This window comes from Gasterosteus aculeatus, chromosome 16 (genome assembly GCF_964276395.1).
Source record: "Gasterosteus aculeatus chromosome 16, fGasAcu3.hap1.1, whole genome shotgun sequence".
Lineage (NCBI taxonomy): Eukaryota > Metazoa > Chordata > Actinopteri > Perciformes > Gasterosteidae > Gasterosteus > Gasterosteus aculeatus.
Window position 1 is genome coordinate 10,347,661 of NC_135704.1, and position 70,939 is coordinate 10,418,599.

At 41.5% G+C, this 70,939-nt stretch overlaps 6 protein-coding genes and 1 long non-coding RNA gene across 9 annotated transcripts; 1 reads left to right on the top strand and 6 right to left on the bottom strand.

Moving 5' to 3' along the window:
* Positions 1-25,172: 25,172 nt before the first annotated feature.
* On the bottom strand, positions 25,173-43,157 carry hoxd3a (homeobox D3a). 2 transcript variants are annotated; one of them, XM_040202138.2, is made up of 4 exons: positions 42,883-43,157; positions 29,091-29,150; positions 27,030-27,597; positions 25,173-26,898 (listed from the first exon to the last, which is right to left on the bottom strand). In XM_040202138.2, the coding sequence occupies exons 3-4, from the start codon at positions 27,493-27,495 to the stop codon at positions 26,147-26,149; spliced, it is 1,218 nt and encodes a 405-aa protein (XP_040058072.2). In that variant the 5' UTR covers positions 27,496-27,597; positions 29,091-29,150; positions 42,883-43,157; the 3' UTR covers positions 25,173-26,146. The 2 variants fall into 2 exon arrangements, with proteins under 2 accessions (XP_040058072.2, XP_040058071.2); XM_040202137.2 differs by having other exon boundaries at positions 27,015-27,597; positions 42,883-43,154.
* Positions 28,151-31,231, top strand: LOC120834237 (uncharacterized). Its single transcript, XR_005714431.2, has 2 exons — positions 28,151-29,929; positions 30,982-31,231. It is a non-coding gene; the product is annotated as an uncharacterized LOC120834237 (long non-coding RNA).
* hoxd4a (homeobox D4a) lies at positions 34,543-42,862 on the bottom strand. Of its 2 annotated transcripts, none has more exons than XM_040202139.2 (3): positions 40,395-42,862; positions 36,812-38,521; positions 34,543-36,419 (listed from the first exon to the last, which is right to left on the bottom strand). In XM_040202139.2, exons 2-3 carry the CDS (start codon positions 37,278-37,280, stop codon positions 36,124-36,126), a joined length of 765 nt encoding a protein of 254 aa, XP_040058073.1. In that variant the 5' UTR covers positions 37,281-38,521; positions 40,395-42,862; the 3' UTR covers positions 34,543-36,123. The 2 variants fall into 2 exon arrangements, with proteins under 2 accessions (XP_040058073.1, XP_040058075.1); XM_040202141.2 differs by having other exon boundaries at positions 36,812-37,124; positions 40,395-40,721.
* A 4,422-nt stretch (positions 43,158-47,579) lies between the features above and the next one.
* On the bottom strand, positions 47,580-49,952 carry hoxd9a (homeobox D9a). Its single transcript, XM_040202558.2, has 2 exons — positions 48,653-49,952; positions 47,580-48,164 (listed from the first exon to the last, which is right to left on the bottom strand). Exons 1-2 carry the CDS (start codon positions 49,233-49,235, stop codon positions 47,920-47,922), a joined length of 828 nt encoding a protein of 275 aa, XP_040058492.2. The 5' UTR covers positions 49,236-49,952; the 3' UTR covers positions 47,580-47,919.
* An 862-nt stretch (positions 49,953-50,814) lies between these two features.
* On the bottom strand, positions 50,815-53,934 carry hoxd10a (homeobox D10a). The gene is made up of 2 exons (XM_040202511.2): positions 52,213-53,934; positions 50,815-51,500 (listed from the first exon to the last, which is right to left on the bottom strand). Exons 1-2 carry the CDS (start codon positions 52,955-52,957, stop codon positions 51,232-51,234), a joined length of 1,014 nt encoding a protein of 337 aa, XP_040058445.2. The 5' UTR covers positions 52,958-53,934; the 3' UTR covers positions 50,815-51,231.
* Positions 53,935-56,004: 2,070 nt separating this feature from the next.
* hoxd11a (homeobox D11a) lies at positions 56,005-57,989 on the bottom strand. The gene is made up of 2 exons (XM_040202512.2): positions 57,152-57,989; positions 56,005-56,623 (listed from the first exon to the last, which is right to left on the bottom strand). Exons 1-2 carry the CDS (start codon positions 57,756-57,758, stop codon positions 56,388-56,390), a joined length of 843 nt encoding a protein of 280 aa, XP_040058446.1. The 5' UTR covers positions 57,759-57,989; the 3' UTR covers positions 56,005-56,387.
* Positions 57,990-61,387: 3,398 nt separating this feature from the next.
* Positions 61,388-63,530, bottom strand: hoxd12a (homeobox D12a). Its single transcript, XM_040200614.2, has 2 exons — positions 62,917-63,530; positions 61,388-62,539 (listed from the first exon to the last, which is right to left on the bottom strand). Exons 1-2 carry the CDS (start codon positions 63,476-63,478, stop codon positions 62,301-62,303), a joined length of 801 nt encoding a protein of 266 aa, XP_040056548.1. The 5' UTR covers positions 63,479-63,530; the 3' UTR covers positions 61,388-62,300.
* Between the last annotated feature and the right edge of the window lie 7,409 nt (positions 63,531-70,939).

Below are 70,939 nucleotides of genomic sequence, written 5' to 3' on the forward strand. Positions count from 1 at the left end.
TTTTATTGGAGGAGTAGCCATGAATCTAGGTAGCCTTCAGAGATATTGCAGTGTGGTTCTGCCCCCCCCAGTTTGCATGAGAGATTTTTATTAGTCAAACATTTGTTTCTCCATCCAACAAGCACCCAGGAACATGTCTTTCCAGTTCAATGGCGAAGATAGCAAACAGATGTGTGTTGGGCCTTCAGCCTCCACTACATGTCAACATCTGTACCTTTGCCATGTTCATTCCCACGCTGTTCATTGAATAATTAGAGGAATAAAATGTGCATTTATGGTTATTACGGCAGACGCCTTGTTTGTACAGAGTGGAAGGTCCAAAAGGACCAGAGTACCTTGGCCAACATGAATTTCTGTTTGCAGAGAGAGCTATGTGATTGTTTATGAGCAATTCAAAACCCTGGGGATAAAACAATCAAGTTTGCCACACAGAATGCTCACTCCCGTAAATGTGAATGTGAGGTCGGGCAATTTCAGTTTCATCTTCTCAGCTCGCTGACTGTTGGCTACACTGCGATATGCGATAACTACAGCAGTAATATTTGGTCCATGGGACTAAATCCATTACAATGAGCATTTGCATATCACAGTAGTGTCGTTGAGCAAATGAGGAATATGTAATGATCCAATCTGTGTGACGCAGAATGAACACAGCAAGTAAACATGTAATGATTTCCACGTGGCTGCACATCTGATGGGAAGAAGAAGAGCCCTCACTGCGACTACCAATGACCCTGATCATGCAGTTGTCACTGTGGTTAGCACTAAAAATATCCATGACCTCACTGCAGCCGTTGGCAGGAGGTGCTGGGAATCAGTTTAAGCATCAGATGTGCATCTTAAGAGGCAAGCTTTTGGAAAGTCAGTATAATCAGTACAATAAATACATACTAGCTGTTTGGGCAAACCGACAGGTCGGTGACTGATGTGGTTGCAAGTGAGTGTGCTGAATGGATGGCACGGACCAGAAAGCAAAGCTCGCCCTGCATTCGGCCAAGCCGATCTCCAATTAAACAGGCAATCGACGTCACACAGCGGAGCAGAACGCGAGGGCCACCACTGCATCGCTAGCCAAGACACGTCACCTACACACTCTCAGCTTTCAACACGAGCCTGGGAAGGAAAACTCACACACGCACACACACAAGTAGCACATGCTTGTACCGTTCTCTGTAGCCGTCTTTATATTCAGACGAAGCCTCTGGAAGCAGCGTGGAGGCTGATCACAGGGGTCTACTGCTCTGATGTTAGGTACATGATCTAGTTTCTGCTCAGGTCTGCACTTCGCCGGCATCCCCTGTGGGGAGGGGATAGCAAAACTCTTTTAAGATTTCCTTGGCTATCACATTTCTGTCCTCAAAATACGGAGTCCGCCAGCCAATATATCTATGACTATTATCTATCAATTAATACATCTGTCTCCATTGTAGGGGTCCACTGCCCTGCTAGCGGCCTGACCAGGCAGTGAACTCTTGCATTCCTAAAAAACACGGTCATCCAGCCTCTGTAATTTGTCATGTTGGAAGTTGACAGTAAAAGGTCATCCACTCCCATCGCTGGAGGCCAAAAAACAGCACCAGGATGAAAGTGCACGTTCAGATGATGGCTATTGCTAGGCTCTCCCTATTTGTATAAGAGCGGGAAGACACACACACAGCTTTATCTAATCTAGACCACCTATCTGTCTTATACTTCCCAGACTATCTGAAGGCAGAAGCACTAGCTGGTCCATTAAAAAGCACTCTAGCGCCTAATAATCCACCTATTTCATGCCTTAAACTGAACGGTCTAAACAGGCAATATTTGCGAAGCGTCATGTTGATGACAGCTTTCAAACGTGTGGAAAATAAGCACGCTTTGTGCAACAACTCACATTGTGTTTTTGCAAAACAGATTAATCTCGGGCTTTTTAAATTCAATACCTGCAGACTTTATGCAAGACGTGAAGTGAATTAGATTCCATCTGAGGGTAGTTTGAATTGAAGAAAAGACTACGTCCCACCACTCATCATACTCATGTTCACTGGAGCTATCATGACATAAATGTATGCTGACGCCGCCCTCCACTAGTTGCAAACATCACATATTCATCCTCCCGTATAGTCACACATTTAGTTTCCCTGCCGACAAGCTATCCATTAAACCGGGCCACCTCTGACTCCACTCCAAAGAGGGGGCATGTCTGCCAACAGGTCATTCATCATGCACAATATCAATTGATTTCCAAACACAAACAGAACATCTTTGATATAAGGGACAGCCGGATCAGAAGGGGGGGGGGGGGGCACGGCGGAGGAAATGCACTTAGGCATCACGGCTATCACGAATAGTCCAACTCCTGTCTGCTGCCCCAGACTGGCGTGATTTAGCCGGGTCACCCGCTTCCTGCAATTATTGTGCTTCCGAAGCACAACACGGCCAGAGCCTACAGCACCATGACACTGTGGGGTTGACTCCTAATGACTCCTCTGGTTCACCTATAGAAGAGCCTCCACGGCGATTAACCCATCACCTTCACTGTAGTACTCCCCATGAAAGAGAAAATCTATGCAAAAATAACGTACGGCGCCACCGCCAGGGAGGTTAAGAAGATGTTTCAGAGTGAAAGACAGATCCGAGGAGATTGTGTACGAAGATTGTGCATGAGAGGTGAAGAAGTGTTCAGGTCAGGGGCTTTTGTGGCAACTTTTGTGGCTTTTGGGGAGAAAACAGACAGATTTGATCAAATCAAGGAGCATAACATTAAGTAGTAAAAAGTTATTGATGATTATTTGTTTGATCCTGTACTGCAGCCACTACATCCAGCAGTGCAACATCCAATGCTCATATTTTGATTACAAAGTACGTCTGTGTTTTATTAATTACTAATTCATAATCCTGCTGAACATGATATAAAGCGATTCTGTTGAGCTATATTGAATTATTATCATCAACCGTCAGGTTTTAATTCTCACCAAAGTGGCTCCACTATCTCCATTTACATTAGCCTCCCCTGCTGCAGCAGGCAACATTAGAGAGACGACATTAGTGGAGACCAGTGGGAAAGCCGCCCGCACACTGGGGCAAATGGAAGTCGTAAAGCAGCATAACTCATCGCATGGACATTACACACTGACCCTCCCAATCTCTCAGACGCTGCAATTGGCTGACAGCGTGCATCAATGACATGGTGAACCACGGGCATTTCAGACTCAATTTAGTCCGGCGTTAATTGTTCCTCTAAGTATTCTTTTCTCCTGTAAGTATTGAAATTCATAAATGTATAGAGTCAGGGGCCAGCATGTTGTGGTACGATGTGATGATACAATCACTATTTGATGGTAACCACCTAATGAAGACCAGCGAGCCGCGTGCTAAGAGACTCATATATCATTTTTATAAGAGACAAATATGGTTGACAAGTAGACAAAGTTCCGAGTTGTTTGATGACTTGAAACTTCCATTACCTTTCATTTAAAAGGCACCGCAGTGAAATTGAATTTGTTGCAGCGGCGCCTCAAATCCTCAGAATGTTTGGTGCCATAAGCGGATTAAAACCTGTCCATGATGTACAAATATTCAACTCAACTATTGCGTTGCTCAGTTTGAGGAAGATTACGTGCTGCTGCTGCTGCTGCACTCAATGTTTGTGGTTGAAGGTAGGAAGGGTTCAGGTTTTCTGCCCGAGGGTCTTGTTGTCTATCTGAACCCTCGGCCTTTGCTCCAGGGTTCACAAGTGCAGAGTTCTGCTTCAGTTCAGACGTCCATTGCTCTGTATGCAAGTGAGCTGATGACGGGTATGAGTCAAGTGTTTGCCATACTGACAAATAATCAACAACTGGGCATGTTATAATCCCATAGTCTAGAGACCCGACTAAATCATAATGTATAATATGGTTTAAGGCACTTTAAGCCTCGGCTGGTCGCTGCAAAGCTCCTGCTATTTATAGCACGATGCAGTGCAGCTGCTTCTTTTTGCATGACCCTCTTTTTTAAATGCTTTTCACCCACGTTTTATCAGAGCTTGTGCACAAAATTTCAGCATCTCACACAAGACAAGGTTTTCTTTTTTTATTTAAAGAATGTGAATTGAGAGTTAAGTAGGACTGTTGCATCAGGTCCATTTATGGTCAAACACTGACTAGTGATGAAACTGGTAGCAGTGAAGCTATGTGTGTACTTCTTTTAAAATTAATATTACTTTAGTTCGCTCATAAAAAGAAATATGGTTTTCATAAAAAATGAATTAAAGACATATGAAGTGCTTTGCTCATATCTGCTATCTTCAAACTGAGACCGTAAATGAAAAAAAACAAACAATATTCTCTCTTCTCTCAACTACTTCCATTTTGTTGAGGGTTAGATTCAAGTATTGATTTGTAATTAAGATGTAACTTTACAGCCTAAAAGTAATACTCATACTGGTTATAATAGTACATCCCATCTTGATTAACAGTTTTGTGTAAAAGGAATTAAAGGGCAGTTCCGTAAACAATTTCTGATGCTGTCAGACAACCCGGTCTCACAGCAAAATGTGTAATAGCAGTGTTGGTCCACAGGGGAAAACATAGTATTGTCACAATTTTGTTGTCCCCAAAATTGTGACAATACTACGTTTTCCCTTGTGGACCAATGCAGCTATCACACATTTTGCTGTGAGACCGGGTTGTGTCAGACGACACTTTGTACAAACTAGTTTGTTTAGTGAAGACTTCCACCTTAATCAAAACAAGCGCATTATCTGAAACAGTGATTTACTACTTCTACTAGTTTTCTAGTGACAAAATGCAGATAGCTCACGTTCATTCAAGAGAAGGCGCGGCTTATGGCTTGGAATCGTTTTACATTCTAGCATTTGGGGGAAGGAAAGAGTAAAAAAAAAAGCAGCAAAGATATGTGTTGAATCCCTTTCTCTCCACACACAGTCTGTGGGGATCCTATTCTGCAGTAATGGTGTAGGGGCTCGTGACATTCACTGCTGATAGAGGACATCATTTCACAGGAGACCTCACAGAGCAGCTAGACCGGGAAGAATGTGTCCAGATGGAATGGGCTGAATTGTCAACATTTCCCTGTTGACCAGCCAGCTAAGCAAGTTCTACAATGCAGGGGGATTTTAACATTCAGGAGGCTAACGGACGCCGCACGTGCACACACACCCCTAAAAAAGCCACTAAAACCAACCCAAAGCGAGTACACAGAACCTCCTGTGAGCCTCGTCTGGGAGGAAGAGCACAGAGGTGAGGACTAGCTGTAATAAAGCCGTATGCCCGCTGTTAAGAAATGAAACGTAAAGCCATCACCGTGATCCATCTTCATTAAACAATTTCCCCCCTCCTTTGCTTGTGAGGGTATTGGTTTCGAGGGGTCAGGTGCTATTTCTCCTCGTCTTGGGTGTGGGCACGCGTTTAAATATACTATAGAGTGCAGCAGCAGTGCAGCGGAGCAGAGGAATGGGAGGCCATTGGTCCCGTGCCGATTGGCTGCCATTCAAGGTTGCTCTCGGAGGGTTTCCCATCACCCCCCTCCAAGTGATGCATTGCAATCTGACAAATGCAAACTGTGACATTTAGGAAAGCACTGGGAGAATAACTACTGTCGTGTTGTTAATATCGGCTCCTCTCTGCCAAACTAGATTGGGCGGGCGGCTTCACAAGCCCGAAGTCCATTACACAGCCGGATCATTTCATAATTACACTGCATGCAGGCTCCTCTTTTTTTCCACACATATTTAGGAGTTTTGTGACAAATTAATTTCCTCTTGAAGAACTTTAGCGACTGCTGTACAATTTTACAAATGAAATATTATTCCGAGCGGATACAAAAACAATTGTCTTCAACATCGGTGAGCGCAACAGATTATTGGTTTCGGATGCAACGTTCCTTTTCTGCTTAGGATTCAGGGAGCGAGTGTAAAGTAGTGCAAAGCTAGATTAATTAGGAACTTCGAAGCAGAGCATGTACAGATTAAAGTATTTTTCTATATGGGTAACGGAAAAAGTGTGTGTGCAAATCTCACATGTTGTTGTTGACAACTTAATCACATGATTTATTCCCTTTTTTTGTAATCAAAGTCAGGGATGTTTTTGCTGATTCATAGGGAAAATACACCAGGACAGATCAGATGAATTGCCTTTTTCTCTAAGTCTTGTTTGTCTAAATAAAAACTCTGTGATCAATCTTCAGTCCTTCAGTTAAGTTTATTGTCTTGACTGGCTCCTTGTAGTCTGAGTAATGGCTAGGCATTTTCAAATAGCTGATTACCTCATCTCAGTGCAAAACTGTTGTAATTTAAGTAAGCATGTACACATCTCACTGCCTTGTGCAGCCAAAATAAACACACAAGATAAGACAAGTAAATCATTTTCAGAATCTCAACATAAACCTGTATGCGGAGATTTTACCAAAACACAAAAACCACGGTCGCTAAATCATAATGCGTTATGCAGATGAAATTACAGGAAACAGGAGGGAACCGGTGGGACTCATGGGAGAAATTCCTCTCTTTCTGTTGCCACACGCATGCTGAGCTGTTCCCCATGTAAGGTTGCAAGGCATACACTAATTACACTGCTCACAGCCATTGCTCTGCTGCCATTGTTGCCGAATCACCGCCCTTTGCTGCAGATCCGCTTCCTCTTCTTTAATGTGCCATTTAATGCAGTTTCTCCAGTTAATCCAGTTCATAGATAGAGGTGAATGGAAATGGTGCTGTGTGTGTTTTATGCAAATTGCAAGACGAGGTGATTAATTTATAATGGGTTTCAGTGCAATTGAAGGCAGGGGAAACTGATCAAGGGCAAGGACATTATAGAATGGTACAGGCTGCATAGGGGTGGCTCTGCTTGTTCTGCACTGTACCACAGCACGACAGTATCTCATTACATCTAGACAAAACACCTCCCCCATTGATAACGAGCATTTTTCATGAGGAGGGACCGTTGTATTTTCCTGCACTGAGCTGCACATCATTGTTCATCTAGCTAAATCACCTATTGATCCAGCACTATGCCTTGTATCTATGCACTATAATGCGTTGTGTACTGTGCACGCAACGTGTCCGAGCCTTTTTTTGAAAACAAGCCACTTGGAGATTTTCTTTCATGTGGATGCTTCATACGAACTGCAATGCATCACCAGCCACAATTTAATAACAATAGCATTTACGCTGGGTAACTAAATTGTGTTTCCTCTGACGTTGGCAAGCTATTTCAAAGCAAACACTTCTGCACACAAACTGACGATGTTTTCTCTCAGGGTCTCTTACTCGCCGTCTCCCATGCATGCAGCCGCCATTGTTACTGGATCAGCATTGCCCAGGGAAAGAAGACTGGGAAACTCTGTTTATATGTGCGGTGGCATTTATTACTAATGCAAAGTGCTGAGCAGGCCCGGAGAGATTTAACAGAGTCGGTTGAGTTTTTCACTTTTTTCTGATGATGTACAGAAACATGCAGGCAAAATTCAAATATGCAAAATCTTGTGCAGCGCCAACCAGCTGTGGCATTCCTTCTCACAGTCAGTTGATCATCGCATACAGTGTGCGAGTATTTAGAACCTTCTGGAGTCCCTCTATTGGTCCGTGAATACACTGAGCATGTTTCATTTATATTTACATAACTGTATTTACACATCATAGACAGGCTAGAGAAAACCAGTTGAACCCAGTGAAACTGTGGGGCTTTCAGGCTGTATCTCATGTATGTGATCTAAAGCAAATCTTTCAAAGTTATGATTATATTCATTTATTTGCAGCCAAACATTGACTTTCATTGAAGAAGGATTTGGGATGAAATGTGCATGTAAATATCCTGATAGTGGAAACTCATAGAGTAAAAATGTATGTCCTGAACAACATGTTGACCTATATTTCAGATTGAGGCAGAGCTCTTGAGTTTGCCCAGAAACCCGCTGTTTTAGTGTGTGTTATCTTCCCTCATATAATTCAGAGGCGGAGGAGAAAACCTTTAAATAGCATTGATCCATGAATTCTGTCTCCTACCTGCAAGTGTTTAATACATTTCCTCTGCAATGTTTTTACACCGGTGTCGAGTACGGTTTTTCTAACATGGTTTTGCAAAAGAAAGACAAAAACTTCAGAGGGCTTGACAGGACTGATGGTTTGGAAAAGCCCAGTTATGGCCATTTTATAACTTAAAGCAGTGCACGGGGGAAGAAGACTTCAGTGCCATTAAAAGAGGGTTATTTAACATCACAGCTGGTTATCTGTCCCTGCCTTTACTCTTGAGTTCATGATATTAAATATTTACTACTGCTTTAACAACCGAGACAGGCTCCTTAATGCGTGTAACCTTGTTGGTAATGCAATGTGTGCCCACCAACCAACGCGGTGTCCGTGTAGTTACCATTTTGGTTAAATTACTTAGTTGCCTTTGTGTTTTATTCCGTTGTCTTTGCAGATAAATAAAAGCCCTAAAATTCAGACGCACGATAGAGATACATTCCTCCCTGCTGCTTGGATGATAAGTGCATCGTATCCATTTTACGGGAGCCCTGAACAGAGGTTTAGCACAGAGACACAAAGCAGCCGTGGCACCGTTCATACCTTCAGGTGACAGAGTGCTGATGATTATAGCAAGGACAATGCCCTGCATGTGTCAAACAATCGGCAAATAATTTATGTCATCTTTTCCACTGTTATTTCCGTGGAGGGCACTAACTGTGTTGCCAATATAAAACCTTCTGCAGAGGAGAGGCAAAAAAAGAAGACTGCTAGAGGAAGAGAGGAAGAGGGAGCAGTGGATTGGGGGGAGGGGGATAAGTGCCAGGCTCAGCTTTTTCCTGACTGAAGATGCACAGCCATCTGTGAGGAGACAAACACACGTATGGCCGTCATTTGTCCAACATCTTACGTGATGTGAAGGCTTTTCACTCGCCATGCCAACCTGTGTGGCAGATGATGTATGTGTTTCTTCAGTCCTGTGATTACTAGCATGGAGCTGCAGAGCAATGCTCTTCACCTCATCAGTTCCACAGGCTGCGCTTCAAGGTGGGTGAGGGATTCGCTGCAAGATGGCTTCTGACACGCAGCAAAACCAAGGCGCACCAGCATGAATATTATACAGTGCATTTTGCCACCTCCCACTGTGAACAGATCAATCGAGGTGGATGAGGAAAATTAGAATTTTAATAGAGTGCCTAGGTGCAGTAATTAAAAAGAATGATTATATTTTCCCTAAATGTATGAAAGGGTTTGGGTCAATTGGTAGTTCTAGCTCCTTCGGTGTAGTGTGATTGTATACACTGCCTGTTTGATTCTCATACAAACTTTTAAAGTAAGGGTTGGTAAGACACTAGGCTAGATTCTAAAATTCAGCAAAATCAAGCCTAGAGCCCCCAACTCTTTTTTAATATCATTAGCTAACAGCACCAGATCCAAAAGTCCCTAAATCTAAGAACGTTGCCCAGTTGCAAGACTGACAGCCCAATCCTTCAAGGCCACCAAAACGGTCATTATGAATGTAAACATAAGGAATGTAAATGATGAATACGGATGTTGTTTTTATTCCAATAAAATATATAAAAATGTCCTTGAAGAAGATTTTTCACTACCTTTAGGTGACACTGAAATTACAACAAATAAATTGAATGTGCTCCCGTTATTGAGATCTGAATCTGTATTATTTCCTTAACCCGTTATAGTTTTTGTCTGTGTAACGGTTGTCAATGTTTCTCGTTTCACACCTGACTGCTGACAACAAAACAAAGCTTTTTTTTATCTAACATCGAAAGCAATTGACACAACATTTTGCCTATTTCAATCACAGCCATTAATCACGGGTAGGAGTTAAGCAAGAATGATAAAATTTCACCTAATTTGGAAAATTAAGCCGATTGCTACTATCATTTCTTTCATGGTCGGTTGGGGATTCATAACAGGTTTACATACAACCAATACAGAAAAAACAATGAATTAAAAGGAAGAGGAGGATGAGAAAAGATGCTCAGACTTCAACGCAGTGTCACCAGATGAGCTCAGAGACAAGCGGGTGATAATTGTTGTGGGAGCCACGGGAGCGATCGGCTCTTTGAGGGAAAGGTAACAAACCAGCAAAACAATTGGAATGAATCACAGTAGAGGAGCTGCTGCCGCCGTTTACCTTCCACTGAGGCCCTATTAGAGTCACCTCACAGGTTTTATGTTTCAGCCACAGACTTCTACTAAGCCCAGGCCTTAAAAGCACATCCTTGCATTTCAACGTTTTAGGTTTGACGGTTTGTTACTCAATAAATATTATATGGGACGTGGATGTTTCTGCTTTAAAGTTCACCACAAAATCAATGAGACAATTGGGAGTTTTGTCAACAAAAAACATGGTATTGTTCAGTTGGTTCATTGGGAGAAAGAGCAATGTTTTTGTAAGGTGACCGGGGCAACTATGCTGTGTCAACTGGTGTCAGGATACAAGTGCAATACACCAGCTTGCCCGCAGGCTAAGCCCCCAAACGGGGCCCCGTGTGTCCCAAACAACACAACCAAAGATAAGGCCCCAAGCCTCTTTCTTGTCAAATATTTCTGGTTGAAGGCGCCCAGAAGAGGTGACACACTGACTAGACAGGAAAAAGGTTAGCCAGCCTCTGTTTGGCATGTCAGCAGATTGACGTTGAACTATAGAGCAGAAATGATAATTGGTGAAGGCAAAGGAAGGTGAAGGCGCGTCCTTGTCAGGCGGAGCGAAGAGATTGCGACGGTGCCGCGTGGAGCAGAGAGGGTGCGCCGGGAACCACGAGGTGGTAGTTTCGAAACCCTGGCTGCTCCACGTCCCGTGTCAAAGTGTCCCCGAGCAAGACACCCAATGCGCCCTTACAGCTGCACACCACACACTGTGTGGGACGGGTTGAAAAAATGTAAATCCATGGGTTAGAAATTCAATGTTAGTCGCTTTGGATCAAAGCCTCAGCCAAATGACATTTAATGTAATAATAATTCTCACGCTAATGATTTTTTTTGGGTGTTCCTGTGGGGCAGAAGTCGAGGTCTCCCCTCCGATTGAACCCTGCACCACAGAAGAAGCTCTGTCTCGCGTCAAAGACGAGGGAGTCCTCTGCTGCTGCGCGCCGCGCCCCTTGGAGAGAATGTTACAGGCGACGCAGCATCTTTCATGTACCAGTTAAGGGGAAGAGGGAGAAGTGAACAAGCCAACCTTTAACCCTCGTGTGACTTTTCAGAGCATGTGGTGATTTGTCTAAAGTTTGAGCCTCATGAAACAACGACCAGCCATTGATTGACTAGAGCAGCGGGCGATAATAAATCGTTTTCCGTGCATTTTGAATTGGGAAGATATGCAGGGGGGGGTCTAATTAATTTCCCTTGAACGATGCAAGTGTTTGCCTTTCAGAAACAAACCAGGCCATCCAGTTCAGTGGTTCTCAAAATGAAACGTAGGAAAAACTCATTAGGTTTCCCTTCACATCCGTCGGCTGTGGTTGAGCTACAGCAGGTTAAGTGTCACTCAGATATTAGCGTCCTCCTGGTAGAGCAGTGGACGCCACATCAGCTGCTACCGTTTTTGTAACTACATTAAACAAACCCTCTGAAGGCCTCAATGATGCATGCAATCTTAATTTTTATTACAGCAATTTATTATATACTCCCCAAGCTTATGACAGCCCCGACTGTCATTAACAGATTAATTATAATTTCCCCCTGCGCTCAGAGTTAAAGAGAAATGTGAATAAATACAGGCGCCCCGTAAAAACAATGGGAGTTGGATAACCGTCTTTCATGTTTCCGGTGACTTTACCCTTCAAACTAAATGAAATGATGTAAACGGGGGTCCGGCTCCTGTGGTCCTCTCTAATGCATAACAAAGAGATAAGACACAACTAATACAGTCAGAGAGAAGCTTTTGATTTCACCTCCTTTGTTCCAATGTCTAAAATAATTTGGCACGCTTACAGCGCTAGTTTCCTTCAGCGGTTGTGACATGACTCAAAGTTTCTGTGGAGATGAAAATGCCAAAATGCCCTGCGACGGGTTACGTCCCCAGGCTTTAAATAACTGCCTGCTGTTTGTTGCCTCTCAATAGTCCAGAGACCACCAAGGCCACGGCAAACCGGACGTCGTTGGTCATGACTTCGTTGTTTCCTCGAGCCAGAAACAATGGACAAAATCCCACAGCGAAAACACGTTTACCAGCTCGCATTAGGCCTGGTTAAAGTATCAACTGTGATTTTAATTAGAGAAAGTTGCATTTAGTCTACAGAGAAGGTAGGAGCACAAACACACTGACAGAGAAAACTCGAGAGAAAAAATTTGTGAAGACTGTTGCACTTCAAAAGCTCTAATATCATAAAATCTAATAAAACCATGCACAGCTTGTCAGAGAAGTTGGCCATTCATGCTCATGTCACAGGCGCACAAAGGTGCTTGGAACCAGCTAATATTAGCAGCTGTTTTAACATGAACAGCCATGAACGTCTGTCTGCTGATAATTACACTGAGAGTAAAGAGATATTGAGGTCAGAGTAAGTTTAGCTAATTTGTTTTAAAGGCTGTAAGGCAAGATCATTAAAAAGCTAGTTGTGCATAAGGTAATAGCCCAATATTGGACAAAGGTGGAGACTTAAACTCATTAGATCACCGTTATTCATCTCTAATGACCCTTACCTGCAATTCACCTCATAAAAGTTCCTCCATCTTAGAATTCATCATCTTGTCTTACACTGATGAATTCATAAACACAGTATGAGAGTAAGTGTTTGTCTGTTAAGGGTTGAATGTATTATATACTATACAATGAAAGGATATTTCAAAGATCAACTATGTAGTTAGAAGTGGGGAAGCACTTCCACACACATAATGCCCCAAAAATACATATGTAGCTTTCAACTACTCATCACCAAAACAATGATCCCTGAGCTGAATAGTCTTTTACAAACAACCTTGAACAAAGTAACAGAAACAAAGAGTTTCTTGTCTATTTCTGTGTAAAACCATTTACAACCTTATTATAATCAAGGACTCTGACTAAGATCGCTAAGCGCCAATATTAGTGCATGCAAGCTAACAGAGAAGGTTCCTTCGCTCCACACATCACTGTAGTGATTTATGCCGTTTGTGGCAACATGGTCTCACTCCTTACAAGTAGGATGAGGTTAGTATCAACGTAGGACTTTAATATGACATGTCAAATATCAAATCAAAAATATTTGTGGTAGACAGTAATTGCTAAATAAATCAAATGCACAGTAAACAAGATAAACAAATATAGATCCAGAGATATTGAGCCCTAAAACAGGAAATCGAAATATATTAAGGTAAAATGCAGGTGAGCAGAGAATCATCAATCTAAAGATCCGGCACATGGGACCAGAGCTAGGAGAGACGCAAACATGACAGGGAGTGTAGATGGTTGGGGATCTGCAGGGCTGATTAGGTAATAGGGAAACAGGTGAGTTGCTGGGAAAGGGTTACGCAGATAATCGCCAACCATTTACTTCCATTTAGGGGTGTAACGATTCATTTTAACAATGATTCGATTCGAATTGCGATTCATGGTTGCCGATTCGATTCTTGGACGATCTGGGTTAATTTAGAATGATTCGATTCGATTCGATTCAGTGACTTGAAATCGATTCAGTAACTTTACAGGCAAAGTTTCTGAGATCCCTGTTGTTTCTTTTAAGGAAATCAGGTTTAAATTAATTCTGGATATTATAAACAAGCAAACAACAATTAATGGCAAATGTATTAACCTTCTATTTGAATCAAGTGCCATTTTCAATGTAAACATTACACAATAATTACACAATGTTTGGATCAATTCACAGAACCCCGGATTTTCAACCACATTGTAGGGCCGCATGTCTTTACAGATAAACTTGCCAATTGTTACTGTGATGTTGCGTTTGGTGCTGGCGAGGCCTGAGGTGTCTGCAGAGCTGGAGTTACCTGCTGCTGCTGCAGCGGTGACGCTGCTAGAGGTCCTGACTGTCGGCGTTGTTTCATCCCACGGCGCCTTAGTAGATGGCCGGAAAGATTCGTCGTGTTTCCGTGGTTTTTTATTTGGCTTCTACATATTCTACAAACAGCGACCGACGTGTTTGCAAAAGCCAAAATGTTTCCACGCGCTGGATCCATAAGTTGGTTTGTAAATGTCTCGCTCGCAGTCGTCTCCTCCACGCCGTGTTTTGTTGTTGTTCAGAGTTTCGCGCGGCTGCCGCTGCGTACTGATGACGTCACAGACAGGCAGCCTGAATCGAGTAACGTTTAACGTGTCTAAAGTGCTAAAAAACAAACAAACAAACACACATCCATACCGTTTTTGTACTTAAATCCAATGTGCAGTTTCCAAGTATCGATATAATCGATTATGTACCATTTCAATCGATTTGTTATCGATATATGTAGTCCGGAATAAGGATTTGTGGAGCACAAATCGATTCAGTTGGATCGCAGGAATATAAATCGATTAATCGATTCAGTGAATGAATCGTTACACCCCTACTTCCATTCCATGCAAGTGAACTCTGCGGTTGACCCAACACGGCGCTTCCCAGGTTCAGTATATGGCCTCGACGGGCACCGGTCACATGTGTGTGAAGGTGCCCTTACTGCACGGCAGGAGGGAGTGACAGGGTCTGAAATGAGAGTTGGTGGTAGGGGGGAAAAAACGTGCACACAACAGAATTAGAAACTACTGGAGCAAGCTGGGCTACTTTCTGCATTAATTAAATCTTTGAACCTACAAATAACACAATTTGTTACAATGCATCACCCCTAAAAACAAATATCCCTTGACTTTGGAAAATCCATAAAATGTCAGTCAGTGCCTTTGTGTTTTCAAAGGCAGTGACTGAGATTTTATTGTACTGGCCTCTATTTGTTGCGGCAAGCTTTAGGAAACGTTTGTAGTTGTATGTATGCCACTCTATGTAAGTAATGCCACCAAGTACAATGTTTCATTCATGAGCTATACACGACACAATAGCAAAGAGAACTGCGATCATTAAATTGTAATTAGGAAAAGCGATCTGCGAGGGCAGACTATCTCTTAGGTGCATCTCCCACACCACGTGACGAGCAGATGGAAACAACCAATGCAGACAGGAGACACGGAGAGAAGGAGGAGTCGCTGAAGGATTTTGCCGTTGACTCTCTGCTGGTCTGTTTCTTTGTCTGAATTAAATTAATGAGATACCAAGCTCAGTGCAGGCCGAGGGAGAAATGTTGCTGAGGGAGAAATGAGTGACTTTGGCAGAATCGAGTGACTGCGGAAGTGAAATCCCCATGTTTCATGGCTTCCTGTTAATTCAGTCTAACCAGCCAACCAGAAAACATTTTACTAGTGCTTTCCACGCCATAACAATTTTTTGGCAAACAGTTATTTTTTTTAATAAACAGCCCATTCTGAGCAATATTAAATGTATTTTGAAGTAATGTCTCTGGTCTTCTGATAAATGTAAGTCATTTATTCATCTTTTAGCTCTGTTTTTGGTCTCCACCAAGAAGCTACCAGGTAAGTCGAAACCAGTTCAATGCTTCCAGCTTCATTGCTCTGTAAAAACAATAACAATTTGTTTCTCTCCACCAAACCAGCACTCGCGTCAGTAGCAACTACAACTCCTGTGGCTTTGATTGCCTTCACACTTAAGCTCATAAGTACTCCAATACATTACGCTCAAAACTGCTACCAGCATCATATTCCTCTAACACTTGAGTAAATAAGTTGAACGTCAGCACTTCCCAAAAAGAAATCACAAGATTTTCCCGACAGTCCAACCGGACGAGAGTTCTGTCAGTCACCAGGAACACATCACTCTGCTGGCTGTCAGCAACACATTTTTCACGTGGGACCCTTTTGGACCTAATCCAACCCTCAACATGCTTCTTCTGGACAAGAGTTCTGAGGATGCAATAACGTGTGTGATCGCCGCCATTTGTAATACGAATGAGAAAGAGCCGAAATAAGTAAAGAAGAAAGAGCGCATTTCATATCAGCATATCTGGGGGAAGATGGTTATTTTTGCAGTCATTAGAGGAGAACAGAGAAGAGATTGATGGACTCATGTGCAGTTGGTGCTGCCCGGTCATACTAAGGCGAGCTGCACAGTGCTTTCCCCACAGCGAGCGAGACTATTGGTCGAAGTTCAGATATAACTTCATTTTCTGTGGATGAAATGCACCTTAAGGGCAGAGGCAGCGGGTGGAAGATAGGACGAGGCTGTGCAGAAACCGTGTTTGCGGCTCGCACAGATGCTCGGTGGGAGACAGAGGCTAGGGCATAAAATAAATCCATTGTGGCTGTGGAGCCGGACCGCTGACAGAAATTAAATTGTGTCCACAGACTTTTTATATAACAACCTATGGTCTAAGTGGTCTATAGTGCCAGAGTCTGACTGCCATTATCATTAGAAGCACAAAAAAAACTTTTTTTCGTACTCTAAATGTCAACCTTTCAGTTTCCCTTATCAATCTCTCCTGTGAGCCATTTCTTATAAAGCAAAAACGTCCCAATTTCTGCTGTGAAACATATTTTCAGGACAATCCACATAACAGTCTTCAGTAGTTGGTAATGAATCTGCCTGTATGTATTCTTTGTGATAGTGATCGTGTGAGTCACCAGAAATTGTAATATGTAATAGATGATGTCAGATATTCACATTATGACAACAAGATGCAACTGACATATGACGTTTTAGAAAATTAATAAGAAAATATCACATTGCCATTGCTAAAAAGTACATTCCGTTCCCATCCTTTGTCTCTTCTTCTGTAAAACACAAACATACAATTTCATTTTCTACAAAGAAATTGACTATGATGAAATAACAATTCATCCTGATTATATACGTTATATATACGATATACGATTATATCCACATCACTGAAGCCACCCTGTCTACTGTCGTTATATTTGTAAATATATTTAAACAGACAGCGCTGTGAAATCTTGATTTAAGATAGCCACAAAATTCCAAGCTCAGTCTTAGTCCCTCTTAAATCTTTGGAGACGGATACAGTGCTCTGAGGAATAGCAGATTGACAGATTGATACACGAGGATGCCGGACGTGTTGAAAGTTGCAATCTGTATGAAACACAGGCCAGAGCAGTGAGTAGAAATTACTTATGTTTTTGATACATGTAACCCGCTGTTGAGCTTAGTTCACACAAAGTTCAGTTGAGCAGCAGGCTCTTCTTTGGTCCTTTTGAATGGATTCACTCTCCACTATCTCTCTGGCAGGCAGAGGGTAATGGATGAGGTGCAAGGGTCCAACAGAAAGCACATCTGCATCCACGCGATAAAATGCCGCACAAAGCAGAGGTAGATTTCTTTGAACAGGAACCCTCAGAGTTTTCCACACATGGTCCTCATAAACAGCTGAAGTCCACAAAGTAATCAAAATGTTGCTCCTATGATAACATTTTGTGAGGAAACAAAACGCAGATGCATTCAAGCATTTTCACATATGACAAAATGATAATATCTGACCCAGAATATTCCATTAATGGTTTGGTCATTGGTGCAAACTGCTCTGAAATGTGTTTTTTGTCTTTGCCGTTGGTCCATTATTGAGCACATGCCATTTCTCAGGGTAGACACTATTGTGTAATTGACTGGCTGGCCCTGAGGCAACTGGAGATGTTAGGCATCTCTGTGGTCACACCTCAGTACCTCACAGTTGGCAAGGCCGGGCTTGCAACAAATCACACCGCACTGACAGCCACGCTCCCCTCTCCCTTCTCGCGTCCTGCGGAACTGCAGCAACAGCAACAAAAGCCAAGGGCTGCACATTTAAATATTACTCAGCAACAAAAAATTAGCCCAACTCTATCTGCAAAAAAGGACCAAGGAGTTCCGATCAGAGAACGGTGAACACAGGGTGGAAGCGCTTACCCTGCCTCTAACCTTAGAAAGTGCTGGGGAACCTCTGCTCCAGCAAATGGGAAGGTCTGGCGGGGGAAATGCATTGTCTGGGCCCTCCTGAGAGAGAACAGATGGGGACCTGCTCCTGTTGTTGGGCCAACAGGACACTTGAGCAGGCAGATTGCACATTTACATTTACGCCTCAGCACTGGAGACGTTGCGGTCAAGCACTTTATACAGCTTAAGATGCATCATTGCCTCCAAGGTAATAATAATAAACTAATAAAATGGGAGTGGTTGTACAACAAAATGGGACAATATCTATAAATTCTTGCACAATGACCCATGTGAAATCAGTTATTCGCTCGGGGACGGGCAAGACGCACGAGGGACACAAGCACCAACAATTGCAGGCCTCGTTCCTCGGGACACAAATGTATTCACGTTATGCCGAGTGGTCGGACTGCATCCCAAAAATCCCCTTGTTTGATTTTATCCCATCTATCATTATTCTCTTTGGCAAACACAATACCATTGGATCCCAGAAGAATTATAGGGCAGCACTGCTGAAGACAAACAATTTACTGGCACTTTGCCTCACTGAACAGCACTGTCAGCCTGCCAGGAACCATCCATTTTAAACCGCACATGTTATAGTCACCATGCTGCACATTGCTTGGACACATAGCTCACAGGATTCATGGAACCACTGAAGATAAGGCAACTGCTTAAAATAATTGAAGCTATTGTAACACTGGAAATGTGTAGTGGCATCACGCAGATTCCGTTGAACGCTTAAGGCCGTTTCAATAAGGAAATATTAATATCTTTAAATGAGCACACTGAAAATACCCCATCACCATCCACACCCCTATTCAATATGTTGTGCTCTAACTACCTCACCTTTAAAGGGAAGCAGCAGATACGATTCTTCTTGGCAGACTTTCCTGCAATAACTCCCTCTTCTACCAGGGTGCAAATTAAGAGGGGAGCTAGTGCAGTGTGCCGAAGCAGGAATGTGGGCCCGAGGCGGAGCACAGCCGAGCAGCGGGATGCTCCAGGGGAGCCGGAGGCCACATTATGCTGCTGCAGGGCCAGAGAGCTCAATGTCTGACAGCCCTGCGCCCTCGGTGGACACGCCAGGACCACTGCCGCCGTATTCTCAGGACATTTACATTATTCAAAGATAAATGCATTGTCAATTTTGTGTCTCCCAGCACTAGATATGTGTGCCGCTTCACTCCTCCCGCAGCCAAAGGTGGGCTCACCTCCGTCCGCGAAAAGACACCCTAGAAAATTAAGTCAAATGTCTTTTCTCCGTGGTGCAGAATTACTTAACCTTGCACACTGCCACTGTGCTCTAGATTGTGATGCAGGCTGTAGGTAAGGGGAACAATAGAAGTAGGAAATGCGTCTTTGCATTAGGTTTACACGTTTCCTGTAGGTTATTTTTAGATATTGAAACACATAATCTCATCAAAGCTTTAGATTTAGAGTCATCTGTTAAGTCTGTGTGAATGGGACAAAAACAACAAGAATAAAATATATTTGTACCTTTTTTGTGGCGACATTATTATATCCAACCAAGCTATATGCTTTAAAGATATGATTTACCTTTACTAAAAGCTAATTACCCGCAACTTAAAATGTGTTACTCAAAAGAGCTAACACGTTGAAATCGAGTTGTAAATCTATGGATAATAATCCAGATTTTATCTAAATGTCACAGTTCCTTTGCTGATAAAGTTAAAGTCGGACATGAGTTCTGGTACAACAATACCTTTAGTCTTGAGATTGATATTTGTGTGCACCGGGCCAATATGCTTATTTTCATTTGGAGAGTTGAATTATATGTCTGGTGACAGTCCGTATATATACATTTTTTTTATAATTCTAATGTGGAGACCAAAGACAACAACTAACTGAACCGGCTTTTGAGTCGTCCCTTTTTTGAGTGATACATCTTATTCCTCTGTTGGTGTCCATAAACCATAAAATTGGTGTTGCACACTATTTCCCCCGGTCACGCACTTGCTTCAATACCGTGGTTTATTTTATTTGGATGCTGTAATTAAGCAAATGTGGTTTAATTCACCGCTGAAAATGGTCCCCAACAGATGGGCGTTCTAATCCTGTTTTTAATACCATTTGTTAAAACACGTACTGTAGTGCCCAGCGGTTTTAGGGAATGATTGAGCCTTTTAGGGAAGTGGAATTAGTTTGTCATAGTTATTTAAATATTTACATCTTGGGTTGTGACAAATGGACTTGAAAAGTCAGAGATGTTTGAGAGATGTAGACATTTTGGTTGTTTGATTGTAATTAATGGGATTTGTTGAAAAGATGAGGAGAGAAATAGAAAATAAAAACCGCCTCATCCTTCTGACATGCGTGTCAATTGATGCTCCGAGCCATCCTTAATATTTCAGATTTCATTTCTCGGTAATGATTTTTTCTTTATTAGGATATTATTTCTGCAGAGTAAACCATTATGTAAAGATCCTGTGTGGCAGCGATCAGGCCTCCAATGAAGGAAGATCCATTTTGAATGTGAGGAAAAAGTTTCAGAGGAAAGACTGGAACTGATGTTAAAACTTTGCTCCGTGGATGAATGGTTAAGTTTAATTCTAAAACGTATGAATATACTTATTCATTCAACAATCCATCTCTCATATCTAAAAGTCACAGACTATTTTACTGAAATAATGTGTCCACGATTACAAATGAAAACCATACAGGACCATTCTTTATCCAGTAGACAGATTAAATTCTAAACCCTGTTACTGTAATAGGCACACTTGTAGCTTGCCATGAATTAGAGCTCTAATTATATTAGGTACTATTTTAAACAAAATAACACATTTCTTTTGATCCATAGGTGTAATTTATAGCAAAGCCAGGTTCATTTTCCTGGGCAATCAATTTCGTGGTGTAGCAGAGGACTAATATAATTATGCAAAGCGCTGAGAGCTGAGTATCGCAGTCAGCACAGAAGGGTTTTTCGAAGATAAATGAAGATGCAATTTATTCACTCATAATTTCATACAGAAAATGCCCTGAAAGAAATCCATATGAGCATTGGGAAAGGGTAGAGGCACTAATACTTTTTTGATGTAGACTACCAGAGCATTATAGTTAAGGCTTGGATAATGTATGACTTACTTCAGGTTTCCTCACGTCAGTGAGCTATCGTTCACATGAGGAAGGAGAAGAGCCTTTTGGCCAAGCCCTCTAAATCATACCTTGAGGAGCGAGTCATTTATTATAGTTACAATTGTATCAATATCACTAACACATAAGAGCCGCGATAAATCCACGCACATCAGTTTCGGTGACAACAAGTGTGATCAATGTAGGCTCCCCGGCTACGGTTATTCTTATCAGTTGGCTTTCAGGTTCATGAATCCGCAATCCTACATGCTCAACTCAAAACTCAATGGGTTAAAAATGTAAGATTGAAATTTTGAGTTTCCATTAATTCTCGTCGTTCTTTGTGTTTCCTGCTTCATGTTTTGCTTGTACAAACCCATTGACCTGTTGTTACTGAGCCTCCAAAAAAAAAGGACCACCCGTCAACTCATTTGAGCCTGCTGCAAAGGTCAATTACAAGCGTGGGAGCTGTAAAGATTCTTTTTAAAGGTGTTTGAGATTTAGATTGAGAACAACTCTAAATATGTTCCTCAGAAAAGGGAGGGCTGCCATCTAATTTCAGTCTCTTCAACGTTAACAAATAATTGATTCGGCCATCAAGGAATTGTTTTACTTTGTGTGTGGACTGGCTTAAACACACCCTCTCTAATAATATACTACAGAAAGGACCACTGTAGCCCTCCCCCCAACCCGGCCCCCTCCCCCCGGCAAACAATAAACCAACAATGAGCATCCTCGTGGACGTGTTGCCGACCTGCAGTTTGTGTACTCAAGGAAAATGCAGTGCAGGCTTTATGAGTTGGCAAACAGAACCGATGCCTCCACATCAGCAGAGCCTTTGCCTTCTTGGCTCATTCACTGCACTGTGTGGTGAATTCCTATTGACAGCAGAGGCCAGAGGACATGAAGGACTTCTGACAATGGTGTCCTCCAACATTCACATCCTCTGTCGGTGCAGATGGTGGGTCTGTGATACGAATCAGTTTTCCTTCATTTGATACCAAATAATAACTGGACATCGACACAAACAGGGAAGCACATTACGTTTCAGTGTAATGCACTGAAACATGAATTGTGTATAAAGCAGTTTATGTGTCGTTGGGTGGACTGCGGAGAGATGATGCCTTTCTATAACGTAATTTATGAAGGTGAATGAATGAGCATCAGCTGACACAACAAACAATTTATATGTAAAGTCCTTTATTTGAGGAAAAATACAATACATGTTTAATAATCAATATACATTAAAGGCGGCCGGTGGCAATTCTATTTATCAACTCTTACATCATAATTTCAAACCCAAACCTTTCTTACAAACAGGTGGAAATTAGATTAAACATGCAAAATCAGTTATTGAATTTGCATTCTAATCGTGTTGTTGTTCGGACTAGAAGAGACACACAACTATGTAAATAAAGAAAGAAAGAAACTTACAAAGGTCCAAAGCAATGTAACGTTATAGGAACTTTCTCACCATCGTTCAAAGGTGGCAAAATATCACATCTCCCAGAAACTGAATCCTGCAAGAAATGCAAGCGTTGTGTTGTTCATATCCAATAGATCTGACTATCAGTGTCAACGACAAAAATAAATCCTACACTTTACAGTAAGATTTCCCACAGCAACACAGCTCGAGCTTCTCGTCACAGTGAGAGACAGCAGCAGATTCCCCCCGAATAAACACAAACCAACGCATCATTACATAAACGAGTTTAGGAGTGCTGCGATAAAACCAAAGCCAAACCAGAGACCTTCATCCCCCCTGTTCCGGTGCTGCTCTCCACTCTCTTGGTCGGGACGCAATCTGCGGACAAAGTCCTTCTAGTCTTCCCCACATCTTGTGCAGAGGGAAATCCTCTCCGTTCACTTCCGTCCACTGCGTCGTGGTGAATTCCATTCTTGTTCCGACGTTAATCCAGAAGGAACCTCGTTTGATAAAAGTTTAAGAACGAGACACTTTCATCTGCACAGCTCGTGCAGCCTCCTGCCTCTCGAGCCAGCGCGCGCGCGTACAGGGAAGAAAAATCAAAGCGCTCTTAGGGATGGAGATGCGTGCTACAGGCTTGCATAGAGGAACCATCGCGATATGTTCTGTGCACACTAACTTTCCTCGAGGTCTGATTAAAAACGTGTCTTGTGTCGGTGCCGGGGGAGAGAACATGTCTCAACTGCAAAAAAGACGAAGTGAGAAGCTGTGCACTGCGCTCCATAACATTGGAAACCCAACGTGTCAACGTGTTTGAATGGAATAACTGCATCCAGTTATGTCCTGCCAATGGCTGTCAACACCTCTTGTTCTCATTAATACTTATCCTACAGTAGCGCCATATCCGCAGATGTAAATATTACCCTGCACAGAGTGGGCGTGGTCTGTTCTTCTTTTATCCAATGAGGAGCACTAAATGAGCGCCGCTGCGCACTGCCCGCTCCAACAAAGGGTCTCTTCTTTTACTTACTGATGGCTTTGAGTCACTTGTTATTTAATTGCAGGTCAAAATCTAAGCAGAACCTTATACAAGTGCATATTTAGAGCATTTGAGCCGTCACATCGTATTCTGTGCACATACCAAGATTACGGCAATATAATTTGTAATGCTTTTTAGGCTCCTTTACAAACCGGTGTTTTGTGCTTTTTTTGCAGAGCAGCAAACTCCTAAATGGGATGAAACTTCATTTCTGCCGCCTGCCATATTGTTCATTACCCATGAGTCATTGATGGAGAGGATAACAGCTGAAACTAGACTATTTGGTGCTACAGAGAGTTTGACTGGTTTGTGTATATTGTATCATTGTCAGATTTAAGAGCAAAGGAAATCATCAATAAATGAATGTAAATATTGCCTCTTCTCTCACCAAAAATATCTTTTAATCCTGTAAAATAATTTAAGAACTTATAATAAATGTTTAAAACAATGAAATTTTCATTTGAACACGTTCCTTTCATGCAAACTAATGTAGATTGTAAACTTTTTTTTTGGGGGGGGGGGGGGGGGGGGGGGGTATTTAGTTATATTACAACAAATGCTATTTCAGTGAAATTCTTAGGGTCTCAATAATATATGTGTGGAAAGCTGCAGTGGGAGACCTGATAGAAGAAAGACCTTAAAATGGCCGCCACCCATTCAATACCGAGGTGATTTGTGGCCCCTTGTTGAGCTCAGGAACAAAATCCAGGAATAAATTCATTGTGAAATAAGATGAAATCAAACTAAAAGTCAAGTTGTTCAAGGCTTTAGGATGATATAGCTGCATTCACTGAGATGAAACCTATTGGGACCAGAGGGACTTGGGGGCCTGCACAGATATCACTGATGATTTAATTTACCTTGATGTGCTTTTAAATCAAAGTTATCTCAGAGACTGCGAACACTCTCGGTTTTTAGAAAACTCTCCCCCGCCATTAACGACCCGGGCTTCTCGGTGTGAAATGTGTTACTTGGATTTGGAATGCAAATGCTTTGTTCAGGAAGAAGGAGGGATCAGCAAGGAGTCTGAAAGCGACGAGTTTTTGATTAATGAGCTTTGAAATGGCTCTCCGGGAGCAATAAAGGATGAACTGCTCTCTCCCGCGCGCGCGCGCGCTCGTTCGCCCCCTTTCCCTCCCTCTCTCTCTCTCCCTTTCCCTCCCTCTCTCTCCCTCTCTCCCCCTCTCTCTCTCATATACACGCATATCCATCTTTGCATCATTTCCAATGTCAAAGTGTTTTTTGCTTTTATGTTATTTTGCTTTTATTGCCTATCTGCTCCGTCTTACCCATCAGCACATGGGCCCATTTCAAATCCGCAAATGTATGAAACGTTAATATGAGCCTATCAATTAGACAGGCGGCGATTAGACTGCAGGAAAAAGGAGCTTATTCTCTTGTCCCAGCAGATAATCATGCGGCCGACTAAAAAATGATAAGTGACATGTGAGAAATGCAGCAGGCTCATAGAGCCACTTCCATCATACCAACGAAACATCAATAATCTCCACAGCCCCTTTATCCGGCTGAAATGCACTTTGCATTGGAAGCATAGAGTCGTCTGATGAGTTTTAGATATCCCGGTGTCTTGTTATTGATTTGGACTGTACAGTAGAGTTATAGAGTCAATAATCCTCCTCGGTACTCTTACCTGACAGTTTCACTGGGAGGAATTCAAATAATTGGATACAGTGAACAAACAATGCTGCAGGGTGTTTTGTTTTTAAAAAATGCAATAAAAAAATACAAGTTTGAGCACTTTATTTACAAAATGTTAAACACATTAAAATATAACATTTCAATATCGTTAGGGTGTCATAAATTTATGGATATCCAACTGAATGGAATAACTGTGGAAGACAAATCAAAAATAGTAATGGACTACACAAAATGACATGCTGGTGTGTATAATATTTCATACTTCGATAGTCTACGTTTTGCTTTAGGTTTGACACAAGATTAACAATGGACATGTAGTGGAGTTTATACACTATCAAATGTCCCATTTATCCCAGATTTACAATTAGAAATGCTCTTCTTTCAACAATACACAGCGAGTCATAGCATTTTTCAAACCCTGTTTTGCCAACACTTCCAAGTGCACTGATCTGTCCAATCTTACAAAAAACTCCACACTTAAATACTCGCATATAAACGATAAATAATGTGCAATACAAAGAATAATTAAATAATAAATAGGCTATATGCTAATACAAAAGATTATGCAAAATAATACAAAATAAATTAATAGGATTCACGTGAGGAGGATGAGGTCCTACAAAACAGACGAAAAATTCCCTACAAAAGTCCTTCCCTCTAAATATGAGAATCTACTTTCGAGATACGAGACTTACCTTCAAGTAACGTCATGAAATATTTAGTCAAAATTTGCGCATTGCACTTGATAAAAAACCAACATAGAGAAGGAACAACAGACAACCAGGCTAGTGTGCCTACGCATCCCCAAATATTCAACAGAAATCGACAAAGCTGCATTATTCTGAAAATAATTACACAATAGCATTAATAGGAATATCAATAATACTGTAATAATACACACAACTCTCTCGGAGTGTAGTTATTAGACTAGTGAGGTAATAAAAAGAGCGCAACATAATTTTGGCACACTTACACACACGCACGCACGCACGCGCACACACACGCACGCACACACACACACACACACACACACACACACACACACACGGATAAACCACATATTACAAATGCGTGAGTTTAGGCGCTTCCTGAATCCTTCCCTGAGACGCTTGGTGAGAGGTGAGGTCTGTGTATGTGGGATGGGGATCACAGGGTCCATGGTGGTGGTTTCCTGGGATCTGAGCGGCACAGCTGTAGTCCACACTGGTGGATGAGGGGTGGGGAAGGTGGCCGAGGTTGAACATGGGGCCAGAGGCTGGCATGGAATCAACAAAATTCCCACCCACGTAAACGGGGCTGCCTTGCAAATTGGCGTTGGCAAAGCTACCGTTGCCCTGCATGCCGTGGTGCTCGTACTCGGAGCCCGGGTACCTCTTCTGTTGCGGGATGCAACCACCCAAGGGTGCCGTGTACGCTGCCAAACCGTACATGTTTTGCTGGGGTTTGGCAAAGGACGGGGGCGAGGGCGCGTCATAGCTGAGGCTGTTCACGTTCTGGAGCTGGCCAGAGTATCCAATGTGATTTGGACCACTCAGCGGCGGGCTTCTATCCGGGGAGTGTCCCATGGGAGAGTGTGCGAGCCCTTTAGACTTCTGGTCCTTTTTGTATTTCATCCTCCTGTTTTGAAACCAGATCTTTATTTGACGCTCGGTGAGATTCAACAGATTTGCCATTTCCACCCTCCGAGGGCGACACAGATAGCGGTTAAAGTGAAACTCCTTCTCCAGCTCCACGAGTTGCGCGCTGGTGTACGCAGTTCTGACCCGTTTCGAGGCTGGTCCCGGCGGGCTCTTCTCGTCGCTCACGTCGCCACCTGTAAAGGAACCACAACAACATCATCTTAGCCACTGTACAGCCAAGCTATTACCAATCATTAAAAATACCCAGCCCTGCCCCCCCTCCCATAACGCCCAGGCCCTATATACGCACCATCATTGTCTCTACCTGCACTGGTGCAGTTGTTGCTCTTTTGCTTTGAGTTCTGCCGGGTCTCCTTCATCCAGGGGAATATCTGCTTTGTAAGGGTCGGTGTGGCAGAACTGGAAGCGCCGCTGGAAGGCGATTTCTTTTTCTGGGGCGCAGAGCTGCTGGAGCTGGGAGAGGATGCCGACAATGGAGGTGCCTGCTGCTCCCCAATGCTCGTAGCCTGGCTGCTGCTGCTGTTGTTGTTGTTGTTGTTGTTGCTTTGACTGCTGCTTTGTCTCATGCAGTCTCCGTTCAGGTCACTGTCTTTCAGGCTCGGTGGCCGGAGAGCAGAGGTCTGGGCGGGACACACCGAGCCCTGGTAGTCGTTCTCAAGGCTGGGAGCAGCGTAGGGCTGATGAGCGGGGCCATAGTTGTAAGAGTCAGGTTTGGGGAAGGTGTAGCCTCCAAAAAGTCCAGAGTTATCGTAGTATGTTGCTTTCTGCATTTTGTGGATTCAGAGCCGATGAGCCAGTGCAACTCTATCCAGTGGCATGGGTGTTGTTTGTTCACGTGATAGGTGTTTCCCACCGCTGATCCAGTATGGGACCTAAAAAGACATTCAGATCAGACTCATCTGGGTTCACGAGCATTAAGGCCCAAGCTCGTTGTAGCTGCAACCTCATAGAGATTTCCCAATAAACCAGGAAAAATGACTGTGCTCGCCTCAAGACTAATGCAGCAGCAGCCATTGAAAGAGAAATCACTAAGTGTCTCTAAGTGGGATCCATCTACCAGCCTCAGATTCATTTCTGGCACAAAACAGTTAAAGTTTAACTTGTGATAAAAGGAGCCTCTGAGAGGCTCTAGGAGTCCCTTAGAAATAAGCTGAATCAGCCTTTGACACACACGTACACACAATACCCTTTTCACTAATCACGAAGCTTGACAAAGCCCGTCATGCATTGTTCCCTGGAGCAAAAAAAAATAAATCGCCCACCAAGGCCGCGGACATGCGTTTGAATCACAGTTTTTGAGTAAACAAGAAGCTATACGTGCTAATCTCCTCCGACGTGTGTTACTAACATGAGTATAAAACTGCAGGTAAGTAACAGGTATGTACGTATGTGTGTGGTGGAGGAAGGGGTGAAGGGGGTTGGGGGAGGGGGGTATTTTACCCTCCTATTTTAGGGGGTTAAAAAGAAAAATGCCTTGACCCTCATATTTGGGCTGCAGGTTGGTCGGTTTTCTGCGTCTAAACCATTCGTTGAAAATTGTACCTTTAATTATAGAAAAATGAATAAAAAATATTATAGCTTTACAGAAACACCATGTGTTTAATATAACAGAGTAACGCACGCCAGCCTATGAACGACACGTTGGAAGACAACAATCAAAGGGCCCTTTACTGTATGTTGGTGGCTCAAGGAGCTGCAGCCTGCGCCGTGCATAACAATTGCACCTGTCAGCGTGGACCGCGGCAAAATTTATGACCGCGAATGTTATGGTTGTAAATGGCCTCAGAGAGGAATGAAAAGCCAAACAGCCCCTAAGACTCTGCAGCCCTCAGAAGTGTAAAAGCACGCGTAGGAGGAAGGCAAGGGAAAGAATTTCATACTCGGCGCGTTCGCCCATACAGAGGCTCGGTTTATAAACGGTGCCTCCATTCTGGCTGAGCGCGAGTGTGCAGGAAAACACCGAGGAGGTTGCTGGTTTAAAAAAAAAGAAAAAAAGACAGGCGACATTGGCGATTGCGGAGCGGTTAACGTGTGGGAATCCTGGGATGAAATGGTGAAATTCTACTTGATTTTACGTTTTATCATTTGCATGTGACGATTTTTTAAATTTAAAACGCTTTTGAGGGCGCTGGCCTTGTTTTTGTTCATGCGGTTTTTCAATTGTGTTCGAAGGATTCTCCGGAACACGCAAATAAATTCCCCGTACAGCCGAAGTTAAATCTGTCCCTCGTGTCTGTGTGCATGGTTTAAGCCTCCTGTGAAACGCTGTGAGCGTTAATATGTAGTCTCATAACAAATCACCCTTTCACCTTGTTAGCAGTTGGACTGTGCTGTTCAGTCCCTTCAATAAAGAAGTGTTACTCACCGAAATCTGCACAAATCTCTTTGATATCCCTCACGCATCCATCACGGCTCCGTCCTCGACCTGGAAGAAACATTTAAAAAAATATTGTTTCATCTTCGATGTCATTTAAATTAAAGTCAAATATAGGATTCAAATTCAAGACATATTTTGCTGTTATACAAAGGTGACGATTAATATCACCAACACTAGTATTCTTTTAGAAAATGCATGTTATTATCTGAATGTAATTCTAACAGCTGCAATTCAACATATATTTTAATTCCAATAATTCATGAACAAATAAAAAATGTATTTTTGGCCGTTTTAATTTTGACCGAATGGCCTCTGCAATGAACATATAAGAGTTTTTTTCAGGTCTCCGCATGAGAGTAAAAAAGTCTTACATGTGCACTTTTTACACAAAGAGCAAGCCCAAATATTTAGCAGTCATAAGCTTTTTCGGGTGACCTTTGGGTCACACAGCATTAGGCCAAAGTTTAATGAACAACTAGCAGTTCGGTTACAAGTAGACTCAACTCTTCAACCAAATTCAAAACTGCTTTTCTGCGGTGATGGAAACGGAGGAGATTCTCGTCCGACGACCCAACATTACAAATTAAACATTAGGGATTTTTAGGTAATTGTTTTTTCACCGCGTGTGAAGCCACCTCGGTTCCCTGCTTGCACTGGAGGATAATTACTTCAAATATTATCATGGAGATTCAAGATTCCTTCGATGTGGAATATTTGTTAAAGCTGGTCGATAATCGCCTTAAGTGCTTTTTTGGCACACTGGGCTACTAGTAGCAGACATGGTCCTCTTTTCAGACAGCAGTGTTCTTCGCCTACGCGCTGTTACGGTAAGTTTGGTCCACACAATGGGCCGGACTCAATGTGGAGTGTTATTATCTCAGTGAGCCGTTGCTGCTGCTTAGCGGCTCCCAACTCGGGTCAGTTAGACACCTCTTGGTGGGCGTTTTTCTTTTTTAATGTTTGTTAAATGCATTTAATAACGGTGTTGTATTATCGTTTCTGCTCGCTGTTGTTCCCGGAGAGCGCTGCTAAAATAAATCACAGTCACCAGTTGCAGCAGAAGGTTTTGCCATAATGCAGCTTTTTGTGGAGTTTGGTAAAAAAAATTCAGCAGCTTGTGTGCGCGTGAATCGAACCCTAAACCATTGTAAAACAGGTAGTCTGTTATCAAAAATAAGCAATAAATACGTTAATAGTGTAAAATGGGGCCAATTTCATTTCCCAATAATAATAGCATTCGTAATCCCAAAAAGTATCTAAACAGGAGGAAAATTAAGATTTGCCTCTATCCTTGTTCACTATCCAGCCCGGTATTCCTGCAGGGCATCCACTATGAATTCCTGTATAATTTAACGTGGTGGGTTAACAAAGCCATACAGTTGAAACCACATAAATCACTGCAAACGCCAGTGTGATAAGACAACAAATTAATGTGATTTACGATCCAAGAGTCAAAAAGAAAAGTTCCTCTCCTACTTCTTCCAGAGACGGTTTTCATCGAAACGTGAAATCAGCTGAAAAGCAGCTGCTCGAGCTCAATGTGTCGATAACATTAGTACGCAAGTCCCCGAAAAGGGGAAAAAATAGGAAGGTGGCGATGAGGAGAAGCAGTGGACTCCATATACACACGGTCGCCGGCGGGAGCGACATTAACAAGCATCGCCTCCTTGAGGGGAATAAATCATATATATTTCCTTGTATTATATTAACCCGTGGTTAAAGGTTGCTTTCTGCCATGCGATTGCTTACCTGCGAATCAATTCATCACAAAGCAGCTTCCCTCTCAGCCTCAGTTGCTTCCCATGCAGACTCTAGAATAAATCCTTCACCCTTTGTCTGTAGACAATGCTGTCCTAAACCTGATCTTGCTGTTTTTCAGACATTTCCATATACCAATGGAGACAGTATTCCCGAAAGAATGGAAGGACTCGTATTCAACTACCAATAAAAAGCCAACAAGGTATCCTTATTCCAGAAAAAAAAAATCGCTGGCAATCAATCACCCATTGAAATATACAGGACTTCAAACACGCATACAGGCCTGTACATATTTGGAGCTAAGATTGGGGGTTTTCGGGGTGTTTCGGAAGCTTTGTGATGACAAATAAAGGCGCTGCCTTAAGATACGAGCATATTTGTTCACGTGATTGTTCTCTTCTACAACGGAGCTCTTACCTCACCAATCCGTTTTGATAAAGGGTGGCGTTTATTTCCTCATCTGAACTGTGCGAAAATGGTTCCACCGCCTATTCCATTTTCATCCCTCGCTGAATTACAACACGCCTGCACTTCACCATTTAAACACACGCATTATATTGTATGCTGTTGTTAAGGTATTAATAAAAAAATAAACATGTGGACATTCTGCAGCTCCACCCGAGCAATGTTTACCGCACGCAGTGAGGTGGGTTTTCGGATGTAATCATAATTCATTTCTGAGCATTTCATATGTTACACCAGTTTTTAAATTGAACGCCCTTTTTTAGATTTTCTCCTAAAAAAAAACGTCCCAATAAAAGGTTCAAAGTGGGCCATAAATGCACCACGGTAACGTATCTTGGATAATGTTACTGCCATTACTATAATATTCTACTCCTATCAATGTCTCATTGTAGTTGCCTATCAGCTACTGCAGTGATGTAGGACATGCACTTTGAGAATGATTTATGAATTAATGTGGGCATATACCGACCAGCTGGCGCCGAATTGTATTGAAATAAACCACAATATCATCTTTTGTTTGTTGTTTCTCTTGTCACACTCAAACACAAAGAGTGTCTTCCCCGGCACTGTTTCTCTTTCTAAATCATTCACAGAGGTTCTACAAAAGACAAGTACAAACGGCATCAATACATTTATGGGAAAAGACGCAAATGGATTAAAAAAAAGACGATTTGGAGCCGCAAAGATCCTCGACTGGTTCAGGAGGTTATCTTTGCTGAGAGCAAGAAGAAGAAAAAAGAAGAGACGCGGGACTGGTAGCGTCGCAGCATATGTTCAGAGGGTAATAAAAGTGAAAGATTTACAGTTTTCGCACGGCCCCCAACAGCCTCGACGCCTTTCAGGAATTACTGAGAATGATTTACAAGGCGGCAGAACTGTCAGCCTGCCCTTACATGCACGACTTCTTAGAAATCAAAATCAAACCACCCCCTGCTAATAACAAAAACTGTCGAAATCCACCTTTGTCCTCACAAGCAAAAAGGAAAGATTTACTTTTTATTCGTCTTATTATGAAAACGTCAACCATATAAATCAAGATGCTCGGCTCTACTTAGCAATACATAATTCACCGGCTATTTCCCTTGTTTTAAATGCACCAATGGTATCTTTTTTCCTTTTTCCTCTAAAGTGGTATAAATATGAATAAGACATTGAATAAACATTCCGCGGGCCCGGTGGAGGGGCCACTCGCTGTGTCCGAAAAAAGCATTTATTCCGAGCGAACAGCCATAAATACACGTCACTGCTCTTTAGTTGTTACCATTCATTCTATCAATCCGGCAAGCGCCAACATTCCGGCTTTCCAAATACATGATATAAAAAAAGAAGATGCGCGTACAGCGACAACACCACAAGCAGAATCCCGTCCGGAGCGCACAGATGAAAGGCAACAATTTATCAAACATAACGACATCTGATATCGTAATTTACCAGCTACGGCAACATGAAAAAAAAATGCTGAAATATTTACCTACCCAAGCATCCATCGGTTAGGATATGTTGCTAAAGTGCGGGGCTACGGTTGCGCCGAGTATCGGATATTATTTTCTTTGGGGGATCTCTTCAGTTTTCAAGTCTGATAGAGTCCGTGCGATTAATGACGACGCCGCGCTTCTAGGGGGACGTGCTGCATTAATTATTTAGACAATCACGTGGTCCAGAATAGAGAGCGGAGCGGTGTAGTCTCTGGATTATATCTCTGAATGCAGACAGCGCACTTTAATATATCTTAAGGGGGGTTGTCTGGCTCGGAGAAGCTTCTGCGAAAAAACAGCTGGAAATCAAATATGGCCGGATGGAGAGCAACGACGTGGTATTCCTGCACTGGGTGCAGTGTCATTGAAAATGGCACTGCCTTTGGCTCCCATTTATTGCTGTTCAGACATGTAGGTCAGTGTGGCTGCACACTGTACGTAGTAGGCTGCTCTCACCTGATAATGACTGGAGGGAACTGTGTGATATATTTGATTTCTATTCAAGTTTGAATACCAGCGAGTCGGACTCCAGGTGGTTTGATATTAAAACCCCTTTACAAAACAAATACACTTGACGATGCAATATATATATATACAGCAATCATATGCATCAAATGGTTATGCATAGTTCCCCACCCCCCCTCCCCCCCATTGCCTCGCTCATCCACTCTTCAGCATCTATGTGCAGATCGCTTTTGGCAGGATGGTGAATTGGAAGCATCACTCTGTCTCAGCTTCTCTCTGAATGTATATGACACGCGCGCGTGTATTTTACGCGTGCACAAAGATATCGGCGACATGTGCACGTATGAAGGGCCGTGTGCGCTCAGCGGGAAGGAGACAGTGGTCACTGGGGATGAAAACACTGCCGAGTGACTGAAGATTGTCTTTCCATATGTCCGTTTATGCTCGTTTGTTTGTATCAGCACTGATTTTTGCACTGTGGAGGCTCGGGGGTCATTGTAGCAGCGGGTCATATTCAATAAAGGCATAGCCCGCACGGGGGGGGGGGGGGGGGGGGGGGGGGTAATATCAAATATATAAGGCTAGCAGCCGATCTCATATAGCAGTTTATTATCTGTATATGTTTACTTAGTGATGGATCACGTTATTTGGATTTGCCACTGGACAAGTTTTTTGTGTGTTTTAATCAAGTTTGTCTCGTGTGTTTCTTTGATGTGATAAAGACTCGTGTAAATCTCTACTTTGTAATAAAAAAATCACGCAAAACCTTCAAAGGCTTTTCTTGGAACGCAATCACCTTGAAAGCTCCACAAAGAGCCTGTGCGGATGTTTTTAGCGGAAACGCTCCTTTCAAAAAGAGTGAAAACTAAGAAAAACTCGTTCTTTGTCAAGTTTGAAAAAAAGAAAAGATACGCACACTCATGTAGATTAATGATATCAATGAATGACCGTTCATTTCATGCTTGACCAGAGAAGAAGCTGAATTTGCCCATGCAGCGCACATTTGGTGCGTCTGTGGATGTTTTGAAAAAGGGTGCTTAATGCCCATATGGCTCCACACGCGCGTTACCGCCGAAGAAAAACTGCCCACCAAGAGAGATCCGTTTGAAATTGGCACGAAATGGATGAAACTAAATAATTCAACAAAAATGAAAGTAAACATTGCAACATACCTCAGTGTGCCCGGTAAAATAAATTCCCTTTGGAATCCAGATAGTCCTCCAATGGAGAAATTGTTTTTGTTAGTCGCGACAAAGAGATCTCTGCAGTCATTTAAATGCATATTCAGTAGAAATCTTTATTTTTCCAGTATACTTCTCGCATCTCAATGCACAATACAAAGTGAAAAGCATGTACAAAAATAAAAACCCAAATGCATATTGCAATATTGCATATTGACATGAAGAGACAAATGCACAAATCAGAAGCTTTTAAAATAGGCCTGCTGTCAAAAAATACGTGTAAAAAATACGTAATTTACGCACAGACTCTTGCTTTGAATGCTTTGGCTCTTTAACTTTGTGGAAAACCCCTCCGAACCAAAGTGAACAGCGCCTGGGAGAGAAAATGCTGCTTGTCCGGCGGGTCAGGGGTGCTGGGGTCAGTTCTTGCGGCTAAAATGTGTCCCCTGGATGAACCTTCCACTGCTGCTTTGTCGACCTTCGGTTGAAATACCTTTTCAAGCCTCGCATCGTAAAGGCTTCCCAGAGAAGACCTTTTCGTACTCGGGGAGCTTCTGTGCTTTTTTTTTTTTGTTTGTCCGAAGACAATGACGGTATAAAACAAGAAGTAGCTGTCTTGAGATGTGTGGTGAAAGCCCCCCCTCGGTTGGCCCGGTGTAAATGAAAAACTCCAAGATTCACACAACTAAGGACTAAAACTTCGCATAAAGCCATGCTAATAACCCACAAGAGTTCAAACACATTTTAGATCAATTAAAGTTCGACGAAGACTTTTAATTGGTATTTGTGTGTGCTATAGGAAAATGTACACGTTTTTTCAAACAAATAAATAATGGCGCAAACAAATAATACCAAAAGGAAATAAACAAATATAATCCTAAATATTCTGAATTTGATTTTTTTCGATGTGAAAACATCCAATATCAATTCGATGCCATGCAAAATGTGCATTGTTTTCAAAGATGTCAGGAGAGATTTTAAAGGGTTCTCCGAATTGTATGCAAACAGGAATGTCTTGATTTGGGCTATAGTACTATTTAGGCTGACACATTTCCTGACCTTTATTTGTACAAAATAAGTTAAAACATACTACTTACAAAGAAACGTAAAACATAAAAAATTCAACGGGATTTTCGCAACTCACGAAATCGGTTTTGTTTGGCGTGCTCTTTGCAGATATTGGTTCCTTCAAGTATATTATGTATATATTGTGCAATTAAAGTGAGGATCGGCTAGGAAGATAAACGAAAATAACCTCTGAGCCTGTGTTATTTGTACCAAAGGCTCTCCTCTTCTGATTAAAGATATTTCCATCTTTAAACCTATACGTGAATCCACGTGGACTGAGCTGCAACGCTTTGTTTAGATCGGGGAAATCATTCCAGGTTGCTCATTAAATGTCCTCAGGTGGGCAACGTCCCAAAAAAAAAAAAAAGGTTTCTTTCGATATTGTTTGTGTCTCTTTGAAGAAATTAAAACACTGGGGAACTTTCAAAGCTCTCACTCTCTCACAAAGACTGATCGACCTTTCTGATTCTCGAGTCAATACTGCTGTGGTCTTTGCTAAATTTAAAAAAAAAGGCTAAAAACAAAATCAGTCCATGCAAAAGCCAGATGCAAACCCTGACTTTTATCTGTACAGTTTATTTCTAAAAGCGTAACACCTTCTTCCCTCTCTTATAAAGACGTGATGTCAGTCTGGCTGTCCTTCTGGATGCTTTGCAGATGGCCGGCTGGTGCCGATCGGCCCTTGGTGTTTGGTAGTTTGTGGTCTTTCTTCCATTTCATCCGTCTGTTTTGAAACCAGATTTTGATTTGCCTTTCGGAGAGACAAAGAGTGTGGGCAATCTCAATCCGTCGCCGCCTGGTCAGATACCTGTTAAAATGAAACTCCTTTTCAAGCTCCAAAACCTGCTGTCGGGTGTATGCTGTTCTGGACCGTTTGGGCTCGGGTCCTGTGTAATCCGGGTTAACTGGGAGCAAGAAAACAAACAAGAGAAAACAGTCACCAAATGTGGCCAGTGCAGCAGGGGGAGAAAAAACAACACGAGGAGTCTCTCTCTCGATACCTGGGGCGCTCAACTTGAACAACGTGCACGTGGAAACGAAAGCGTTAAATAAGCAGTGATTTCTAAACTGAATCTCCGCAGATTCTCCGATTTAACCGCCAGCACAACTGGTCAATACGCGTTTTCCGGAGCTTTTCCGGGCGCTCACCTACAGCGGCCCATTTCCTGAGCGATAAAAATTTATGACTTGTGTAATTGGCGAGGCCTTTCAAAGACTCACATAAATATTACCCTGAATGGTTTGGAAAGCACAGGTCTCGGTCCGTCCACGAGAGGAGAAGAAGCTGAACACTTACCATTAGTAACGTGGACTTTCTTCATCCAAGGGTAGACTACCGCGGGCTGCTTGGACTGTATCCCATGTTGGCTCTTTGTGTTTTGCTGCTGTCCACAAGTCCGGGGTCCGGCCGCTTGGACCGGGGGCCCGTGCTCAGTCTGTGCGCTAATAGAGCTCGAGCGGCTGGATCTCTGGTGCACATGACCCCGGGGCTGCCCGGCGGAGTCCTGCACGGTGTTGCAGCTGAAGGGCTCCTCCGTGAAGTTCGGCCGCGGGTAGATCCCTGGGTGCTGAAAGTCTGTGTCCTGCGTTGGACTGAAGAAGTCCGCGCCCTGCTCAGGTATATAGTTATTTTGTGAATATTCCTCGCAGGGAGGAAATTTGGGATCCACATACTTAGAGTTCACCAAATACGAACTCATGGCCATTAATTTGTGAGGGTAGAAAATACTAATTTTTCTCGAGTTGTCTTTTTTTCCTCCCTCCATAAAGCCCTCCTACTTGGTGTCAACTGAATAAAGTTAGCGAACCATGTGACCAGATCGGCCAATGGAGGTGATGCTGGTCCATGAACGGGTAAACATACAACTAAAGCTAATTTGGTACTTCAGATGGACTACAATAAAACTCCCGTGACGAAACTTAAAAACAAACAAATATAGCAGGGAAAATATTGATAATAAATAAACTAGCTGGATTTTTTTATACACATATAATTCCAACGTGTGTTTAACTTTAAACTAATGTATTACGAAGACAAAGGGAGTACTGGCGTAGGGTTGCTGCAGAAAATATATATATATTATATTATATTCAGTTTCTAAGGTCTAACTTGAAGGCATGGTGTTGAACAGAGATACAAACAAAAGATACAAAAAGCCCTTCGGCATAAAAGCAGCGAATAATGAGTGAGGACAATTGATGGACACTGTCTTTGTCAAGAAGGGGTCATCGAAAAGTTACACGAATCTCATCACTTCATCTGCTCCCTTTGAAAAAAGAACTGTCGGAACCCTATTGGCCAGCAGCAGCAGCCTTTGGGAATCAATAATAGAGACCTGCGACCCAAAGGAGGAAGAAGCTGTAGCTGGAAGGTGTTGTGGTTTTTTTTATTCTTTAAGTGAATTTCTGTTTTATTTCATTCCAACACACTGAGCTAAATTATTTCTCGTTACGTGCGTTTTCAAGTGTATATGCGTCAGATTTCCTTTACGCCTCCGCAGTTTCAATGTGCCCTCAGCACTTTCTATGAACTATGTGGTGTTGTCACATTTACTGTCATTCATAAAGCAAAAAAAGCGTGTGAGTACACCTCAGTCTCCAAACGCCCGACAGTAAGATGGCAATAAGTCATTTAATCGAAGTTTTTTCATCGACCATATACTCCCCTAGAATCGAATTTGTGATTATGGTATCATCACACAAATTCGGTTCTACAGGGTATATATAGACGACGGCAAGTGCCACCAAACTACAGCATATTTATTCAGCGAAAACGTATTAACGTGGCTCGCATAAACCACGTTAAATACGGAATAAGAGATATGCACGAGGCAGTAAACCGAAGAAGTCATTTTATAGGCCGTAATGATACCAGTGACTAATTATATTCAGTTTCAACAATGCACAATCTCTCTCTCATTTTTCGTTATGATGTTTTTCCTCATACGCCTTTCGTTGGTACGATCATCTGCGTGAGTTCGGGTCAAAAGCAAGTCAGAGGCAGCTTCTGTAAAAAAAAAAAAAAAAGTAGAACTGCAGAGGCCTATATGCTTTCCTCTATGGTGACATTCCTGTCCATTAACCAGCAAATGACAAGCCAAAGACGCTGAGCATCAGTTAGTATCTCAGGTCAGCCCAGGTCTCCATATCACCCCAAGTTCATATAGGGGGGGAAAAAACACCTTCCTCAAATATCATAACTTTTCACTTAATAAGCTGTCAACCATAATCAAAGATAAACATTGGTCAATGAAGCATTACGTAAACTTATATAAATGATGCTACATTCTGGCAAGAGCAGCTGTAAAGATGAGGCTAGAGACCATGGGGGTCAGACCAAATCATTTACAAACTTATCAACTTATCATCGTCAGACTAACCTGCCAAAGCGCTACTGCAAGACAGCTTACAAATGAATTAAGGGATAAGAATGGTGAAGATTAACTGGCTATTTTCCTTACACCAGAATCAGGGAAAAAACCCAAATAAATGAATGCAAATAAATAAAACCACAGCACAGAAGATACGTATTGCACTCATGTAATTACGTTCAAATAGTTGGCCAACATCCAACTGAGAGTTCATAACAAAATATGTAAATATGGCAGCTAGGTGACGCTTTGACTCGGTCAATTTCCAACAATAATATATTATTATTGAATATGGCAAACGTCTAATATCGGGTTCACTTCTTGAAAAAAGATTGGGCCATGTCTTCTGCTATAATAAGAAAATGAGCGCGTATTGGGCCTTTTTACTGGATGGTGCATGACGTCGCTTTGTTTAATGTGACGTTTTTAGCTTGATTCCTGATGACAAGCTGAAGGTTTCAATATGTGGGAATTGAGACGGAACAATGATACATTAACGTTTTCCTACATCAAAGTAAAGATTATTGTTTTATTGCAGACGTTGCATGTTCGTTTAAAACCACTGTTATAAAGCAAATTAGAAGATATTTCCAAATTTACTCTTGTACTTAAATTTCAGGTTTAGTTAGACAGCCTGACCTGTCTTTCACCTTCCCCAGCGTGTCCTTCAGACGGGTCAAAGCCGAGAATCAAAACAAAGGAACGATAAAGTCAGCGTTTTCTGTCAGCTTGTGTTGAACGAAAGGCGAAGTGCTTCAGCTGGACCCTTTTTTTTAAATTTGCAGTTACAATGTTTTGGTTTTTTTTTTAAAGCCAAATATTAAGAAATTAATGCAAGAGAATATGAGGCCTATTGAATATGTTACGCTGAATGAGCGTTTTAGCAATAATTAAAGAAGAAATCAATCTTACATTTCCGGTCAACGTTTTATTTAATATTATTTAGGCATATCAATATTTTAAGAAATGAATAATTCGAAGGCACGCATAATAAAAGCCTTTAGGCCTGTATAGTGAATAAAGAAGAAAATAATACTAAATAAATTACATTTATTCTTGTTTACTTATTTAAGTATTATTAAAATGGAAGATCGTTTCAAAAACGAATTGAAAAAATGACTGTAAAATAACCTGCGGTGTCCTTGAAATAATTTCCCCATATTCTTAAAGAGTCTTTAAAAACTTTGGGCACAACAGGTTGATCTTTCCGCCTCCAAGTGAATAAGACCGCCGAAGCTATCAAATAACAACATCATATGGCAGGGAATCAGACGTACTACGTGGATAACACCGTGCGAAAAAGCATCGATTGAGTCTTAAGAGGGTTTCAACCCAAACCGAGCTGAGTAATGAGATTAAACATGATTTTCCTTGCAGCATTATCTACCTCTCCTTGGTCGTCTGAGCGCGCACTGCTGCCGCTTTTAGAGGCAGGAAACAGTACAGCCGGAGCACTATGCGTGACATCACACGCCCATACCACGAGCTTAATGATAAAACACTGCTTACCACGGATAGCGGAACACATGGCACGCCGCGGAACAAGCACATCCACGAGAAAAACAACTCGGTAGGAGCTCACTTCCAATTCCAGCTCCAATCCAACCCATCTGCACGCTGTTTCTAATACACAATGAGAATTATATTTTGGCTTGTCAAGTCCCGGGCCATAAAACAAACTTTAATGGCATCACGTGTTTCCTTGCAGCCACTCACAACACCGCGCAGGCCCATAAATAATCCTCAAAGTTGCACTTACTCAATAACGGCGATTATACTGATGTGCACTGGGGGAAAGTCGTAGAAGGGAGGAAGCTTGGAGCCTTTGGACTAAACCGCCATGATAGAAATGGGAACAGAGCACTGTGACCAAAAAAAACCCCACGGTATTGAATATTGTACCTTGTGCAATTCTTGAAGAAACAAAGTGTGATCTCTGACTTTTAATATTAATAATCACATGACCAGTAATTTAAGTGAATAATGTCGCGTACACCTTACTGGACACAGCTGAATGTACCGTTTTAATGAAGCCACGTGACCTCTAAAATATTAACAAAAGCTCCATATGCTCAAATCCACTTTTACTCCAAAGTGAACCTGACACACTACGCCTGATGTCACTCACTCGTCCCGACCAATCGCAGAGAGCAGAGCAGCTCTGCCCCTCCTCTCCTCGCCCTGTAGAGCAGGAGGGCTGATGGCGGTGAGGTTCGGGACAGCTGCCACTGCGGGCAGGTATGTTAAATCGAAGGGCATCAGAGCAGAGGCTTGTCTATTTTTACATGCATGTCCTCATAGAAGTGCTCAAACACTTTCACTGACTAGATCCGGCTATGGTCCAAAGCATCCACTAAATTAATGGCAATTTAAAAAATGTGTATGGCGCAGTTCACGTGGTGCATTTCAAAAAATGACCGACATCACGTGATCAGGTGTCTGGGCCAATCGCTGTTCACGGGAACCAGCTAGCAAGAGAGTGCTGAAGGACAGCGGAGAGGCTGACTGTTGGGCAACAGCGCCTTCTGCTGGCATTTTAACTGCTTCCCCCAGTTTTCATGGCAAAAAGATATTTTGTACACTTACATTTTCACTTAATCAGTCAATGGAACTATTCAAGAACGAAGTGGAGTTAAACTTTCCAAATGCAAATTAGTTTTTGATTGATTATTAATAACTGAGTTTTACAACTTGTGTCAATTGAGAACTTGGCTGATGCAGGTTGATTTTGCAAGTTTTTAATTAAATTCTATTAAGAACGTTTTATTCTATTAAGAACCACATTTGGTACAATTAGAATAGATTTTGGGAAATTTTCTTTGATTTTCGAAATGTGCGGATATCTGTGGACTGAATATGAGCACCAAGCAAAGAATATGGAGATATTACATATAAAGCAAGAAAAAAAACAATAAACTTGCTGCTCATGATGATTTGTAGTAGTGTTAAACTAAGGACTCTAAATATGCAATAAAAACACATCTTTAAAACCCTTTAGCTCTTATAAAACATAAACACATGTATTTTCACCTGATAACTCAAAATACACATATTGTGTACATCTCCGAGGAAATGTTAATTAAGGGTCAAAAGGGAAAACCACATCCTTTCATGGGTGCAGGGCTTACGGTCAGATAATGTCCTCAATACACAAACACACATAACAAACTCAGATGTAAGCCATGCACAGCGTTCAATGGGAAAAACAGTGAGCCCTCTCTCATGTGCAGGCTGCTACTCGCGCCTGTGTCCCAGGGTCCATTTTGCCGCATTGCAGTAAGGCTGTAAATACTTTCGCAGCTGCCTGTCAGCCAACAGTGAAATACTGTCTTTGTTCATGTTGGCCCCATCTCCAGGCAGCTGAAGACGGCTACGAAAACTCTTCTCTTCTCCTGCCAGGCTTGCATATGTGAAATATAGCAAAGCAGATTCGTTCTTTGTTGCATTTTAGCAAGTGAAAACATGGTGGGGTTTGGTCGGATAAACGCAGATTTTATGTTCGTTACAGATATGTAAAATGATCATAAACAGGCGAATGTTTTTAATAAAAAAGAAGCTTGGTCAATGTTTAATAATGTACTGACAACGAAATGTACTCTATTGGATCCATAAGCTTTTCTTCTTAGTCGTGGGACCACACTCAGTGATGAGCATCAACAAATAGTCCTCACACGTCACTCCATGACGTTTCTGCAAAAATAACCTTGCAGTAAAATGTGTGAAAACCTGTTTTTCCCCCATGTCTTTATTTCTTACCTTCTTTCTTTTCTATACCTGAGCATTCCGCAGAAACGTGACATTGTTTTTATTAATACCAACACCATTTTCTACACTTCGAGTTTTTAAAAACAATTTATTGAAAACATATGTAACACAAAGCATGTAGCACGCCATTACCCTGCTGCTAATTTTTCATTAATAATGACCCCAGACGCTGTCAAACTTCACATGCAGACACGTGAGCGTTAATAAAGCCATTATCACACGGAAGGCTTACCTATAGCCGGGAGGTAATCCATGATTATTCGTAGGTGTTTACCTCTGCAGACCATGTCGATGAAGCAGTGCAGGGCTGGTGCTGCTGTGTCTATGAGGAGGTCAGATGTGTAGAAAGTTGAAACGCTCCTCTGGTCGTCCTGAGCAGCTCACTGTCGCAAATATCTGCTGATCAGACGTTTATGAAACGAATGCAATTTTTTTTTTTTTAAAGCCGACCGTGGCGTATCGGTTAGAGCGCCATTGACTCAGAATGCAGTGGGGGGAAAATCGCCTGGGAAATCAAGAAAAGAGCCATGAAGACGTTTGCCTCTCACACATGACCAGTGGCATCCAATGACAGGCGATGGAGGCACATAAAAAAGTCTATTGCAAGTTGTAAATTGTCCCCTCACAAAAAGGAATTTTGACTGCTGCAGTTCTACCCATCTTTGTGCATAATAGTAAAAGCCCCTCCACGTCCTTAGGAGACAAAAGAGCACCCCCACTCTTTTTTGCCTTTTTGTTTCTATCACAACCAGCAGAGATTATATCTCAAAGTGAAGAAGAACAGTTGCTTTCATCATAATACATATTCGTTATTATAAAAAATAAATAAATGATATGCTAAACGCATCCCTTTTTTGGACGTAGGAAAAAACAAGGTAGACGCAATGTTAGATTTTCTGCGGATGAAAAATGTTATTTAATAAAACAAAAACGGTACATAAAATAAATATTTGGTCCGATTTCGTGAATTTGGAACGACGACATCAAGCGTATTTCTTGTATTTTCTTTGCTTTTCTGTTTATCAGTAAGCGGCCTTTATGTACCACTTGTTAACAGCAGTATATTAGTATTAGCAGTATAAAAATAGTTTATTGGGCTTAATTACTATACGGTTGGTTTGCAAATTAAGAAAAACGAATTGAAAGAAATACAAAAATAGTCCATGGTATTGGACTCCTGTGTGGATGTTCACTTATTGTTGTACGACAAGACGACATGTGGAGACCACGAGACAACTGCGGTCACGTCACAACACGTCGATATAATTCAGCAGCAAAAGGGAATCTCTTCCGTGTCATTCCCGTTCTTCTGTTGGCATGCCAGACTTGCCACTGTGCAATTTACAGTCACGATATAGGGCTCGGCCTCTGGTTTCCTGCATGTCTGCGCGCGCGCGCGCGTGTGTGTCTGTGAGTGTGAGTGCGTGTGAGTGTGTTGCAAAAGATTGGCCAGGATTTGTCGCATAGCTGGGACCTTATTGTAAGTCGTGTCCGGTGTTAATCGGGTAAAAAAAAGCTCCCCTTGTTGGTGCACAAAATGAATGTTGGGGAGCAAAAAAAACAAATCTGCCTTTCCTTTGATTAAGGAAAACAAATGGTTTGTCACAGGTCTGTAGAGTGCAAACCAACAACATCTGCACATAAAATAGTTCCTCATGCGCATAAGAACACAAAACCCACTGAGAGGTTCGTTGGTGTCGTAAGAAAGGAAACTATTCGTCGGCATCACATTAAACTCCTGTCTGATAGGCCTCTGGAAAAAAACGGAACCTAAAGACATGGGGTCCCTGATGGATGGTGACGATGAGGTATGCAGCTTTTCACACGGCTGCAATATAGCTAGACGCATACAAAATATGTGGCAAAAACGAGAAGAGCGCGTCCAATGAACAGCACGTCTGCCTTTTTAAACGAGTCTGTTTTCTCTGTTTACCTTCATATCGGTTACGTTGAGAAAGCACCAATCAACACAAAATCAACACAAATACATTTTATGTTCACACCATGTAAGATTCACTGTCAATTTCAATTTTGCTTTTATCTGAGGGGGGAAACGAATATAAACCGCTCATCAAAACTGATGTTTGTTAATGAAACAATTCCGCACACGTCTGCGCCATTAACATGTATTCCATAACGCCGCTGTGCGGTGACTTTTCATTTGCTTTTCCTCCAATAGAACATCACACACGTGCCCTTTTTCCTGTGACGTCACACACCGCGTGTCAGACAGCGTCGGACACCTTTTCCTAACGTTTAACGGTTATGGTTGGTGGATTGGATTGGTGACCACATCTCGTATTTGATCTGCGGCGGGATGAAACAAAGTACGCATTTGAGGCACTTAGCGGATACTTGACTTGTTTTCATGCTGCTTTATACTTTAGAAGGGAAACATTGCACTTTTTTATCCACTTTGGCGTCAATTGTGTACGATTTCAAGTCATGTTTTATAAAGAAAATATGTTTATGTGAAATGAAATACATTAATACTGCAACTCAGCTCCACCTCGGCCAAGTAATGTGCGGATTGCATCAGTAAAAATGACAATACGACAATAAAAATCCTTAAACTATCACAGGAAAACAATTTCAACAGTATGAGTGTACTTTTACTTCTGATGCATTTTTTGGATAATATGTTGCACCTTGTCAGCACTTTAACATTTTATGTAGTACTAAAAGTCTAATTAAATTATATAGGATCGGACCACATTCTTAATACGTCGTATACCTCTGTCTAGGTTTGCCAACAAATATAACTGCAGGTCTCAGAAAATACACACACATCAGAACAGCTCATCTCCACGGCTCATTTTCTGCACCGACTCCAAACTCCATAAAACTGCAAATTGAATGTGCGACGACCAATCTGCAACAACATGACTCACAAGAGGGAAGTTGAGGTTACTGACCCTCACTCATGACACACATAGAGCGAGACACATGACTGTTTAACGGCAAATTAAAGAAATAGCCTCTAACAGCGTGTAATCACTAGTGTTTTCTTTTAAATAACAGAAGCCGAAAATCGTCATTCTGGGATCAAGTCTTCAGCCGCATCTCCATCTATCCATCTATCTATCTATCTATCTATCTATCTATCTATCTATCTATCTATCTATCTATCTATCTATCTATCTATCTATCTATCTATCTATCTATCTATCTATCTATCTATCTATCTATCTATCTATCTATCTATCTATCTATCTATCTATCTATCTATCTATCTTATACGTTTTATTTTTTACGCTCAGAGAGAAACAGAAAATATTGAAGCAAAACCCAGACATATATAGGCATACAATTATAATGCCTAACACAAACCACACAATAGTATTTCCTGCCATCCCCATGTCGGTGCTTTAAACGAACGTGATGATTCAGTTTTTGCATCGGGAAAACACAGGAAACTGTGTCGCTGTAACGTTTGGCACCAGGCCCAGATGTTTAAATTAGGTGTTTGTTTATCATTAATATTTGATTCATCTCACCGTGCGAGGACAACAAAATGTGTACACGACATTCTATATTAGGTTAGAGGGAAATCTGAGCTTTGAATGGAAAATGTAGTGCAAGGCATTTAATACAGTTGTCTGATTGTTTTACTGCACTTTCTTCTGTAAACCATTATGAATTAAGAGGATCTTGATTTTTTAAAGAAAATAAATCAGCTCTATATGGACCTTTTGTTGTATTTGAATGAACACTGGTTAAAAACTGCCCCCTGGACTTTTAGGTATCTGATGTCTCGCCAACATTCTATCTGTGTACGAACTGCTGTAACTGAGACTAAAAGGCCAATATCGCCCTCTAGTGCCCCACTACTTTAGTATGTAACATGTTCTGTTTAGTTCTGCCTAATCCAGGAATATTACATTTCAAAAGTGTACTTCAAAAAATGACATCTATTGAATTCCTCAAATTTAAGAACAAAATGATCTATTTCGTCTCATGTGGTGCAGCAGTAGTGAGGTGAATTTAGGAAACATCGATTTTATATTCCAATAAGAAGGTAGAAACGCATTGGACACCAGTCAAAGTTAAGGTTTTTTTTTCCCCATCAGTGGGAAGTGCAGTATAGGAATAAACGTGACCATTAAGGTGGGGGTGACTTCCTCTAAAACAATTCATCGACCAGACACCCCGTAGAAAAGTGTCTACATTCTGTTGGTCAGCAACAGACACCCCAGAAAAAAAGGGGGTTTCAAAGGAGAGAGTAATTACTGGCCAGCGCCCTAAAGTCATTTAGGCCAGACGTCTAGCCATTTCTATGGCTTTATTGGACCCCGTGTCTTCCTGCCTTAAAGTAATTATTCGTACAAGTTGGACAATAAATTGGAAATCCGCCGCAGCACCAAACGTCTTGGAAAGACCGCGCTCACTTTTCCTGCCATCGCATTAGCCGAGTGTTTTAGGTTCTTCAAAGGTTACACGTTTTGTGCCCTTTATGACTATGATAATTATACAGAATGAAGCCTCTTAGAATTAAACAGTCATTTGAATTCAATTTAATCTCGGCCAATTGATTTGTTGAATGCAACAAAAAAAAGAAGTAAATACAGTGACACTGTGACCGTGATGGGTTAAATTGTGGGTCCAATATTAAAACAAAGCACCTTAACGACATTGTGACCAAACTGAAAACCAAGGCTTTTTTCATATAAAACAATACTCACGGAAAGGGAATATAGCAATATGGCAGAAACACACAGAAAAGCGTGTTTCATGTTTGAAGAAAGTTACGTAATTAATGTCTAGGATTAAATTGAACATATCCTGTTACAAGAGAAAGCATATATATTAGAGGGAGTGTTGTGTGTGTGTGTGTGTGTGTGTGTGTGTGTGTGTGTGTGTGTGTGTGTGTGTGTGTGTGTGTGTGTGTGTGTGTGTGTGTGTGTGTTTACTGAAGATAGACAGCAGTCGTGCAGCTGTGAAAATGTTTTATATACAATTTCAAATTATTAACAACTAAAGCATTACACATGAACACGTTACAGACATGGGACGCGCACCAAATACTGACATGCGGTTGAGCGAAATGCAAGAACAGAGGAAAATATCAGATGAAACGACATTTGACGGCTCCACTCCGACTGTCACGAAGACACATTCCTGCATAGGCGGTTCCGAAGGCCCAAACTGTATGACACTGGCCCGCAACATTACTCCATGGTCTAAAATAATACAATGGCTACCGTTGCTCCTACCAAAACGAATGGAAATTGTTCAGATCGCGTACAAATGTGTCAAAAAGGCAGTGATTTCACAGCAGCTCTCTGCCGCTCCTCTCTCTGTTCATCTTCTTCATTTTCATCCTCCTGTTCTGGAACCAGATCTTCACTTGTCTCTCGGTTAAACTGAGTATGCGGGCCACCTCGTAGCGTCGGTCTCTGGTCAAATACATGTTGTAGAGGAACTCCTTCTCCAGCTCCAAAGTCTGATATTTCGTGTACGGGCAGCGCTTCTTTCTCGTGGAGCGTGCGTGAATCCAGTTTGCTGCCGGGTTGCCTGAAAACAAATACAAGTCACAAAAAAAAAACACACACACACACACACACCCAAGTGATGAGGATTTTCTCCCTCAAATGAAGGTTTCGGGGAACAGGGAGGAAACGTGTTGTTTGGCAACTCCAAAAAAGCCAAAGCAGAACGTGTTTAACAATGTGTCGGTGACATGGCGCACAGACAATGCGCAAAGTAGCCAGGGCCTATACGCTGTCCAGTTATTACTGCTAGAATAAGACAGCATAACACTCCGATTTAGTCCATTTCGGGTCAAACATCAAGCACCGTGTTTCTGTTTTGGGTGTCCTGTGAAATTAAAAACAATAGGCCCGTCTGTAATAGCTAACCCGTGGGTTAGGGCGGGTATTTCCCCTTCCCGAGACGAGCTGCAGCCACCGAGACACTTTTATAGGTTAGTAAAACCTGCACTTTTACACACCCGGCTCGTACAGCCGGGTTGTAAATCTCCACCGGCCATTTCGGTTACTTACTTGGGTCAAGTTGTTGTTGCTTCTCCTCTTTCGGCTCGCTGTGAATCGAAAGTTCACTTCCACTGAGCTCCGCGGAGGCTTTCTCCTGACACTCCGACACGGCGCACGAGAATTCACCGGCGAGCGGCCGAGCCTCCGACTCCGGGGCGTCGCACCGCGCCGCCTTCGGTGGCGGGACCTCGGGCTTGCTTCCGTACGAGCGACCGCCGGAGTGGAATCCGGCAAACGAAACGTGGTTGGGGATGGGGTCCATCCACGAGCGGACGCCTACATATCTGCCGTCCGAGGCGGGGAGGTGGGACTGGTGGTGGTGGTGGTGGTGGTGGTGGTGCATGTACGGATGATAAATCCCCTGCGGGTGAACCGAGGACCAGGACGACGAGAAAACCGCGGACTTGGATGCAAAATGGCACGAGGAGAAGTCTGCGTTGTCCCCGACACTTGACGGCCTCGAGGTCACGGTGTGCGGAGCCTGGATGAAGCGAGCGCCGTACGCATCCTCCGGCTCCTGCCCCATTACAGCGTCCACATAGCAGTTACTGAGAGTGCCACTGGACGACATTTTTGATCTCTTACTAGTCATATAATAAGGGTTGAACTGTTACGGGAAGCGTCCCTCTATGAACAATCATAGTATTTTTTTTTTTTGCTGGCCTGCATCTACAGGGATTGGTTACATGGATCACGTGGTCGTATTTACCAATACAGCGAGTAAATCAATCCTGCCTTACTCCCTGTTTGTGCCTGGTCATGTTTAATTTAGCTTTTCATTTCGCATATTAAAACCCACAAAAAAAAGAACTATCAAGATGTGACCCGGGGAGAAAACATCCGATCAGATGAATTCAATAGTCCGGGTTTTTTTTTTTATCTCAAGTGCAGTGGCTGCAGGACGCTACAACAAGGCAAGCAACTAAAATGAACAAAACTCGTTCATCTTAACATCATCTACAGAGTCCACACCGCGCAACCTAATGTAGGAGAAAAGTCTCCTAATATCATAGTGATACCCCCAAAAGCTTGTAAAATACTTTATAGACTTACGGAGTCCTCGTAAAATAGATGAATGTTGTAAAATAACAGAAGCCATTTCCGTTCACATTGCGGTGTATCCTTTGTTATTATTCGGCGACTTAACATTTTTCTGGGTTGGCTTGGATTTGTAAACGCTGAACCGGAAACGCCAGTTGTGAAATGATTGTATTCCCTCTAAGGATGGCAATAATGTCTTTATGCATCAATAAATGTTTTATGAGGTGCGTGTGATTATACATGCCGTCAATAAAATAAAAAAGAACAACCGGCTTGGAGAGTTCCATCTATGTGTTGCTGTCTGAAGGATGTAAGTTTATTTTTTAATTGGACGCATTTAGCCGTTTTTTTCCTAAATATTTTTTAAAATGTAAATTAAAGTTTAAGCTTCTTTAATATGTTGTATATATACTATTTTACATATAGTCAAGATGTAGGTCTGCTGACTGGATCAGACTGAATGATTGATTTGTCATTTCGTTGCCAATAATCATAAAATAGGTAAGTTATTCTGAACAATGTTAATTTGTTTGGCACAATGAAACGAAATCTGACGTGGCTACTAAGGCCTGTGTGCAGAGGGAAGGAAGAGAAACCGTACTTGGACATATCGAACCCCGCATAATGGTCGTTATAGGCTGTTAGTTTAGTCAAAACCACAAATGAGAATAAGATGTTTATTCCATTGCACGACCCGCGCCTCTTTGCGTCGCTTTGGTACAATTTGTACACCTGTGGGTTGGATCATTTTATGTTTGTTTGGTTATTTTTTGTGCTCATTCAAAAATAGTCTCCAGTTTTTGGTGTGTTCTTTGGGGAGTTGGAATGTCTAAAAAACAAGTCATAATATGTCAATTGTATCATAACTAAAAACAGCACGTGTAGCCCACAAACACAAATTTTATTTTAAGGAAGCTCGTCGTCAGCTGCAGCGAAATACTGCTGGGCTCAAATTTTATGAAACTATAAACACATTAGGAATATTTTGGAACTTTTTTGCAGTTAAGTGCAATAGGTGTTAGAAAAAGTAGTCTTGGTTATTTTCCATTCAAAGCGTTTTGAGGCAAACTGCGTCAATGCTAATAATGCTGCATGCAAGTGAGACATTGATAATATGAACAAACACAGTAGAAGATTATTTTACAATTTATTGCAATATACATGCAGAAACATGCAATAAATTCACAGATTAACATATTTTTTTCTGCCATAGAAACAGTTCACTGTGGAGCAATGGATTGCACTTAAAAGTAAAACAAATGTCCCACGACACTACAACAAATGTGCTTTCATGGATGAAAATAAGAGTTATTTTCCAAACGCGACACATTAGAACATCCACGTCTACTGGCTAAGGGAAGGACCTCTACTTTTCCAATAACTTAAGACCAAACGTGTTACCCTGTGATGAAATAAAAACAAATGCACAACAAATTGGCTTATTTAGACACATTTCCGTTGAAATTGAAGATAAACGTCTAATGCCACCGAAGCATCAAACTGAACGTGAGACAATAAAAGAGAGCGAACCACGGACACACGCGCGCTCACGAAAAGGTGAGATTTGAGGTCAGTTCACGGATGCGGTTCTCTCTGTTCATTTTCTTCAGTTTCATCCTGCGGTTCTGAAACCAGATCTTGACCTGCCTGTCGGTCAGGTTGACGCCCCTGCTGATCTCTAGGCGGCGCTCTCGGGTCAGATACATATTGAAGAGAAACTCCTTCTCCAACTCCAAGGTCTGGTGCTTTGTGTATGGACATCTTTTCTTTCTTCCACTTTTTGCAGTTAACCAGTTGCTCGTCGGCGCGTTGCAGGCTGCAAACATTAAAATCATTGAGAGTATTCAGTGTCGCAGGGATTCAGCTTGGACTAACTCACCTGCTGCTTTGGATTTTACCTTTGGGAAATAACACACATTGTAAATGTTTTCCCAGAGTAAATAACATGCGGGGAATGTTATTAGTCACGTAAAAGACACCACTAATCAAATAGAAATTAAATGAAACCCCCAACTGATCAAACTGTACCAGAAACACAGCTTGAGATATGATCAAAAGCTATTCATTTTATCAAAGCGTCCAATGTATTAATTAGTATTTTATTACATGGTTAAAAATATGAACTTTTAATAAAATATCACTAACTACCAACTAACTAATTTTGCCAGACTATCATAACTTATGCATGCATCAATTTTAGAAGCTCCTGTGATTTTCCATTTGTGCAACAAGTATTGCAATGATTTCAGGTTCTGAAAACCGGGTCATATAACCAAATATAAGGGAAAAGAGTGAGACGTATTTTAAAAATATTCATATTTGAATTTAAATATCTGAGACATTAGGCACACAGTAAATGCTGCATGGTAAAACTCTCTCTTTTGCCCCGTCACTGCAACCTGAGAAAGAATGTCATTAAACATTACGACTTTAGGGTTGTTTGTGTTTTATACTTGGTTTTATGATGCTGGATCCTTCTCAGCACTGCAGCGACACAAGATAAAACGCTTCCATTGTAACCGACCCACCTTTTCCTTCCTCCTGTTGCAGCTCCGGACTGGACACAGAGGCTTCCATGTTGCACTTTTTCTCCCCGGAGTTGGAGTTGGGATCCGGGCTTTCTATAGGAACCGGCGTCCTTGAGGTCTCGCGGTTCTGCGGGACGTCCTCGCCTTTCTTCTCCGCCTCTGCAAAACTGGAAGGCGCCGATGAGGGCTGCGGTTTCGGGGTAACCCTGCCGAGCTGCGTCAGTGTTTGGTTTGGACTCGGCGGCTCATGGCAGTAGCTTTCCTGATGTTTTCCATTCGCATACGTTTGACTCAATCTGAAATAGCCCGGCACCGGGATCTCGGGACCATCGACAGGACACGATTCGGAAACAACGTTAGAATATGCGGGGATTTCTGGCGGGCTGACTTTTTGTACTCTCTTATCTGAGTACATGCAGCAGTTGCTCTCTTCCTTTATGCTCTGAGAAAATGTGCAGTTTGGCATCTGGTTGGATGGCTGTATTCTGCAGGGTCTATTCGGATCAGTCCAGTTATCTATTTGAGGTATGTACGAGTGGACGTTCATGCCCATATTTTGGTGGTTGACTTCCCCTCTTTTGCCGAAAGACGGCAGGAGTCCACAGGTTTGCATTCCGTAAGTCCCCATTTCTGAGCCAGAAGGCATGTACATGTTGCTGGAGTAAAAGCTGTCCGACCTGCAAGCACCAATTAAAGGGTCCACTAAAAATGTATTTGCCGCAGGAGAGCTACTGGGAAAGGACATTTTGGGGGGTTAAGTTCTTTAGAGGAGAGAGATGTCCTTTGTAAGATGACATATCTAAGAAAAACAATCTCCGCGTAAGTCAGGATGCCTCCCGACCACATGACAAGCCCACCAATGAGATTTGAAAATGGCCTTGAGACGCAGCCTCCTCTCCCTGCGCGCACACGCATGCACCCCCCCCCCCCCCCCCCCCCCCCCCCCCCAAACACACACACACCGTATGCCACACATACGCACACACACATACTCCAACTGCGGATGCAGACGTGGTCAACAGCGACACCTACAACACGGACTTGAAATTGGTTTTTAATCGTAACAGAAGCTGTTCAACCAAACAGAGACCATCGCTTACGAGAAAGAATATAGAGTTTCATCCCAAAACACTCTAGCATCGTGTGGCTGTGTGACACGTAAACTCAAATAAAGATTTTCACTGACTTAAATGCTTCAGAGGATGTGCCTGTCTTTGTGTGTGGCAAATATGTGGGTGTGAATTGCTGCATGACAATCGCATAGCATCTAAAAGAATGTAACCCTCTTCACTATATTTTTTATTATCAATGATTTATACCAACAGAATCAACACATTTGCATATTTTATTCTTAAATATCGTTGAAATAAATAATAATAATAAATATTTGTTGATAATCTGTGTCAGGGTTGAGATTTGTTTTATTTTTTACATATTATTTTTTAATTTAACAGCACCACACTATTCAATGTGAATGCAAAAACCACAAAACAAATTATCTGGCAGGTCTAATATCTTTAAAACAGATATGCAAGAAGGTCAACATCATAGGCCCGTATTTATTCTAATAGAAAATTGGTCCTTGATTATTTGATAAGACTACTAAGCACAATGCATTTTTTTCAAAGGTATTTGCGATGTTCCAAATGAAACCCTGGTTAGGCACAATCAGGGGATTATTACATTTGTTGAACGTTGTGCCTATTAAACTGAAAATATCCATCGCACCAAAATTTGAAGTAAGGCCCCTAATATCAACAACCCGACAGCTCTTCTGCAAATAAACCAATGCAGCTTGAAACAATTATACAGGTTGCTCGGATCTGCCTGCAGGGTATTAACATATGGTGGTAAAAGATCCAAATCATCTCAAGATAACAGAATTCACAATAAAGGAAATAAACGGAATCAAAATAGAATCACCGAATACCCGTTCGGTCATTTTAATGGAAGAAAACCAAAATACGCAGCCTCACATACAAAACACTGGTACCATTCCTGTACTTTAAAATCATGTTTCTAATAATGCATTTTTTTTTCAAGTATAACGTTGAAAGGTTTGCATTGCACGCGCGGCACTGGAGCGTGCAACGCAAACATTGGAGAAAACTGTGCGTATAACAAATATGATACAAAATAAACACAAGTACCATAACAGCGAAAAAAAGATTGGAAAACGTGTTACGATGCCGGTATTATTAACGATAATACTATTACGATAACAATAAAAAACATAACAAAACCAATAATAGTAAATAGTTTAAGGCAAATACCAGGAATTCTATTTATTTGTCAACTGCAACTAAAAAGTGTAGCCGGTTATCATCATTATCACAATGAATTCAGTCGTCCTTTATTGCAGTTCCTGTAATATTGAAAGCAAACCGAAAGAAGCAGATATACGATAATAAAACAATACAGCTGCAACATGGAACTGAGAAGCACATCAACAATCCCCCCAAAATGCCCAAATATCTGTAGTCTGGGACATATTCCAATGACCAGTGACAAAAGTTCTTCTATCGCAGGTAAAGATCGAAGTCCGTCTTTAAGATGTTCAGGTGACAAAGATTCTCGAAACACTTGAACGTGACTCCTGAATGTGCCGTCTGGAAGACGAGGGAGTTGGATCAGTTAAACGGGGCACTGAGTGATAGAAATGTATATTACCATTAACGGTATTTTTTCTTCGAGAAACTGTACTGCTGAATGCTTTAATACCCCCCAAAAAGTGAATTTAGACGCTACAAATCAAATCAAAAATACTGGCTACTATATATATAGGTTGAACAAATGTCCGGCCACTGAATGCAGTTGGAATTAAAACTAAAATGACTTTTAAAAAAACGGCGTGGACCGGATTATTCCTCCACTGAACGATTTCCATGCAGGTTGAATGATGAATTTGGGTTGAATTCTGCGTCTCTAGTCAGAGCTGCAAGTCTGCCCTCATGTGGATACACAGTGACTATCTGCACAGTTGGTAGAGTAATTTCACTGTAGGACACGACGACAACCCAATTAAACGCGTAATGAAACCCCGCATCTCTGTAGCCTTTTGGGGAAATAACCGTAGATGTGATGAACCACAAATGGCATAAACGTTAATCTCCAACTATTTTAATTTCCATCGGAGACACAGAAACAAGGGGTGCGATTGTTACTGCAAAGAGTTAAAGTGAAAATAATCACGTGAATGCTCAACAATGTGACTGCCTGTGTGGAATAAATACTCGTGTACTCCGTCCCTTTGATTACAAAAATATTTAAGCAGTCTGGAATAAAAGTGGAACTGAACAAAGAGAGAAACGTTTCTCTGCTGCAGCTTTAGAGCGTCAAAACTACATTTTGCGTATTGAGAATCCAAGAAAAGAAGGTAAAACCTGAAATGAGTTATCCTTTTGTACGGCGGTCCTTTTTTTAAAAAATATCCTTCATTTTATCGCAGCCAGAACCTTAAGAGTCAAAGGGGCTGCGGGTGAAATGGGCAGAGATCCCTTGAATGCTCCAAACATGTCGATAGCTTTGCAAAGAGCATCCGAGCTCTTGTGATCAGGGGGTCGAGACACCAAAGTCAAATAGCCCCCAATCTAGACATTTACAGCTAGGTTTATTATACTGTCTAGACGGTTCAAAGTTTAGTAAACAATCCAGTGTTTGAAAGCAGAGGAAACAACGAGACACACAGGCCTGCAAGCGCCACATTTTCCCATTGATGAATCTTGAGGAAAACCCCCCTTTGCTCGTGTTATGTTTGATGACTTGGTGAAGTTCATGTGACAAGTTGCGTTATTCACCGTTCGTCGTGACTTTATTTCACACCACAATGTGCATATACATGCGTCTTATAAATGGACATTACACAAGGAAGAAGTATATATTTGATGTGAACATGGAAAGGAAAGTTCCCACGGAAATTGCCGGGATGTGTGTTGTCGACACAACACGAAATATATGAACACAAATAAATAAATGCAGAAAAAAGACAATATGGAATCTTCTTTGTTTTCCAAATGCGATATTTATGTTTACAAAATATGTTTGAAAAGAATGACAAAGGTTCAAATATGCCGTACCAGTCTTTTACAACATGTGTGTATAGCTCCTAAGCGTGTGTGTGTGTGTGTGTGTGTGTGTGTGTGTGTGTGTGTGTGTGTGCATAACTATGTCAGATATCAGAATAAAGGATTCCCAGTGAAATACTGTAGACGGTCGCGGTTCAGCTTTTTCTCTTTCATCCTCCTGTTCTGAAACCAAATCTTCACCTGCCGATCAGACAGGTTTAACATCCTGGACAGCTGAAGCCGCTTTTCTTTGTTAATATACACGTTGAAGAAAAACTCTCGTTCAAGTTCTCGGATCTGGTATTTGGTATAAGGACACCTCTTCTTCCTGGATTTGGTTGACGGAGCTGCACAACAGAAGAAATAAGATCAAATTTAAAAAAATGTGACCATAATACAGGTTGAAGGTTGAATTTATTTATGTAGTGATTTATTTTTGCACGAACGTTCCTCTCTGGCAAACACAAAAAAAAAACACACAAAATGAGAAAACAAAAGCAGTGTATTTCCTTTTAAAATGAAGTAGTGAAGTATTTACAGGACTATGTAACTCCCTAGAAATGTGTTGGAATACTTGCATACAATTACCTAATTAAACACACTTTAATAAAACGATTTCTTCCATGTATAATTTAAAATCAGTCCCAGCCACATTCAGGTACATGGCAACCTGCGTAGTTTACTTAACTCAACGGTTTCCCATTGTAAATACCTTTACAACCGTAAACTAAATCTTATAGGGATATAAAATCTTTTGCATGCTTATAAAGAGTCAAATAGCCCTAGACGGTGTCGCTGGTGCACACAATGCAGTTCAGACAGCCTATTGTTTAACCTGCGCTTCTTACATCCAAGACAAAGAGGGAAACGCTTACTCTGCTGGTTGTTGTTCGTGTCACCGCAGTTGGAGGACGAGTCCTCGTCGACGCTCCCGCTCGGGGCACCTTTGTCCTGCTCCACTTTGGTTAAAGCCTGATTGTTATTCGCAGCGTCTGTGGGAGCAGCAGAGTCTGTCTTTTGTTTGGGGGGCTCCGCGTCGTGCTTGCCCGAGTTAGGATTGTCCAAAAACTGGTCGAAGCCCTGGGGGAGAACCCCATTTCGGCCGACGCCGTTGAAGAAATTGCACGGCGAGCTCGTCCCGCCGTGGTGACCGTACAAAGACTCGTTTTTGAATAGCACGTCCGCCCTGTTGCTGGAGGACTGGATCAAGTCCCGATGCATGATCTCGTCCGTTGAGTAGTAGGACGGATAATTGCCCCTGTAGTGCCATTTGCTTGGATGGTCCAGTCCATAATCCCTGAACGCGACTTCTCGGACAGGTTGGACTTGGGCTATGTTTGGGGAATAAGGGAAATTAATCTGACACGAAGACGTCTGCGGTAAAAAGGAGGAGACTGATGTAAAATCTGGCGTCGAAACGTAATAAGTACAGCTCGGTAAATACATATTTGACGCACAGCTGCGATCGTCGTATTCCGTCATATCTCTTCTTCCCGGTTTCCTCGTTGCAGCAGAGGAGAGGAATTGGCAGCTTGGCTGTTAAACTTTGTCCATCTATAGCACCACAGGCGCGTGGAGAGACCCCGCCAGGGAGAAAAAATTGGAAACGTAGGCAGACCTGCAATACATCTTGATCGATTCTTGAGGTAATTGTGTCATGTGATCCAGCTAAGGGATTACCATACACCAATATCAGTCATTAAAAACTGACCGGAGAAACTCATGTGAGCGCATGCCAGAGACTCCATTGGCTCCCTGGCTGCAGAGGAAACTCCTCTCCAGCCTTCTTGCCCTATGGCTCTAGGAAAAATTAATCTGTGAACCAACGCCGGAATATTTAATTGAAAGCTTTACAGCTCCATCGTCATTGTGTAATGGCATGTAATAACGTTTGCACGCACTCGAGTATGCGCGGTTTTGAGCACGAAATGTGTATTTGTAGCAACAGTTAGGTGGAAAGCGTTGAAGTTCAGCCCTACGTTTAAAGCCAAGCTTGAGCGAAATAAGCACTATCGCTGCACAGTCAAATGAGAAGCCCGTGTGGTTCACAAACGACTCATTAATTCACTTTTCATGCAAATGCATTTAAGGGTTCATTAATCTCTGCGCACCACGTTGGTGGGAAGATGTTTAAATACACAACTGGAATTTATTTGAAATCAGATGCAATGGTCCTGACCTGCAGCATCATGCAAGCAGGTACCGAAAAATAAAAAAAACAACAAGACCACAAAATGACCGCTTTTACACCTTATTTTACATTCCACGGCGAGGAAAGCCAACAAGCGCATGTGTGACTCAACACTGAATTCTGTATTGTGAAAACGTATACTTCATTTGTTACAGTTTATTAATAAAGGTGGATGAACGAGCGCAAAGGCAGCCTAAACGTCCCCCAGTGTATGCCCCTGCAAATTCTGATTGCGGATGCCACATACTAAACACAAAATATACCACATAAACTACGGTGGCGTGACTCACTGAGCACATTCAGCATGGCCAAGTCCAAAACAACTGTCTCTGACCGTCTGTGGTCTAGGTGATGTCTACCAGGCACCAAGCCCCTTCTCTTAAATCTTTTTATTGCACGACGGCGGCCATGTCTGCAGAGTTTAGGCCCTTCTTCACAGCGGAGATCAACGCTGGTTAAGGTACGTCTTCAGGCAATATTTTTCATTTTTCTCATGTGAGTATCATTTTTATTCTCGCTGTCTTTTCTATTGTTATTTCTAGTAAAACAAACAATCGAAAAGGGAAGAACATATTTAAGACAATCAAGCCCTTATTGGAGGCCCAATGCTGGACACATAACGCCTATGCAAATTGTGCCAGTCGAGTAGAAACGCAGCTCCCCTCAAGACCTGTTTTGTAGTCAGAGGACAATTATTGCTCAGGACTTTAAGCCTGAAGGTCACGCACAATGTGGAAATAGCTCAAAGGCGGCTGGGTTTATTGTTATTGGGGGTAAATTGAGCCTTGCGGTCCGGTGTTCTTGTTTCAACCTTTACCACACTTCACGTTGAACCCCTTTAGGCAGTCAACGCCATGCAAGCCGAACAGAGTTTGTAATTATTCAAAACAGAACAGAAACAAAATGTTCTGTTTTTCTCAAAACAGAAAATCGAAAATTTGGAACATAAACTAATGAATCAATATAGTTTTAAGATTGCAAAAAGAACATCCGTCATCATCAACAATCAACAGTGCTATATGTGCACAATTGTAAGACTATAGTTTTCCAAAAAAAGTTACATAGACAGACATCGAGACACTTAGTTGTTTAAATTACCGTTTGCTTTGAAACATTAGAAGTATTTTTGTTTTTTTATTTATTTAAGTATTATTATTAATATAATATTGTTAGTGTTTCTCATATATTCACTTCAACATTTCTTCAAAGATACAATTAAAGGTTTTTGTTGAAAAAACAACCACCATTTGGTACCGGAGGCTACTTCAAAAATGGCCATATTTAGTTCAACCAATCCCTACTCCTACATTATTAGAATTAGCTTTGTGCTAGCATTGTGTGTGCAGCCTAAATTACTAACTTGACCTTAACCTGGTGGTGGTGCACCCACTATTTGATGTTGGTATGATGCTCTCTCGCTGCATTTGCCCCCGATACTAAAGGAAAACGTTGCGTTTCTAACGCATAGTCAACGTAGCAAAATAGTCTGAGCAATGGAGACCAATAGTGAGTGAAACATGTGGCGGAAAGATTTAAGCTGGGAAAAAACCTTAAACTTCAGTCATGACAAAAGGCCCGAGTGCGCAAAATAATACGTCGATGATAGCGAGACACAATGACCAGCGCATATATATATAAACTAAAGGACCACAATTTATAAAATGTTATCTCTAACAGTCATTGCAGAACTAAGAATCTCTTTGGGACTTTCATCAGCCTCTGATTCGACTGCATCTGAACTCTGATGCAGTGATGCAGTGACGGTGACGTGATCGTTATGCGATAGTAATGGGAGGGTCTATTATTAGATTCACTATCATGGTTCACGGGCTGGTAACGATTTGATTGTTGCCTTCAAACCCAGTCAGACCACCTGTAGGCTTCAACGTTGTTACAATGGGAAACTACAATAGGTACGTTACAACTAATGAGCCAGCTTGATGTGCACATACATCTCACTCACACACATCCAGGAGCCTGTTTTAGTAATGCATAAAGTGCAGAGAAAGTAAAGGATGCATATCTGCTCTTTGAATTACACAAGATCCATTCCCACATATCCTCCCTCTGTCACGTGGAGAGGTGCGTGTGTCTGTGCGCGCGCCCGCGCGTGTGTTTGTTTGTGTGTGTGTGTGCGCGCGCGTGCGTGAGCCCGTGTTGTTTTGTTTCTTTTATTTTTGAAGGAGCATTAACCAACATGATGTAAATGCAGCACATGTGTCCGTACAGGTTGATTCGGGTAAAGCGTCTGCGATGAATAGAAACGTTCTAACGTTTCTATCACCCAGCGTGATGTGCACAAAAGTCTCACCCACATATTCACCAGCTCGTTTTAGTCATGCATAGCAGACGCTTTACCCTGCCAGAATTAACCTGTATGGACAAAAACACCAAAGAATATGACTAAAATGAAGTAAATTACCGCTATGTGAGTAAATAAATACTATTTAAAACGATCTAGCATAGTATTTGCAGTTGGAAATTCAGTTTTACTGGCTGTGGAAATATTGCATGTAATATATTCCCTTTAGAATAAGTAAAGATATATTTAAAGTGGGGATTACTGAAGGCGTGTAGGATGGTTTCGAGATAATAAATTGTCCTTGCATGGCTTAAATTAAACGAATACTCCCGTTCATGCATCTCCTACAAAGTGAGGCGTATTCCGTTTATTGAAAGTGAAAGGTTACAGAACACGCACAGCCAAAAAAAACAACGAGCTCGAGGTCTCCAAAGTAAATCCTTTCGACTGCTTTTTTTTCTTTCAAATCAGCCAAAGAGAAAGAGGAGCGGATTAATGCACATTTAGATTACAGCCAAATATAATGACAGGTCCTGAATGAACGTCAACACGAGGATCGATGAACGTAAAGGATATGCCATTCCATTCAAACAAAAACCATTCACAAGATACAACTTGTTTTGGGCTGATTTAAAAAGCATCTTTATTTACAAATATATTCATCTTTAATCACGTCCATTTTACAAAACATTTGTCCGTGCATGCGTAAAATGATGGATGCTCAAATTCTTACAAATAACGCGTTTTATTTCACGGTCTATTCCATCCGACAGAATTAGAGCAAAGGGGAAGGATCTGACATTCTGTCCGGATAGCAACACAAAACCAGGTCTGACAACAAAAATCCACGATTATATTGGATTAGATGTTTCTTTTGCACTGGAAGTAAACACGTTCGCACAGAATGAACTGATTGAATGTTTACACCGCCATATAGAACAACACAAGTTCACTTTTTTCTCATTCAGTTTACATTCAAGAGAATAACTGAATTCAATTTAAGAATAATTAGGAAATAGACATGCAATAATAATATATTTCGTAACACTGACTTATTAATCTTTTATCTGTCCGTAAACATGAACTTGACTGTTTGCTTCCACAATGGGCCCGAACCGCATGAACAGGAAATTACACAAAATACACAAACAGGCAGACCAATATACTTGTTCAGATATTCAAAAAGTTCAGTTTTCATATCATTTTGAGCTTGATGATAAATAATGTATAAAGGTGTATCATGGACCGCAGTTAAAAGCCAATCAGGAGCCAGAACCTATTGCGGATTTGGGGAATCTTTTTACCAAAGACCAATTGGGAAGAATCATGTCTCTCCACCACGCACCACGTCTTTTACTATCATTGCATATAATGGCACCATATAGCTCGACACAAATGTAATGCTTTTTTTTACATATCTATGAATACGGGTCCATGGCACAAACCAAAAGGTGTGTGTCCAGAGCATGTGACGTGCTGCACATCAAGAGTGCGACTCGAATTCTTTGTCACGATCAAGTCCAAGGGGGCATCAGTATGCGGAGAAAACATGCTCGCGCATCATCATTCGTTTCTTCTTCATCCTCCGGTTCTGAAACCATATTTTCACTTGTTGGTCACTCAGGTCCAGTCTTTCTGACAAATCCTTGCGTTTTTGTCTGTTGATGAATTCGTTCATCATGAATTCATTCTCAAGTTCAGCCAGCTGTAGCTTCGTGTAAGGTTTTCTCTTCTTTCTGGTTTTCACCTGCGACGAGCACCACGGCGCAGCTGCAGAGGTAGAAACACGTTTTACACTTCAAATTAAACCTCAGCCCAGGAGCAGCGATGTGGACTGAGGGGATTTAATGGCAACGCTCAATGTTGCTCAGCAATAATAATAAAAAACATTTTAGGTTTCAGAGTAATTCAATATGGTTACTAATATCTTAAATTCGGATAATGCAGCCTAGTGGATATTCGAAAAATGACTACATGGGGTATACAATGACCACACAATGCACTAAATAATGCAAAACACCAAGTATTTTATAGCAATAAACGACAGGGGATCCGAGAATTTTGCGTCGATATGAGACAACGACGTAAAGCCACGATTGGATCACAATGAAACGGAACCGGAGTTCTGTGCAAGATTTATACTTAACCTTCTGCAAAAGTCGTCCTCGAGCATGTGTGACTAGATGATGGGTGAGGGGGATTCTGCTCCTGTTTGGTGTCGTTCACGGACAACGGATCCGCTGAATCCCGATCGAGGCGGGCCGCGGAACCGTGAGACCGACTGTCCGGGTCCGAGAAGCCGCGGTCACCGGCGGCCCCGGGCTGCCCCGAGTAAAACTCATCCCGCCTGGCAGACTCCTCTGTCTTATGGTTTGTGACCTGGAAGCATCTGGCCGACTGATCCAGATGCGCCTTGGCGTGGCCGCTGGAAGAGTTAGTATTTATAGACACCGAGTTGGAAAGAAACGGAGGACAGTAGCCTCCAAAGGCGCGACTCTGAGGTGGTGCCGTCGGTCCAGACGTGCACGCACTTGAAGAAGCCCATGGGAGCGTGCACACGTCTCTCCTATTGTAGGGGAGCTGGTGCAGCCCGGGTATGTGGGCTCCATTACCCCGCAAGTTGGAGAAATACAGCGACTCAGAGGAGGTAAAATTCAAAAGAGAACCAACATAGCCGGGATTTAAAGGATTCCGCTCACACATTTCCATGGAGCTTTTCTCAAACGCTTCTCGCAAGGCTCTTAGCAACTCCTGAAGAATAAAGGGTAGGTAATTGTTGATTTGTTAATACGACGTCACGTGATATGCAAAATATGTTGTTCCGCCCCACCCTTGCTCCCAGAACTGCAAAGCAAAAATACACCATGAGGACACATTTTGTGAATTGAGTGGGTGGGGTGTGAAGTTCAATTCAAACCATATTTCGTCGAGAACAATACAGTATGTTGGACGTATGGCAAATAGTGTTTAGGGCTTTTATTTCAAGGGCACATACGCAGAATCTCTTTCGACATCATTGTGCTGACATTAGACTAACCCATGTGGTACAACGGTAAATGCAGGATCTTAAATGCACCACATGAGAAAATGCACAATTGCACACCCAGGATTTATGAGATGTATTTCCAGTTATAAATTATTAGAATAAACTTTTCTTGGATCGACCAAACACATCAAAACAGACGAAATATACTCATTCCCCCATGCAAATTCAAACTGTGCAGCCGATTATTATGTTGGAAACAGTAGAGATTGCAGCCTTATATGATGTTTTTGTGGTAACTCCCTTGTGAACAATGTCGCATTCATTCCAGCGAGTTGTATCGCCTGAAAACAACGTTTGTAACATCAGGAAATACATATCCGCATTTTGAAAATTCCCTACGGCCTCAAAAGAAACTCAAAATGTGTTTAAGACATTTCCGTTTACCATCAGATGTTTCTGTCTACCTCTTGTTTTCATATTCTAAACCGAATAGCTCCGCCCTGCTGCACAATTATGAGGTGAAGCCCAACGTAAAACCCTGAAAATAAACTGCCAAAATGATAATATTTCTTGCAAAAACTAAACTAAAACCAAACAATTCAATATCAAATACTTACATTACATACATACATTTAGCAAGTCCATTCAAGCTGTATCAAAGATTTACTGATTCCACTATATGTCTGCTCCTCCTATGGAAACTTGTATCACAGTAAACGGGTTTAAAATCACCACTCTTATTTCTATTAAACTCACATTATGGGCATCTATGGGAAGCAAACACTACTGCCAGGCGTCACATTAGATATTTGTTCTGCAGTATGTCCTTTTTTCACAGACTAGAGTGTTAACATTACGTGTATGTCTGTATGAGTGTGTGCTCATTGTGTGTGTGTGTGTGTGTGTGTGTGTGTGTGTGTGTGTGTGTGTTTATGGTGGGTAGCTCAAAAATACACCGTCACTGAAGACTTGAAACTGTTGCATTTTCAATACAAAGGGTCCCCTAGTTGTGAAAAAACCCCTCTGGTTATTGACTTGATCACAAGTTGCTCACTCCAGACACAATAAAGTAATTATACCATAAAAGACACATTTGAGGTTTGAATTCCCCACAACTCCACTGTGTATTGTCAAACTGGATAATCATAGCTGTTCCACTCCAAAGATATTTAACTGAGACTGAGAATATAACGAGTTTAATCCATTAGGTAACCGTAAGTAATCATTTAAGTAGTTACGGAGGAAATCCAACAGGTGGCAGTACAAGTCTTTATCCTTTATCCTGCCACGCCGTCTTTGCTCTTTTCATTATTCGTCAGTTGCGTGATTCTGCAAATAAACCTGAGCAGTTTGAGTCATCACTGGAGATACAGATGGGACCACTCACATGCATGCGGTGTGTTTCTTTAACAACGTCAGCAGTCGAGGTAGGACAAGTGAAACACACGTTTACTTGTCGCAAATTGTTGTTTACAGTTGTGTAAATTAATGTTCTACTGGGTTTAAACGAACTAAAGAAAGTGTAAAGCAGCTATTAAAATATGTGAAGAAGCGACACTTAAGCATGAAAAAAAGAACTAAGAATTTTGTGGAAGAACAATAAACAATAACAATGCAACAGAAATACATGTTAATAAAGATACACAACTAACTATTTCTAGAACGAATATATATAAATATCATTTCTATTTATCTATTTATTGAATACATCTTTAAGCTCTATTCAAAGGGGTCGGCGAGTTGTGCTTCTCGGCCTAAATGTAAATGTAAAACTGGTCCGAATTGAATTTGCACTCATAGAGGAATAAAAGTATAATTTGAATTACATTTAAATTAAATTATATTTATCACACAAGAAAAAAAGTTGGCAAACTAATATCAAATGAAGGAAAATGAATAAACTCAATCGTTACACCTTCAACTCGGGTGCATCTCTTGGGCTTTCATTTGTTCCGTTTTGCTTTGCTGCGCATTCCGCTCAAAACGTTCTTGTACATGTTCTCACGAACTGTACGTTGGATTTCTCTTTAAAACATTCGTAATCCATGAGCAAGTATTTGGGACATTCGGGGTAAAGGTTTTGCTGAAGTTAGGCCACGAAGGAAGATCTAGGAGGAGGTTTAGTGTTTAGTCTGAGGCTCGTTTACGGCCTTCATGTTTAGGGTGTCAGGAGCCACATTGAGGAGCTCAGTCTGGTTTCTTTCCACTTCCCTTGAAGGAAGCTGCCCGTCGTCTATTGTCCTTGGTAATAAACTTGCTGCTTCCCTCGTTCAAGTTCTCTGGCCTGAGAAAAGCTGCCTTGAATCTTAAAGCTGTAATATCAAGTCCCTGGGAGGCAAAGCGAGTTTGGAGTTTAATTCCATGTGATAATTGACTGGGAAGTTTAGATGAACAGGTAACAACAAGAAAATGAGTTATTTTAAAGAAGTAAAAAAAAAGAAAAGATTTACTAATTAAGTCTATAAGCTTCAGACCTCAGAGGATTTACAGCACAGGTTCACGCATGTGGAATATTTTCAGCTGAAGCTGTGCATGTTATATATTTTGTTGTGTTATGTAATGGTTTAGCATTTATTCGAAATTGGAAACGGGAAGTTTGTTTAGCGGAGGATGCAGAAAGTTGTGGAACTGTTTACAGAATCAATTTGCTCAAATAAGAATAAACATCTGGGGATGAGAATTTAGGAGAAATGTGAACAAATATCATATCAAATCCAGTTTCACACCGGATACATTAGTTTACTCAACTTTAAAATAAAAAATCTGAGAGGATATTTCGGACACAAGGAAAAACTTGTGTAACAGTAAAGCATTTTTAAAGTTGTGTTCGCACCAACGGGCCCACAATCAAACACATTATCACCGAGGTCACGTTTAGAAATAACCCCAATTAACAATACAACAATGTACTTTAAAATGTTCTCTTTGTCTACCAATAAAAGAGTGAAAAACATGAATACTATTTACTTACTTACTATTCGTGATATCTGTATTTGTATCACTTTAAAACGTGCTGCTGAATAACCAAAGGCCGGTAGTTTCTGACCGAGAATTCATTCGCGTTATTGCTGATAATGCATCAAACTGACTAGTACACAGATTCGTGCTGAGCCAACCATTACTGTCTATAAAAATCACTGCCCTTTTTATGTGGCGTCTTTGTCCTTTTAGTTTCTTGAAGACCAAAGAAAGCAGAACGTTGACCGAGATAACGAGAATGAGATAAAGACGCAAAAACAAGAGTTATTGTTTAAAGTTGTTTAAAGTTTACCTATTTTCTGTCGTGAAAAAACATGTTTTATTTATACTGTGTAATATGTGTATATTGAGTGAACAGCATTTGTCATGATGGCGTTCAATCCTCGCGTTAACTGACGTCTCTGCGTTGCCTCGGGGATGTAAAACAGTCGGTAAATAAACGTGTTTCATCGATCACAATCCTGAACAGAAGAAAATCTATTCAAGGCGTTCCAGTGCTTTACATAATTTTAAGTCTTGTAGTTTATGACTGGTACCTATTTTTTGTTATGAACTGCTGTTTGGTTCGTTTGCGTTCACAACAGGTCGCCTCTAGATGGCGCTCTGACTCAAGGAAAGAACTCGGCAAAGGCACGTGACACACATGAAACACTGCAGCAGCTTCATTCAGCGTTTGGTCATTGAGTTTGGCTCAGGCGAAAACAAAAGCTTCAGTATCTCTTATTACGAAAAATTAGAAACAGGGTGTCAATTAGTTTGTTTCTGGACAAATTTATTCCTCTTTTTATCAGAATGACATTCTCAAACACGGTTCTTGGGGAATCAGGACTAAAATGTTTCGATGCTACGATGTGTTCTCTCCTCAACAACGTGTCCACAAGCACACAACTCCCCATTTTTATCATAATTGTACATTATGTTATGCATCCTGTAATTAGTGTGATCTCGACGCATGACAAAGTGCTGAATAAGGAAAAGTTTGCATGATCACAACATTTCAAAATAAGATATAAGAAGAAAATCTTTTTTCACCTCAACAAGACTCATTAAATATGAAGAGATTAAACGATTAACATCGCTGGAACCTGCTTTTAGGGGCAGGCAACCTGATTCTTCATGTATCACATAACACCTCAAGTGATAATTAAGAGTAAGTGTCAGTATCATCAAGTGTCAGTTATGTCATATACTGTGTATATGTTGTGTGATTCATTCTTTATCGTCTGACAGTTATTGAAGGGGTAAATTCCACTTTGATAAGTCCTATCTAATCTACACGTTAATGGGGTTGTCTGGCATACCAACCCCCAAACGCCGGGGAAAAAGCACTCACGCATTTTTATTCCTGTAATCTAATAAAAACGGTTTGTTTGCCAGTTGTGGGGTCATCAGATCAAGTGGGAGTCTCCCTGACATCGCCTTGGCGCGCGCCCCTCCACACCACAGCACCCCGCCCCCCACCACATCTCCCCAATTCTTTCCATGGGTCCAAGACTTAGAAGGCAATGAAATGGATTACAGTGACCAAAGTATGTTTTAGACATTTTATTCACACCCTAAATGACCATACCAACTTGTGGTAAAAGGGAATTTGGCTCCTTTGATGGCCGAGGACTCATATTTGCACGAATGGTTGCACTCTGATTTGTACAGCCTGGTCGGAGTAATTTCCACTATGATGCTAAAATGAGGTCAGGTTCAAGACATCATTGCATTAAAACTGCTTTTACATAAACTGAAGAATGCAAAACAATTCTTGTCACCCTGTGATGGATTTCTGCAGCAAGTTCTACGGCGGCCAGTGGTTTGATAAATGGAGACTTTTATTTTTTCTAAAAACACAAAGAATTGCTTGATGATCAGAAGTATAAGTGTGGGATTTAATAAATATGACAACATTTTACAATGGCAATGACTGCCAATTACATATCCCTTCTCAGAATAGACATAGTGGACAATGCAGCATTTGAACATTCTCATCCATGTTCAAGCTGTCTTGAACTCATCATTCAATTATCAGCAAGTTTCTTTTATGAACATCATTCAGCAGATTAAGTGGTTGTTTTGCTACCCCAAAGATATCTCATGGGCTGCATGGGGCTGATGAGAAGTCTTCAGATAGTTCAATTTCCAAGGGCGTAAATTCACCCAGCCAATGTGTGCCTTAAGATTCAGTTCCACTAATGACCACTAGGCCAAACACTGACTGCATGGAGAGGCTGGGAAATCTGCCCACTAATGTCCTTCTAATAGGTTTTCATCAAAGATGAGATTTTGACATGTCACAGTAAACAAAGCAAGGGTGATAATACAAATTAATGATGGCTGAATCCCATTTAGTTCAGTTTCAACATGCTTACTGGGACACTCAAATTAAACCTTTTTGTTAATTTGGGTTTTGTTGCTTAATTAGTGTGCTGTTATTATTATATAATTGTATTTTATGCTTTCTCTTTTAGGAAAGCTGGTTTTGTTGCTGTCCTTGCAAATTCAGCTGGGTTAAGAACATTGTCCCAAAAGACTGCAGTTAAACATCAGCCTGGTGGGTAACAGTCACTTATGGAAATGCTAATTGATGCGCATTATCATATTGAATCAATAAATTAAGTTAATATTCCATCCTCTTTGGTTTACTTCCTTGTGGGATGTAGCCAACTTTACAGATGAACACATGGCTTGTGTGTTTAATTATTAAAAACGTCCTTCAAGAACACTTTGTATAAATAGGACAGTGTGGATTTTCAGTTAGAGTTAATCATTAGCGGTCAATACACAACTTTCAGGACAACCAAATTTTTTTCGTGGCAGATTAACAAATTGCAATTTTATCACCAATTGTATTTCTTTCAATCTGAATTCACATGGTTTTGATTTCATTTTTACACAGTATAGTTTTTTTGGGTGAAAATCTGAATATTGGCGACTATAACCCTGTGATGTCTGCACAGACAAAACCATTCACACTAAAACTGTAGATTCGTATCAAAAATGTTCGATTTAAGGATCTATTCAGTTGTGGTTCATTCATCTGAAGGGCCAACGAAACATGCACGTGTGCTATGAAGCTTAAAGCATTAGATTCCTCAACAACATAACTTAAGGTTAAGAGAAAATCGCTTTATGACACAATTCAGAAGTGCCTGCACTGTAAATATATCTTCAGGTAAAAAGATCCGTCAGCTGCACAACGTGGATGCTATGACCTCATTATATTAAATGTAAATTAAGCTCTTAGGGGAATCCCCAAAAAATGTCTGAATTTAGTATGCATTTCTTTCAATAAAATATTAAAGGAAATATTTTGTTCACTAATGAAGCAATGGGTTTATTTGACTAAAATAAATGTATTAACTCGTATTATCCTGAAGATTCAAATATTGTTTTACATGAAGGAATAAATCAGTGGACATATTATTTTTAAATTATGCACAAGCTGTAACTGGTTCTTATCCTCAAAGATTTCTCAACACCGTGTCGTGTTTTCTGCCATTATGGTAACAGGGAGACAGATGTTGATCTGAATTGAATCCTATTCTTACCGTACTATAAAAATAAGACACAACGTGTGAGAGTAGCAGTGCTGGTCTGTGGCTCTTTGCAGCTTACAGCTCTTTGAAAGCTTTATATGATTTATAAATCCCCTTTTACACTAACATTGCTGTGCTCACAAGACAAGTCAGGACGTCAGCTACATTCATAGACTGCAAATTGTAAACTAGCACAAGCCTCAGTCAACCCCAATTCATAAGCAATTATGGTCAAAGCCTGCAGGAGGCGCCAGAGGACGCTCAGAGGGTGATCCGATGACTTTACTCATCACAGGGAGAACTGTAGTACATGCAGGGATGCTATGTCTTTACACATCCAGTCTACAGTGTTAATATGATGCATACATGTAACAGCTATGTTCCTGTAAATGCACAGACTACTATGCACAACAAAGGGTTTGACTGGGAGTAAATTACTTCAAACTGATACGAAATTCTATTAAGAAACGTAAAATATGAAGTACACGCGTTTGAATCTGATAAATGGTTTAAATTCAACATCATAGGGAATGGAAATAGAAACAAACAAAATGTGAATAATGACCTGTAACGAAGTGTAATTTAGAATAACAGCAACTAATGATTGCTAAATGACTTAAAACAAAAGATTAGACGTGTATGAGCCAGCTACAACAAATAAGATGCATAGTACATATA

Bases quoted from the DNA above. Each gene is read 5' to 3' on its own strand.
- hoxd3a (XM_040202137.2), bottom strand. From the start codon at position 27,495: ATGCAGAAAGCAACATACTACGATAACTCTGGACTTTTTGGAGGCTAC. The intron at 26,899-27,014 runs GTGCGTATATAG...GTTCCTTTACAG, and splicing joins TGCAGGTAGAGACAATGATG to GTGGCGACGTGAGCGACGAG.
- hoxd4a (XM_040202139.2), bottom strand. From the start codon at position 37,280: ATGGAGGGAGGAAAAAAAGACAACTCGAGAAAAATTAGTATTTTCTAC. The intron at 36,420-36,811 runs GTAAGTGTTCAG...TCTTGCTCCCAG, and splicing joins GAAAGTCCACGTTACTAATG to TTAACCCGGATTACACAGGA.
- hoxd9a (XM_040202558.2), bottom strand. From the start codon at position 49,235: ATGACTAGTAAGAGATCAAAAATGTCGTCCAGTGGCACTCTCAGTAAC. The intron at 48,165-48,652 runs GTAAGTAACCGA...ATTTGTTTTCAG, and splicing joins GCAACAACAACTTGACCCAA to GCAACCCGGCAGCAAACTGG.
- hoxd10a (XM_040202511.2), bottom strand. From the start codon at position 52,957: ATGTCCTTTCCCAGTAGCTCTCCTGCGGCAAATACATTTTTAGTGGAC. The intron at 51,501-52,212 runs GTGGGTCGGTTA...TAATGTTTGCAG, and splicing joins GCAACAGGAGGAAGGAAAAG to CCTGCAACGCGCCGACGAGC.
- hoxd11a (XM_040202512.2), bottom strand. From the start codon at position 57,758: ATGACGGAATACGACGATCGCAGCTGTGCGTCAAATATGTATTTACCG. The intron at 56,624-57,151 runs GTAAGCGTTTCC...TCTGTTGTGCAG, and splicing joins CACGAACAACAACCAGCAGA to CTCCGTCAACCAAATCCAGG.
- hoxd12a (XM_040200614.2), bottom strand. From the start codon at position 63,478: ATGGAAATGTGTGAGCGGAATCCTTTAAATCCCGGCTATGTTGGTTCT. The intron at 62,540-62,916 runs GTTAAGTATAAA...CTACCTCTGCAG, and splicing joins GAGGACGACTTTTGCAGAAG to CTGCGCCGTGGTGCTCGTCG.